Raw genomic sequence first — 72,089 nt, forward strand, 5'->3', positions numbered from 1 at the left:
CTATATGTTTATATTCAGTTATACACCTTGCGCCAATCAATATAAATGTTTACATTTTGACGTACTGCACGGTGCCCTTTTAACGAATCCGACTGAAAATTGGCTAGAAAAGACTCAAGACATTGATCTTACTCTATCCCTATTTTTATGACTTTCCTTCAAAGGGCGTGGCTATTACGGTGCCGCAGAGTCTGATTTTTCTCCGTGGCAACAAAAGTTCCTGCAAAATGATTCAGATGATCCATCTTCTGGAAATCTTTCACATTTGAGGATATTCAGGCCCTGAAGACGGCTGCCAACTTATTTTTGATCGCAGTGGTAGCGCCACCAACTGGTTAAAACAAATACAAATTATTTTCGTTGATGTTTTTCTCCGGGCAGGTTAACAAAATCTACCTTATATTTGCTCGGATGAGTGTTTAGGCCTTGAGCATGTCACAATACGAAAGTCTTTCGCCTTCTTCAGAGTGTCACATGATGGTGTCTTGTGACCCGTCTTTATCAGCTGATGTTCCATGAGGGCGTGACTTACCTGTCACAAGAATGAAGGCAAGTCACGCCCCCCGCTGTCCGTTCACTCCGCCAAGATGCTGGTCCAGGTGGTAGAGAGGATGAAGGCTCCCTTGTCTCTGTTCATGGTTTTTATGCCTCGCTTGCAGATCTCAATGGCCTCTCTGATCCAGCGCTGTTGTTTGTTCTCTTCTGTGCGGATGACCCTGCCCTTCTCCCGGTCCATGATGTGGTTTTCCCTTTTGCAGTGGTCAGTGATTGCTGATTTGTAATGTTCATGTTGTGCTTGTTCTTTTACTGCTCTGATTTTTTCATTTTTTTGACAGGTAAGTCACACCCTCATGGAACATCAGCTCAAGACACCATCATGCGACACTCTGAAGAAGGCGAAAGACTCGCCGAAACATGTCAGGTAAAAAATTAACCTAAAACATAATTGTCTGCTTTTAATGAATCAGTCAAATATCAATAATAAGAAGACAAAATGAACCTAATACAAATAAATGAATGCTTAATAACTCCCCTGCACATGCTCCTAAAAATCCAAACCTTCACCTGTAAATAAAACGTCCCGACCTGAAGACATCTTAATGTTATTATTTTGTTATACACACAGTGCCGCCAAGTGGAATCAAAAATTTGTTTTTATTTTAATTTTCACGTACTGCATGGTGCCCTTTTGACGAATCCGACTGAAAATTAGTCAGAAAAGACTTAAGACAATGATCTTACTCTCTGCCGAATTTTGTGACGTTTTGGCAAAAGGCGTGGCTAATTAAGGTGCTGAAAAGTCCGATTGTACTCTGTGGCAACAAAAGCTCCGGCAACATGACTCAGATGATCCTATCTTCTCGAAGTTGTACACATTTGAGGATACTTCAGCCCTGAAGACATCTACCAACTTATTTTACATCGTAGTAGTAGCGCCACCAACTGGTAAAAGCTAATACAAGTTATTTTCTTGGATGTTTTTCTCCGTGCAACTCAACAAGGTCGCCCTCATATATGCTCGGATGACTGTTTCGGCCATGAGGATGTCACAATACGAAATTCGTGATTTTTCGTGAAAAGTTGTGGGAGTGGCATTGCACTGTTCAGCAATAAAACAAAGCTGATTATGAGGTTCTAAATATGAACGACAACTCGTAAAACTTTACACACACATCAGGCCGAGCAAATTTATCAATATTTTATACGTTAGTTGTGCAGCTTTTTTTAAATGGCTCGCCATGGCCCTCGAGAAATGTTAAAAAAAAGCAGCTCTGGTTGAGTGTTTCACCTCGCTTTTTGTAAATTTTATGGAGTACAGTGAACCCTCGGTTATCGCGGTTAATGGGGACCGAGACCACCCGCGAAAACTGAAAATCCGCGAAGTAGCGGCGCACCTTCAAAAATGCTTAAAAAAAATATACAATATATATAATAAATATATAATATATATATATATATATATATATATATATATATATATATATATATATATATACGGGGAGAGAGAGAGTGAAATTCATGTTATAACAAAAAAAACAAATTATTATTAAAACGTATTATTTTTTTATTCCCCAGCCATTCTTTTTGTATTTATTTAATTACTCCGACTTTTACCTGCTGGTACGCCGTCCGGTGTGCCCTGTGAAATGAAAGGTGGCATTCTTTATTTATTTATTCATTTATTCATTCATAACTGACAGCCTCGCGCTCCGCTCGTGCCCGGGCAGAAGAGGTGCTCCAATTTGGCTTAACTGTGACACACGCCCGTCCTCCTCCCCCGGAGCTTCCATTCGGTTAAACTTAGGGGCCGCTTGGCACCGCCCGTGCCCGGGGAAGGTGCTCCTCTTCGGCTTACTGTGACGCGAGCATGCCCTCCTCCTCCGGAGCTTCCATTCGGTTAAACTTAGGGGCCGCTTGGAACCGCCCGTGCCCGGGGAAGGTGCTCCTCTTCGGCTTACTGTGACGCGAGCATGCCCTCCTCCTCCGGAGCTTCCATTCGGTTAAACTTAGGGGCCGCTTGGCACTGCCCGTGCCCGGGGAAGGTGCTCCTCTACGGCTTAACTGCCACGCACGCTGGCCGGAGCTCTGGTACGGTCCGAACCGCGCGAAACGTCGCCACCGATCGTGTCCGGGGGAACGTGCTCTTCTTCGTCCACTCTCCTCTTCGCCCACGCTCTTCTTCGGCGCACGCCGGCCGTCTAACCGCTCCAGCGCCCCGTCGTGCCGCTCGGCGAAACTACAATGCCCCCGAATATTTTTTAGACCCGCGAAGCACTGAACCCGCGAAAGGTGAACCGCGAAGTAGCGAGGGTTCACTGTATGTATAAGACCAAGACCTACAAAAAAGTCTCTTGGAGCAATGAGCTAGGTTTTACAGGAAGTCGGCCATTTTGAATTTACTGAAAAGGGGGCGGGTCACCACAATGGACTTTGTGTAGAAATTATTATTGGGGCCCGAGCAGCGACCGCGGCGAGGTCCCTATTGTTTTTGTAGAAGATATTATTACTTTTATTATTATTATTATTATTATTATTAGGGTCTGAGCAGCGACCGCTGCGAAGTCCCTATTGTTTTTGTAGAAATTATTATTATTATTATTTTTCCGATTGTTCGATCGCATTTTTGACCCCCGAAACATGCACAAAAACTCACCAAACTTGGCAGTCTCACCGGGCATGGCGAAAAATTTGATATTTTAACGTCTAATATGAACAGGAAGTGAGTTATGAATTTTTGAAAGTCTGACTTTTGCCCTTTTTTGCATGTTTACAGGGGTCATTCTTTTGCACCCTGATCCTAAAGGCTTCATCTGATTGCCTTAAAATTCTGTCTGTAGCATCTGAAGACCTGGCACAAACACTGGGGCTAAAATTTTTTGTTTCCGAAATACTATATGACGGGGGCGGGGCATCAAAGTTTTCACTTAAGATTTCCTTCGCCGCAATGGACAAAATGCTTAATAACTCTCCTGCACATGCTGCTAAAAATCCAAAACTTCACATGTACATAAAGAGTCTGTACCTGAAGACATCTATATGTTTATATTCAGTTATACACCTTGCGCCAATCAATATCATTTTTTACATTTTGACGTACTGCACGGTGCCCTTTTAACGAATCTGATTGAAAATTGGCTAGAAAAGACTCAAGACATTGATCTTACTCTATCCCTATTTTTGTGACTTTCCTTCGAAGGGCGTGGCTATTACGGTGCCGCAGAGTCTGATTATTCTCCGTGGCAACAAAAGTTCCTGCAAAATGATTCAGATGATCCATCTTCTCGAAATTTTTCACATTTGAGGATATTCAGGCCCTGAAGACGGCTGCCAACTTATTTTTGATCGCAGTGGTAGCGCCACCAACTGGTTAAAACAAATACAAATCATTTTTGTTGATTTTTTTCTCCGGGCAGGTTAACAAAATCTACCTTACATTTGCTCGGATGAGTGTTTAGGCCTTGAGGATGTCACAATACGAAAGTCTTTCGCCTTCTTCAGAGTGTCACATGATGGTGTCTTGTGGCCCGTCTTTATCAGCTGATGTTCCATGAGGGCGTGACTTACCTGTCACAAGAATGAAGGCAAGTCACGCCCCCCGCTGTCCGTTCACTCCGCCAAAATGCTGCTCCAGGTGGTAGAGAGGATGAAGGCTCCCTTGTCTCTGTTCATGGTTTTTATGCCTCGCTTGCAGATCTCAATGGCCTCTCTGATCCAGCGCTGTTGTTTGTTCTCTTCGGTGCGGATGACCCTGCCCTTCTCCCGGTCCATGATGTGGTTTTCCCTTTTGCAGTGGTCAGTGATTGCTGATTTGTAATGTTCATGTTGTGCTTGTTCTTTTACTGCTCTGATTTTTCCTTTTTTTTGACAGGTAAGTCACACCCTCATGGAACATCAGCTGATAAAGACGGGTCTCAAGACACCATCATGCGACACTCTGAAGAAGGCGAAAGACTCGCCGAAACATGTCAGGTAAAAAATTAACCTAAAACATAATTGTCTGCTTTTAATGAATCAGTCAAATATCAATAATAAGAAGACAAAATGAACCTAATACAATAAATGAATGCTTAATAACTCCCCTGCACATGCTCCTAAAAATCCAAACCTTCACCTGTAAATAAAACGTCCCGACCTGAAGACATCTTAATGTTATTATTTTGTTATACACACAGTGCCGCCAAGTGGAATCAAAAATTTGTTTTTATTTTAATTTTCACGTACTGCACGGTGCCCTTTTGACGAATCCGACTGAAAATTAGTCAGAAAAGACTCAAGACAATGATCTTACTCTCTGCCGAATTTTGTGACGTTTTGGCAAAAGGCGTGGCTATTAAGGTGCTGAAAAGTCCGATTGTACTCTGTGGCAACAAAAGCTCCGGCAACATGACTCAGATCATCCTATCTTCTCGAAGTTGTACACATTTGAGGATACTTCAGCCCTGAAGACATCTACCAACTTATTTTATATCGTAGTAGTAGCGCCACCAACTGGTAAAAGCTAATACAAGTTATTTTCTTGGATGTTTTTCTCCGTGCAACTCAACAAGGTCGCCCTCATATATGCTCGGATGACTGTTTCGGCCATGAGGATGTCACAATACGAAATTCGTGATTTTTCGTGAAAAGTTGTGGGAGTGGCATTGCACTGTTCGGCAATAAAACAAAGCTGATTATGAGGTTCTAAATATGAACGACAACTCGTAAAACTTTACACACACATCAGGCCGAGCAAATTTATCAATATTTTATACGTTAGTTGTGCAGCTTTTTTGAAATGGCTCGCCATGGCCCTCGAGAAATGTTAAAAAAAAGCAGCTCTGGTTGAGTGTTTCACCTCGCTTTTTGTAAATTTTATGGAGTACAGTGAACCCTCGGTTATCGCGGTTAATGGGGACGAGACCACCCGCGAAAACTGAAAATCCGCGAAGTAGCGGCGCACCTTCAAAAATGCTTAAAAAAAATATACAATATATATAATAAATATATATATATATATATATATATATATACGGGGAGAGAGAGAGTGAAATTCATGTTATAACAAAAAAACCAAATTATTATTAAAACGTATTATTTTTTTATTCCCCAGCCATTCTTTTTGTATTTATTTAATTACTCCGACTTTTACCTGCTGGTACGCCGTCCGGTGTGCCCTGTGAAATGAAAGGTGGCATTCTTTATTTATTTATTCATTTATTCATTCATAACTGACAGCCTCGCGCTCTGCTCGTGCCCGGGCAGAAGAGGTGCTCCAATTTGGCTTAACTGTGACACACGCCCGTCCTCCTCCGTCCGGAGCTTCCATTCGGTTAAACTTAGGGGCCGCTTGGCACCGCCCGTGCCCGGGGAAGGTGCTCCTCTTCGGCTTACTGTGACGCGAGCATGCCCTCCTCCTCCGGAGCTTCCATTCGGTTAAACTTAGGGGCCGCTTGGAACCGCCCGTGCCCGGGGAAGGTGCTCCTCTTCGGCTTACTGTGACGCGAGCATGCCCTCCTCCTCCGGAGCTTCCATTCGGTTAAACTTAGGGGCCGCTTGGCACCGCCCGTGCCCGGGGAAGGTGCTCCTCTACGGCTTAACTGCCACGCACGCTGGCCGGAGCTCTGGTACGGTCCGAACCGCGCGAAACGTCGCCACAGATCATGTCCGGGGGAACGTGCTCTTCTTCGTCCACTCTCCTCTTCGCCCACGCTCTTCTTCGGCGCACGCCGGCCGTCTAACCGCTCCAGCGCCCCGTCGTGCCGCTCGGCGAAACTACAATGCCCCCGAATATTTTTTAGACCCGCGAAGCACTGAACCTGCGAAAGGTGAACCGCGAAGTAGCGAGGGTTCACTGTATGTATAAGACCAAGACCTACAAAAAAGTCTCTTGGAGCAATGAGCTAGGTTTTACAGGAAGTCGGCCATTTTGAATTTACTTAAAAGGGGGCGGGTCACCACAATGGACTTTGTGTAGAAATTATTATTGGGGCCCGAGCAGCGACCGCGGCGAGGTCCCTATTGTTTTTGTAGAAAATATTATTACTTTTATTATTATTATTATTATTATTATTAGGGCCTGAGCAGCGACCGCTGCGAAGTCCCTATTGTTTTTGTAGAAATTATTATTATTATTTTTCCGATTGTTCGATCGCATTTTTGACCCCCGAAACATGCACAAAAACTCACCAAACCTGGCAGTCTCATCGGGCATGGCGAAAAATTTGATATTTTAACGTCTAATATGAACAGGAAGTGAGTTATGAATTTTTGAAAGTCCGACTTTTGCCCTTTTTTGCATGTTTACAGGGGTCATTCTTTTGCACCCTGATCCTAAAGGCTTCATCTGATTGCCTTAAAATTCTGTCTGTAGCATCTGAAGACCTGGGACAAACACTGGGGCTAAAATTTTTTGTTTCCGAAATACTATATGACGGGGGCGGGGCATCAAAGTTTTCACTTAAGATTTCCTTCGCCGCAATGGACAAAATGCTTAATAACTCTCCTGCACATGCTGCTAAAAATCCAAAACTTCACATGTACATAAAGAGTCTGTACCTGAAGACATCTATATGTTTATATTCAGTTATACACCTTGCGCCAATCAATATCATTTTTTACATTTTGACGTACTGCACGGTGCCCTTGTAACGAATCTGATTGAAAATTGGCTAGAAAAGACTCAAGACATTGATCTTACTCTATCCCTATTTTTGTGACTTTCCTTCGAAGGGCGTGGCTATTACGGTGCCGCAGAGTCTGATTATTCTCCGTGGCAACAAAAGTTCCTGCAAAATGATTCAGATGATCCATCTTCTGGAAATCTTTCACATTTGAGGATATTCAGGCCCTGAAGACGGCTGCCAACTTATTTTTGATCGCAGTGGTAGTGCCACCAACTGGTTAAAACAAATACAAATTATTTTCGTTGATGTTTTTCTCCGGGCAGGTGAACATAATCTACCTTATATTTGCTCGGATGAGTGTTTAGGCCTTGAGCATGTCACAATACGAAAGTCTTTCGCCTTCTTCAGAGTGTCACATGATTCTGTCTTGTGACCCGTCTTTATCAGCTGATGTTCCTTGAGGGCGTGACTTACCTGTCACAAGAATGAAGGCAAGTCACGCCCCCCGCTGTCCGTTCACTCCGCCAAGATGCTGCTCCAGGTGGTAGAGAGGATGAAGGCTCCCTTGTCTCTGTTCATGGTTTTTATGCCTCGCTTGCAGATCTCAATGGCCTCTCTGATCCAGCGCTGTTGTTTGTTCTCTTCTGTGCGGATGACCCTGCCCTTCTCCCGGTCCATGATGTGGTTTTCCCTTTTGCAGTGGTCAGTGATTGCTGATTTGTAATGTTCATGTTGTGCTTGTTCTTTTACTGCTCTGATTTTTTCATTTTTTTGACAGGTAAGTCACACCCTCATGGAACATCAGCTCAAGACACCATCATGCGACACTCTGAAGAAGGCAAAAGACTCGCCGAAACATGTCAGGTAAAAAATTAACCTAAAACATAATTGTCTGCTTTTAATGAATCAGTCAAATATCAATAATAAGAAGACAAAATGAACCTAATACAAATAAATGAATGCTTAATAACTCCCCTGCACATGCTCCTAAAAATCCAAACCTTCACCTGTAAATAAAACGTCCCGACCTGAAGACATCTTAATGTTATTATTTTGTTATACACACAGCGCCGCCAAGTGGAATCAAAAATTTGTTTTTATTTTAATTTTCACGTACTGCACGGTGCCCTTTTGACGAATCCGACTGAAAATTAGTCAGAAAAGACTCAAGACAATGATCTTACTCTCTGCCGAATTTTGTGACGTTTTGGCAAAAGGCGTGGCTATTAAGGTGCTGAAAAGTCCGATTGTACTCTGTGGCAACAAAAGCTCCGGCAACATGACTCAGATGATCCTATCTTCTCGAAGTTGTACACATTTGAGGATACTTCAGCCCTGAAGACATCTACCGACTTATTTTTCATCGTAGTAGTAGCGCCACCAACTGGTAAAAGCTAATACAAGTTATTTTCTTGGATGTTTTTCTCCGTGCAACTCAACAAGGTCGCCCTCATATATGCTCGGATGACTGTTTCGGCCATGAGGATGTCACAATACGAAATTAGTCCTTTTTCGTGAAAAGTTGTGGGAGTGGCATTGCACTGTTCGGCAATAAAACAACGCTGATTATGAGGTTCTAAATATGAACGACAACTCGTGAAACTTTACACACACATCAGGCCGAGCAAATTTATCAATATTTTATACGTTAGTTGTGCAGCTTTTTTGAAATGGCTCGCCATGGCCCTCGAGAAATGTTCAAAAAAGCAGCCCTGATTGAGTGTTTCACCTCGCTTTTTGTAAATTTTATGGAGTACAGTGAACCCTCGGTTATCGCGGTTAATGGGGACCGAGACCACCCGCGAAAACTGAAAATCCGCGAAGTAGCGGCGCACCTTCAAAAATGCTTAAAAAAAATATACAATATATATAATAAATATATATATATATATATATATATATATATATATATATATATATACGGGGAGAGAGAGAGTGAAATTCATTTTATAACAAAAAAACCAAATTATTATTAAAACGTATTATTTTTTTATTCCCCAGCCATTCTTTTTGTATTTATTTAATTACTCCGACTTTTACCTGCTGGTACGCCGTCCGGTGTGCCCTGTGAAATGAAAGGTGGCATTCTTTATTTATTTATTCATTTATTCATTCATAACTGACAGCCTCGCGCTCCGCTCGTGCCCGGGCGGAAGAGGTGCTCCAATTCGGCTTAACTGTGACACACGCCCGCCCTCCTCCCCCGGAACTTCCATTCGGTTAAACTTAGGGGCCGCTTGGCACCGCCCGTGCCCGGGGAAGGTGCTCCTCTTCGGCTTACTGTGACGCGAGCATGCCCTCCTCCTCCGGAGCTTCCATTCAGTTAAACTTAGGGGCCGCTTGGAACCGCCCGTGCCCGGGGAAGGTGCTCCTCTTCGGCTTACTGTGACGCGAGCATGCCCTCCTCCTCCGGAGCTTCCATTCGGTTAAACTTAGGGGCCGCTTGGAACCGCCCGTGCCCGGGGAAGGTGCTCCTCTTCGGCTTACTGTGACGCGAGCATGCCCTCCTCCTCCGGAGCTTCCATTCGGTTAAACTTAGGGGCCGCTTGGCACCGCCCGTGCCCGGGGAAGGTGCTCCTCTACGGCTTAACTGCCACGCACGCCGGCCGGAGCTCTGGTACGGTCCGAACCGCGCGAAACGTCGCCACCGATCGTGTCCGGGAGAACGTGCTCTTCTTCGTCCACTCTCCTCTTCGCCCACGCTCTTCTTCGGCGCACGCCGGCCGTCTAACCGCTCCAGCGCCCCGTCGTGCCGCTCGGCGAAACTACAATGCCCCCGAATATTTTTTAGACCCGCGAAGCACTGAACCCGCGAAAGGTGAACCGCGAAGTAGCGAGGGTTCACTGTATGTATAAGACCAAGACCTACAAAAAAGTCTCTTGGAGCAATGAGCTAGGTTTTACAGGAAGTCGGCCATTTTGAATTTACTTAAAAGGGGGCGGGTCACCACAATGGACTTTGTGTAGAAATTATTATTGGGGCCCGAGCAGCGACGGCGGCGAGGTCCCTATTGTTTTTGTAGAAATTATTATTAGGGCCTGAGCAGCGACCGCTACGAGGTCCCCATTGTTTTTGTGGAAATTATTATTATTTTTATTATTATTATTATTAGGGCCCGAGCAGTGACCGCTGCGAGGTCCCTATTGTTTTTCTAGAAATTGTTATTAGGGCCCGAGCTGCGACGGCTGCGAGGTCCCTATTGTTTTTGTCGAAAATATTATTACTTTTATTATTATTAATATTATTATTATTATTATTAGGTCCTGAGCAGCGACCGCTGCGAAGTCCCTATTGTTTTTGTAGAAATTATTATTATTATTATTTTTCCGATTGTTCGATCGCATTTTTGACCCCCGAAACATGCACAAAAACTCACCAAACTTGGCAGTCTCATCGGGCATGGCGAAAAATTTGATATTTTAACGTCTAATATTAACAGGAAGTGAGTTATGAATTTTTGAAAGTCCGACTTTTGCCCTTTTTTGCATGTTTACAGGGGTCATTCTTTTGCACCCTGATCCTAAAGGCTTCATCTGATTGCCTTAAAATTCTGTCTGTAGCATCTGAAGACCTGGGACAAACACTGGGGCTAAAATTTTTTGTTTCCGAAATACTATATGACGGGGGCGGGGCTTCAAAGTTTTCACTTAAGATTTCCTTCGCCGCAATGGACAAAATGCTTAATAACTCTCCTGCACATGCTGCTAAAAATCCAAAACTTCACATGTACATAAAGAGTCTGTACCTGAAGACATCTATATGTTTATATTCAGTTATACACCTTGCGCCAATCAATATCATTTTTTACATTTTGACGTACTGCACGGTGCCCTTTTAACGGATCTGATTGAAAATTGGCTAGAAAAGACTCAAGACATTGATCTTACTCTATCCCTATTTTTGTGACTTTCCTTCGAAGGGCGTGGCTATTACGGTGCCGCAGAGTCTGATTATTCTCCGTGGCAACAAAAGTTCCTGCAAAATGATTCAGATGATCCATCTTCTCGAAATTTTTCACATTTGAGGATATTCAGGCCCTGAAGACGGCTGCCAACTTATTTTTGATCGCAGTGGTAGCGCCACCAACTGGTTAAAACAAATACAAATTATTTTCGTTGATGTTTTTCTCCGGGCAGGTGAACAAAATCTACCTTATATTTGCTCGGATTAGTGTTTAGGCCTTGAGCATGTCACAATACGAAAGTCTTTCGCCTTCTTCAGAGTGTCACATGATGCTGTCTTGTGACCCGTCTTTATCAGCTGATGTTCCATGAGGGCGTGACTTACCTGTCACAAGAATGAAGGCAAGTCACGCCCCCCGCTGTCCGTTCACTCCGCCAAGATGCTGGTCCAGGTGGTAGAGAGGATGAAGGCTCCCTTGTCTCTGTTCATGGTTTTTATGCCTCGCTTGCAGATCTCAATGGCCTCTCTGATCCAGCGCTGTTGTTTGTTCTCTTCTGTGCGGATGACCCTGCCCTTCTCCCGGTCCATGATGTGGTTTTCCCTTTTGCAGTGGTCAGTGATTGCTGATTTGTAATGTTCATGTTGTGCTTGTTCTTTTACTGCTCTGATTTTTTTCATTTTTTTGACAGGTAAGTCACACCCTCATGGAACATCAGCTCAAGACACCATCATGCGACACTCTGAAGAAGGCGAAAGACTCGCCGAAACATGTCAGGTAAAAAATTAACCTAAAACATAATTGTCTGCTTTTAATGAATCAGTCAAATATCAATAATAAGAAGACAAAATGAACCTAATACAAATAAATGAATGCTTAATAACTCCCCTGCACATGCTCCTAAAAATCCAAACCTTCACCTGTAAATAAAACGTCCCGACCTGAAGACATCGTAATGTTATTATTTTGTTATACACACAGTGCCGCCAAGTGGAATCAAAAATTTGTTTTTATTTTAATTTTCACGTACTGCACGGTGCCCTTTTGACGAATCCGACTGAAAATTAGTCAGAAAAGACTCAAGACAATGATCTTACTCTCTGCCGAATTTTGTGACGTTTTGGCAAAAGGCGTGGCTATTAAGGTGCTGAAAAGTCCGATTGTACTCTGTGGCAACAAAAGCTCCGGCAACATGACTCAGATGATCCTATCTTCTCGAAGTTGTACACATTTGAGGATACTTCAGCCCTGAAGACATCTACCAACTTATTTTACATCGTAGTAGTAGCGCCACCAACTGGTAAAAGCTAATACAAGTTATTTTCTTGGATGTTTTTCTCCGTGCAACTCAACAAGGTCGCCCTCATAAATGCTCGGATGACTGTTTCGGCCATGAGGATGTCACAATACGAAATTCGTCCTTTTTCGTGAAAAGTTGTGGGAGTGGCATTGCACTGTTCGGCAATAAAACAAAGCTGATTATGAGGTTCTAAATATGAACGACAACTCGTAAAACTTTACACACACATCAGGCCGAGCAAATTTATCAATATTTTATACGTTAGTTGTGCAGCTTTTTTGAAATGGCTCGCCATGGCCCTCGAGAAATGTTAAAAAAAGCAGCTCTGGTTGAGTGTTTCACCTCGCTTTTTGTAAATTTTATGGAGTACAGTGAACCCTCGGTTATCGCGGTTAATGGGGACCGAGACCACCCGCGAAAACTGAAAATCCGCGAAGTAGCGGCGCACCTTCAAAAATGCTTAAAAAAAATATACAATATATATAATAAATATATATATATATATATATATATATATATATATATACGGGGAGAGAGAGAGTGAAATTCATGTTATATCAAAAAAACCAAATTATTATTAAAACGTATTATTTTTTTATTCCCCAGCCATTCTTTTAGTATTTATTTAATTACTCCGACTTTTACCTGCTGGTACGCCGTCCGGTGTGCCCTGTGAAATGAAAGGTGGCATTCTTTATTTATTTATTCATTTATTCATTCATAACTGACAGCCTCGCGCTCCGCTCGTGCCCGGGTAGAAGAGGTGCTCCAATTTGGCTTAACTGTGACACACGCCCGCCCTCCTCCCCCGGAGCTTCCATTCGGTTAAACTTAGGGGCCGCTTGGAACCGCCCGTGCCCGGGGAAGGTGCTCCTCTTCGGCTTACTGTGACGCGAGCATGCCCTCCTCCTCCGGAGCTTCCATTCGGTTAAACTTAGGGGCCGCTTGGCACCGCCCGTGCCCGGGGAAGGTGCTCCTCTACGGCTTAACTGCCACGCACGCTGGCCGGAGCTCTGGTACGGTCCGAACCGCGCGAAACGTCGCCACCGATCGTGTCCGGGGGAACGTGCTCTTCTTCGTCCACTCTCCTCTTCGCCCACGCTCTTCTTCGGCGCACGCCGGCCGTCTAACCGCTCCAGCGCCCCGTCGTGCCGCTCGGCGAAACTACAATGCCCCCGAATATTTTTTAGACCCGCGAAGCACTGAACCTGCGAAAGGTGAACCGCGAAGTAGCGAGGGTTCACTGTATGTATAAGACCAAGACCTACAAAAAAGTCTCTTGGAGCAATGAGCTAGGTTTTACAGGAAGTCGGCCATTTTGAATTTACTTAAAAGGGGGCGGGTCACCACAATGGACTTTGTGTAGAAATTATTATTGGGGCCCGAGCAGCGGCCGCGGCGAGGTCCCTATTGTTTTTGTAGAAAATATTATTACTTTTATTATTATTATTATTATTATTATTAGGGCCTGAGCAGCGACCGCTGCGAAGTCCCTATTGTTTTTGTAGAAATTATTATTATTATTTTTCCGATTGTTCGATCGCATTTTTGACCCCCGAAACATGCACAAAAACTCACCAAACCTGGCAGTCTCATCGGGCATGGCGAAAAATTTGATATTTTAACGTCTAATATGAACAGGAAGTGAGTTATGAATTTTTGAAAGTCCGACTTTTGCCCTTTTTTGCATGTTTACAGGGGTCATTCTTTTGCACCCTGATCCTAAAGGCTTCATCTGATTGCCTTAAAATTCTGTCTGTAGCATCTGAAGACCTGGGACAAACACTGGGGCTAAAATTTTTTGTTTCCGAAATACTATATGACGGGGGCGGGGCATCAAAGTTTTCACTTAAGATTTCCTTCGCCGCAATGGACAAAATGCTTAATAACTCTCCTGCACATGCTGCTAAAAATCCAAAACTTCACATGTACATAAAGAGTCTGTACCTGAAGACATCTATATGTTTATATTCAGTTATACACCTTGCGCCAATCAATATCATTTTTTACATTTTGACGTACTGCACGGTGCCCTTGTAACGAATCTGATTGAAAATTGGCTAGAAAAGACTCAAGACATTGATCTTACTCTATCCCTATTTTTGTGACTTTCCTTCGAAGGGCGTGGCTATTACGGTGCCGCAGAGTCTGATTATTCTCCGTGGCAACAAAAGTTCCTGCAAAATGATTCAGATGATCCATCTTCTCGAAATTTTTCACATTTGAGGATATTCAGGCCCTGAAGACGGCTGCCAACTTATTTTTGATCGCAGTGGTAGCGCCACCAACTGGTTAAAACAAATATAAATTATTTTCGTTGATGTTTTTCTCCGGGCATGTTAACAAAATCTACCTTATATTTGCTCGGATGAGTGTTTAGGCCTTGAGCATGTCACAATACGAAAGTCTTTCGCCTTCTTCAGAGTGTCACATGATGGTGTCTTGTGACCCGCCTTTATCAGCTGATGTTCCATGAGGGCGTGACTTACCTGTCACAAGAATGAAGGCAAGTCACGCCCCCCGCTGTCCGTTCACTCCGCCAAGATGCTGGTCCAGGTGGTAGAGAGGATGAAGGCTCCCTTGTCTCTGTTCATGGTTTTTATGCCTCGCTTGCAGATCTCAATGGCCTCTCTGATCCAGCGCTGTTGTTTGTTCTCTTCTGTGCGGATGACCCTGCCCTTCTCCCGGTCCATGATGTGGTTTTCCCTTTTGCAGTGGTCAGTGATTGCTGATTTGTAATGTTCATGTTGTGCTTGTTCTTTTACTGCTCTGATTTTTTTCATTTTTTTGACAGGTAAGTCACACCCTCATGGAACATCAGCTCAAGACACCATCATGCGACACTCTGAAGTAGGCGAAAGACTCGCCGAAACATGTCAGGTAAAAAATTAACCTAAAACATAATTGTCTGCTTTTAATGAATCAGTCAAATATCAATAATAAGAAGACAAAATGAACCTAATACAAATAAATGAATGCTTAATAACTCCCCTGCACATGCTCCTAAAAATCCAAACCTTCACCTGTAAATAAAACGTCCCGACCTGAAGACATCTTAATGTTATTATTTTGTTATACACACAGTGCCGCCAAGTGGAATCAAAAATTTGTTTTTATTTTAATTGTCACGTACTGCACGGTGCCCTTTCGACGAATCCGACTGAAAATTAGTCAGAAAAGACTCAAGACAATGATCTTACTCTCTGCCGAATTTTGTGACGTTTTGGCAAAAGGCGTGGCTATTACGGTGCTGAAAAGTCCGATTGTACTCTGTGGCAACAAAAGCTCCAGCAACATGACTCAGATGATCCTATCTTCTCGAAGTTGCACACATTTGAGGATACTTCAGCCCTGAAGACATCTACCAACTTATTTTTCATCGTAGTAGTAGCGCCCCCAACTGGTAAAAGCTAATACAAGTTATTTTCTTGGATGTTTTTCTCCGTGCAACTCAACAAGGTCGCCCTCATATATGCTCGGATGACTGTTTCGGCCATGAGGATGTCACAATACGAAATTCGTCCTTTTTCATGAAAAGTTGTGGGAGTGGCATTGCACTGTTCGGCAATAAAACAAAGCTGATTATGAGGTTCTAAATATGAACGACAACTCGTGAAACTTTACACACACATAAGGCCGAGCAAATTTATCAATATTTTATACGTTAGTTGTGCAGCTTTTTTGAAATGGCTCGCCATGGCCCTCGAGAAATGTTCAAAAAAGCAGCCCTGGTTGAGTGTTTCACCTCGCTTTTTGTAAATTTTATGGAGTACAGTGAACCCTCGGTTATCGCGGTTAATGGGGACCGAGACCACCCGCGAAAACTGAAAATCCGCGAAGTAGCGGCGCACCTTCAAAAATGCTTAAAAAAAATATATAATAAATATATAAATATATATATATATATATATATATATATATATATATATATATATATATATATATACGGGGAGAGAGAGAGTGAAATTCATGTTATAACAAAAAAAACAAATTATTATTAAAACGTATTATTTTTTTATTCCCCAGCCATTCTTTTTGTATTTATTTAATTACTCCGACTTTTACCTGCTGGTACGCCGTCCGGTGTGCCCTGTGAAATGAAAGGTGGCATTCTTTATTTATTTATTCATTTATTCATTCATAACTGACAGCCTCGCGCTCCGCTCGTGCCCGGGCAGAAGAGGTGCTCCAATTTGGCTTAACTGTGACACACGCCCGTCCTCCTCCCCCGGAGCTTCCATTCGGTTAAACTTAGGGGCCGCTTGGCACCGCCCGTGCCCGGGGAAGGTGCTCCTCTTCGGCTTACTGTGACGCGAGCATGCCCTCCTCCTCCGGAGCTTCCATTCGGTTAAACTTAGGGGCCGCTTGGAACCGCCCGTGCCCGGGGAAGGTGCTCCTCTTCGGCTTACTGTGACGCGAGCATGCCCTCCTCCTCCGGAGCTTCCATTCGGTTAAACTTAGGGGCCGCTTGGCACTGCCCGTGCCCGGGGAAGGTGCTCCTCTACGGCTTAACTGCCACGCACGCTGGCCGGAGCTCTGGTACGGTCCGAACCGCGCGAAACGTCGCCACCGATCGTGTCCGGGGGAACGTGCTCTTCTTCGTCCACTCTCCTCTTCGCCCACGCTCTTCTTCGGCGCACGCCGGCCGTCTAACCGCTCCAGCGCCCCGTCGTGCCGCTCGGCGAAACTACAATGCCCCCGAATATTTTTTAGACCCGCGAAGCACTGAACCCGCGAAAGGTGAACCGCGAAGTAGCGAGGGTTCACTGTATGTATAAGACCAAGACCTACAAAAAAGTCTCTTGGAGCAATGAGCTAGGTTTTACAGGAAGTCGGCCATTTTGAATTTACTGAAAAGGGGGCGGGTCACCACAATGGACTTTGTGTAGAAATTATTATTGGGGCCCGAGCAGCGACCGCGGCGAGGTCCCTATTGTTTTTGTAGAAGATATTATTACTTTTATTATTATTATTATTATTATTATTAGGGTCTGAGCAGCGACCGCTGCGAAGTCCCTATTGTTTTTGTAGAAATTATTATTATTATTATTTTTCCGATTGTTCGATCGCATTTTTGACCCCCGAAACATGCACAAAAACTCACCAAACTTGGCAGTCTCATCAGGCATGGCGAAAAATTTGATATTTTAACGTCTAATATGAACAGGAAGTGAGTTATGAATTTTTGAAAGTCCGACTTTTGCCCTTTTTTGCATGTTTACAGGGGTCATTCTTTTGCACCCTGATCCTAAAGGCTTCATCTGATTGCCTTAAAATTCTGTCTGTAGCATCTGAAGACCTGGCACAAACACTGGGGCTAAAATTTTTTGTTTCCGAAATACTATATGACGGGGGCGGGGCATCAAAGTTTTCACTTAAGATTTCCTTCGCCGCAATGGACAAAATGCTTAATAACTCTCCTGCACATGCTGCTAAAAATCCAAAACTTCACATGTACATAAAGAGTCTGTACCTGAAGACATCTATATGTTTATATTCAGTTATACACCTTGCGCCAATCAATATCATTTTTTACATTTTGACGTACTGCACGGTGCCCTTTTAACGAATCTGATTGAAAATTGGCTAGAAAAGACTCAAGACATTGATCTTACTCTATCCCTATTTTTGTGACTTTCCTTCGAAGGGCGTGGCTATTACGGTGCCGCAGAGTCTGATTATTCTCCGTGGCAACAAAAGTTCCTGCAAAATGATTCAGATGATCCATCTTCTCGAAATTTTTCACATTTGAGGATATTCAGGCCCTGAAGACGGCTGCCAACTTATTTTTGATCGCAGTGGTAGCGCCACCAACTGGTTAAAACAAATACAAATCATTTTCGTTGATTTTTTTCTCCGGGCAGGTTAACAAAATCTACCTTACATTTGCTCGGATGAGTGTTTAGGCCTTGAGGATGTCACAATACGAAAGTCTTTCGCCTTCTTCAGAGTGTCACATGATGGTGTCTTGTGGCCCGTCTTTATCAGCTGATGTTCCATGAGGGCGTGACTTACCTGTCACAAGAATGAAGGCAAGTCACGCCCCCCGCTGTCCGTTCACTCCGCCAAAATGCTGCTCCAGGTGGTAGAGAGGATGAAGGCTCCCTTGTCTCTGTTCATGGTTTTTATGCCTCGCTTGCAGATCTCAATGGCCTCTCTGATCCAGCGCTGTTGTTTGTTCTCTTCGGTGCGGATGACCCTGCCCTTCTCCCGGTCCATGATGTGGTTTTCCCTTTTGCAGTGGTCAGTGATTGCTGATTTGTAATGTTCATGTTGTGCTTGTTCTTTTACTGCTCTGATTTTTCCTTTTTTTTGACAGGTAAGTCACACCCTCATGGAACATCAGCTGATAAAGACGGGTCTCAAGACACCATCATGCGACACTCTGAAGAAGGCGAAAGACTCGCCGAAACATGTCAGGTAAAAAATTAACCTAAAACATAATTGTCTGCTTTTAATGAATCAGTCAAATATCAATAATAAGAAGACAAAATGAACCTAATACAAATAAATGAATGCTTAATAACTCCCCTGCACATGCTCCTAAAAATCCAAACCTTCACCTGTAAATAAAACGTCCCGACCTGAAGACATCTTAATGTTATTATTTTGTTATACACACAGTGCCGCCAAGTGGAATCAAAAATTTGTTTTTATTTTAATTTTCACGTACTGCACGGTGCCCTTTTGACGAATCCGACTGAAAATTAGTCAGAAAAGACTCAAGACAATGATCTTACTCTCTGCCGAATTTTGTGACGTTTTGGCAAAAGGCGTGGCTATTAAGGTGCTGAAAAGTCCGATTGTACTCTGTGGCAACAAAAGCTCCGGCAACATGACTCAGATCATCCTATCTTCTCGAAGTTGTACACATTTGAGGATACTTCAGCCCTGAAGACATCTACCAACTTATTTTATATCGTAGTAGTAGCGCCACCAACTGGTAAAAGCTAATACAAGTTATTTTCTTGGATGTTTTTCTCCGTGCAACTCAACAAGGTCGCCCTCATATATGCTCGGATGACTGTTTCGGCCATGAGGATGTCACAATACGAAATTCGTGATTTTTCGTGAAAAGTTGTGGGAGTGGCATTGCACTGTTCGGCAATAAAACAAAGCTTATTATGAGGTTCTAAATATGAACGACAACTCGTAAAACTTTACACACACATCAGGCCGAGCAAATTTATCAATATTTTATACGTTAGTTGTGCAGCTTTTTTGAAATGGCTCGCCATGGCCCTCGAGAAATGTTAAAAAAAAGCAGCTCTGGTTGAGTGTTTCACCTCGCTTTTTGTAAATTTTATGGAGTACAGTGAACCCTCGGTTATCGCGGTTAATGGGGACGAGACCACCCGCGAAAACTGAAAATCCGCGAAGTAGCGGCGCACCTTCAAAAATGCTTAAAAAAAATATACAATATATATAATAAATATATATATATATATATATATATATATACGGGGAGAGAGAGAGTGAAATTCATGTTATAACAAAAAAACCAAATTATTATTAAAACGTATTATTTTTTTATTCCCCAGCCATTCTTTTTGTATTTATTTAATTACTCCGACTTTTACCTGCTGGTACGCCGTCCGGTGTGCCCTGTGAAATGAAAGGTGGCATTCTTTATTTATTTATTCATTTATTCATTCATAACTGACAGCCTCGCGCTCTGCTCGTGCCCGGGCAGAAGAGGTGCTCCAATTTGGCTTAACTGTGACACACGCCCGTCCTCCTCCGTCCGGAGCTTCCATTCGGTTAAACTTAGGGGCCGCTTGGCACCGCCCGTGCCCGGGGAAGGTGCTCCTCTTCGGCTTACTGTGACGCGAGCATGCCCTCCTCCTCCGGAGCTTCCATTCGGTTAAACTTAGGGGCCGCTTGGAACCGCCCGTGCCCGGGGAAGGTGCTCCTCTTCGGCTTACTGTGACGCGAGCATGCCCTCCTCCTCCGGAGCTTCCATTCGGTTAAACTTAGGGGCCGCTTGGCACCGCCCGTGCCCGGGGAAGGTGCTCCTCTACGGCTTAACTGCCACGCACGCTGGCCGGAGCTCTGGTACGGTCCGAACCGCGCGAAACGTCGCCACAGATCATGTCCGGGGGAACGTGCTCTTCTTCGTCCACTCTCCTCTTCGCCCACGCTCTTCTTCGGCGCACGCCGGCCGTCTAACCGCTCCAGCGCCCCGTCGTGCCGCTCGGCGAAACTACAATGCCCCCGAATATTTTTTAGACCCGCGAAGCACTGAACCTGCGAAAGGTGAACCGCGAAGTAGCGAGGGTTCACTGTATGTATAAGACCAAGACCTACAAAAAAGTCTCTTGGAGCAATGAGCTAGGTTTTACAGGAAGTCGGCCATTTTGAATTTACTTAAAAGGGGGCGGGTCACCACAATGGACTTTGTGTAGAAATTATTATTGGGGCCCGAGCAGCGACCGCGGCGAGGTCCCTATTGTTTTTGTAGAAAATATTATTACTTTTATTATTATTATTATTATTATTATTAGGGCCTGAGCAGCGACCGCTGCGAAGTCCCTATTGTTTTTGTAGAAATTATTATTATTATTTTTCCGATTGTTCGATCGCATTTTTGACCCCCGAAACATGCACAAAAACTCACCAAACCTGGCAGTCTCATCGGGCATGGCGAAAAATTTGATATTTTAACGTCTAATATGAACAGGAAGTGAGTTATGAATTTTTGAAAGTCCGACTTTTGCCCTTTTTTGCATGTTTACAGGGGTCATTCTTTTGCACCCTGATCCTAAAGGCTTCATCTGATTGCCTTAAAATTCTGTCTGTAGCATCTGAAGACCTGGGACAAACACTGGGGCTAAAATTTTTTGTTTCCGAAATACTATATGACGGGGGCGGGGCATCAAAGTTTTCACTTAAGATTTCCTTCGCCGCAATGGACAAAATGCTTAATAACTCTCCTGCACATGCTGCTAAAAATCCAAAACTTCACATGTACATAAAGAGTCTGTACCTGAAGACATCTATATGTTTATATTCAGTTATACACCTTGCGCCAATCAATATCATTTTTTACATTTTGACGTACTGCACGGTGCCCTTGTAACGAATCTGATTGAAAATTGGCTAGAAAAGACTCAAGACATTGATCTTACTCTATCCCTATTTTTGTGACTTTCCTTCGAAGGGCGTGGCTATTACGGTGCCGCAGAGTCTGATTATTCTCCGTGGCAACAAAAGTTACTGCAAAATGATTCAGATGATCCATCTTCTCGAAATTTTTCACATTTGAGGATATTCAGGCCCTGAAGACGGCTGCCAACTTATTTTTGATCGCAGTGGTAGCGCCACCAACTTTTTAAAACAAATATAAATTATTTTCGTTGATGTTTTTCTCCGGGCATGTTAACAAAATCTACCTTATATTTGCTCGGATGAGTGTTTAGGCCTTGAGCATGTCACAATACGAAAGTCTTTCGCCTTCTTCAGAGTGTCACATGATGGTGTCTTGTGACCCGCCTTTATCAGCTGATGTTCCATGAGGGCGTGACTTACCTGTCACAAGAATGAAGGCAAGTCACGCCCCCCGCTGTCCGTTCACTCCGCCAAGATGCTGGTCCAGGTGGTAGAGAGGATGAAGGCTCCCTTGTCTCTGTTCATGGTTTTTATGCCTCGCTTGCAGATCTCAATGGCCTCTCTGATCCAGCGCTGTTGTTTGTTCTCTTCTGTGCGGATGACCCTGCCCTTCTCCCGGTCCATGATGTGGTTTTCCCTTTTGCAGTGGTCAGTGATTGCTGATTTGTAATGTTCATGTTGTGCTTGTTCTTTTACTGCTCTGATTTTTCATTTTTTTGACAGGTAAGTCACACCCTCATGGAACATCAGCTGATAAAGACGGGTCTCAAGACACCATCATGCGACACTCTGAAGAAGGCGAAAGACTCGCCGAAACATGTCAGGTAAAAAATTAACCTAAAACATAATTGTCTGCTTTTAATGAATCAGTCAAATATCAATAATAAGAAGACAAAATGAACCTAATACAAATAAATGAATGCTTAATAACTCCCCTGCACATGCTCCTAAAAATCCAAACCTTCACCTGTAAATAAAACGTCCCGACCTGAAGACATCTTAATGTTATTATTTTGTTATACACACAGTGCCGCCAAGTGGAATCAAAAATTTGTTTTTATTTTAATTTTCACGTACTGCACGGTGCCCTTTTGACGAATCCGACTGAAAATTAGTCAGAAAAGACTCAAGACAATGATCTTACTCTCTGCCGAATTTTGTGACGTTTTGGCAAAAGGCGTGGCTATTAAGGTGCTGAAAAGTCCGATTGTACTCTGTGGCAACAAAAGCTCCGGCAACATGACTCAGATCATCCTATCTTCTCGAAGTTGTACACATTTGAGGATACTTCAGCCCTGAAGACATCTACCAACTTATTTTATATCGTAGTAGTAGCGCCACCAACTGGTAAAAGCTAATACAAGTTATTTTCTTGGATGTTTTTCTCCGTGCAACTCAACAAGGTCGCCCTCATATATGCTCGGATGACTGTTTCGGCCATGAGGATGTCACAATACGAAATTCGTGATTTTTTGTGAAAAGTTGTGGGAGTGGCATTGCACTGTTCGGCAATAAAACAAAGCTGATTATGAGGTTCTAAATATGAACGACAACTCGTAAAACTTTACACACACATCAGGCCGAGCAAATTTATCAATATTTTATACGTTAGTTGTGCAGCTTTTTTGAAATGGCTCGCCATGGCCCTCGAGAAATGTTAAAAAAAAGCAGCTCTGGTTGAGTGTTTCACCTCGCTTTTTGTAAATTTTATGGAGTACAGTGAACCCTCGGTTATCGCGGTTAATGGGGACCGAGACCACCCGCGAAAACTGAAAATCCGCGAAGTAGCGGCGCACCTTCAAAAATGCTTAAAAAAAATATACAATATATATAATAAATATATATATATATATATATATATATATATATATATATATATATATATATATATATATACGGGGAGAGAGAGAGTGAAATTCATGTTATAACAAAAAAACCAAATTATTATTAAAACGTATTATTTTTTTATTCCCCAGCCATTCTTTTTGTATTTATTTAATTACTCCGACTTTTACCTGCTGGTACGCCGTCCGGTGTGCCCTGTGAAATGAAAGGTGGCATTCTTTATTTATTTATTCATTTATTCATTCATAACTGACAGCCTCGCGCTCCGCTCGTGCCCGGGCAGAAGAGGTGCTCCAATTTGGCTTAACTGTGACACACGCCCGTCCTCCTCCGTCCGGAGCTTCCATTCGGTTAAACTTAGGGGCCGCTTGGCACCGCCCGTGCCCGGGGAAGGTGCTCCTCTTCGGCTTACTGTGACGCGAGCATGCCCTCCTCCTCCGGAGCTTCCATTCGGTTAAACTTAGGGGCCGCTTGGAACCGCCCGTGCCCGGGGAAGGTGCTCCTCTTCGGCTTACTGTGACGCGAGCATGCCCTCCTCCTCCGGAGCTTCCATTCGGTTAAACTTAGGGGCCGCTTGGCACCGCCCGTGCCCGGGGAAGGTGCTCCTCTACGGCTTAACTGCCACGCACGCTGGCCGGAGCTCTGGTACGGTCCGAACCGCGCGAAACGTCGCCACCGATCGTGTCCGGGGGAACGTGCTCTTCTTCGTCCACTCTCCTCTTCGCCCACGCTCTTCTTCGGCGCACGCCGGCCGTCTAACCGCTCCAGCGCCCCGTCGTGCCGCTCGGCGAAACTACAATGCCCCCGAATATTTTTTAGACCCGCGAAGCACTGAACCTGCGAAAGGTGAACCGCGAAGTAGCGAGGGTTCACTGTATGTATAAGACCAAGACCTACAAAAAAGTCTCTTGGAGCAATGAGCTAGGTTTTACAGGAAGTCGGCCATTTTGAATTTACTTAAAAGGGGGCGGGTCACCACAATGGACTTTGTGTAGAAATTATTATTGGGGCCCGAGCAGCGACCGCGGCGAGGTCCCTATTGTTTTTGTAGAAAATATTATTACTTTTATTATTATTATTATTATTATTATTAGGGCCTGAGCAGCGACCGCTGCGAAGTCCCTATTGTTTTTGTAGAAATTATTATTATTATTTTTCCGATTGTTCGATCGCATTTTTGACCCCCGAAACATGCACAAAAACTCACCAAACCTGGCAGTCTCATCGGGCATGGCGAAAAATTTGATATTTTAACGTCTAATATGAACAGGAAGTGAGTTATGAATTTTTGAAAGTCCGACTTTTGCCCTTTTTTGCATGTTTACAGGGGTCATTCTTTTGCACCCTGATCCTAAAGGCTTCATCTGATTGCCTTAAAATTCTGTCTGTAGCATCTGAAGACCTGGGACAAACACTGGGGCTAAAATTTTTTGTTTCCGAAATACTATATGACGGGGGCGGGGCATCAAAGTTTTCACTTAAGATTTCCTTCGCCGCAATGGACAAAATGCTTAATAACTCTCCTGCACATGCTGCTAAAAATCCAAAACTTCACATGTACATAAAGAGTCTGTACCTGAAGACATCTATATGTTTATATTCAGTTATACACCTTGCGCCAATCAATATCATTTTTTACATTTTGACGTACTGCACGGTGCCCTTTTAACGAATCTGATTGAAAATTGGCTAGAAAAGACTCAAGACATTGATCTTACTCTATCCCTATTTTTGTGACTTTCCTTCGAAGGGCGTGGCTATTACGGTGCCGCAGAGTCTGATTATTCTCCGTGGCAACAAAAGTTCCTGCAAAATGATTCAGATGATCCATCTTCTCGAAATTTTTCACATTTGAGGATATTCAGGCCCTGAAGACGGCTGCCAACTTATTTTTGATCGCAGTGGTAGCGCCACCAACTGGTTAAAACAAATATAAATTATTTTCGTTGATGTTTTTCTCCGGGCATGTTAACAAAATCTACCTTATATTTGCTCGGATGAGTGTTTAGGCCTTGAGTATGTCACAATACGAAAGTCTTTCGCCTTCTTCAGAGTGTCACATGATGGTGTCTTGTGACCCGCCTTTATCAGCTGATGTTCCATGAGGGCGTGACTTACCTGTCACAAGAATGAAGGCAAGTCACGCCCCCCGCTGTCCGTTCACTCCGCCAAGATGCTGGTCCAGGTGGTAGAGAGGATGAAGGCTCCCTTGTCTCTGTTCATGGTTTTTATGCCTCGCTTGCAGATCTCAATGGCCTCTCTGATCCAGCGCTGTTGTTTGTTCTCTTCTGTGTGGATGACCCTGCCCTTCTCCCGGTCCATGATGTGGTTTTCCCTTTTGCAGTGGTCAGTGATTGCTGATTTGTAATGTTCATGTTGTGCTTGTTCTTTTACTGCTCTGATTTTTTTCATTTTTTTGACAGGTAAGTCACACCCTCATGGAACATCAGCTCAAGACACCATCATGCGACACTCTGAAGTAGGCGAAAGACTCGCCGAAACATGTCAGGTAAAAAATTAACCTAAAACATAATTGTCTGCTTTTAATGAATCAGTCAAATATCAATAATAAGAAGACACAATGAACCTAATACAAATAAATGAATGCTTAATAACTCCCCTGCACATGCTCCTAAAAATCCAAACCTTCACCTGTAAATAAAACGTCCCGACCTGAAGACATCTTAATGTTATTATTTTGTTATACACACAGTGCCGCCAAGTGGAATCAAAAATTTGTTTTTATTTTAATTGTCACGTACTGCACGGTGCCCTTTCGACGAATCCGACTGAAAATTAGTCAGAAAAGACTCAAGACAATGATCTTACTCTCTGCCGAATTTTGTGACGTTTTGGCAAAAGGCGTGGCTATTACGGTGCTGAAAAGTCCGATTGTACTCTGTGGCAACAAAAGCTCCAGCAACATGACTCAGATGATCCTATCTTCTCGAAGTTGCACACATTTGAGGATACTTCAGCCCTGAAGACATCTACCAACTTATTTTTCATCGTAGTAGTAGCGCCCCCAACTGGTAAAAGCTAATACAAGTTATTTTCTTGGATGTTTTTCTCCGTGCAACTCAACAAGGTCGCCCTCATATATGCTCGGATGACTGTTTCGGCCATGAGGATGTCACAATACGAAATTCGTCCTTTTTCATGAAAAGTTGTGGGAGTGGCATTGCACTGTTCGGCAATAAAACAAAGCTGATTATGAGGTTCTAAATATGAACGACAACTCGTGAAACTTTACACACACATCAGGCCGAGCAAATTTATCAATATTTTATACGTTAGTTGTGCAGCTTTTTTGAAATGGCTCGCCATGGCCCTCGAGAAATGTTCAAAAAAGCAGCCCTGGTTGAGTGTTTCACCTCGCTTTTTGTAAATTTTATGGAGTACAGTGAACCCTCGGTTATCGCGGTTAATGGGGACCGAGACCACCCGCGAAAACTGAAAATCCGCGAAGTAGCGGCGCACCTTCAAAAATGCTTAAAAAAAATATATAATAAATATATAAATATATTTATATATATATATATATATATATATATATATATATATATATATATATATATACGGGGGGAGAGAGAGAGAGAGAGAGTGAAATTCATGTTATAACAAAAAAAACAAATTATTATTAAAACTTATTATTTTTTTATTTCCCAACCATTCTTTTTGTATTTATTTAATTACTCCGACTTTTACCTGCTGGTACGCCGTCCGGTGTGCCCTGTGAAATGAAAGGTGGCATTCTTTATTTATTTATTCATTTATTCATTCATAACTGACAGCCTCGCGCTCCGCTTGTGCCCGGCAGAAGAGGTGCTCCAATTCGGCTTAACTGTGACACACGCCCGCCCTCCTCCCCCGGAGCTTCCATTCGGTTAAACTTAGGGGCCGCTTGGCACCGCCCGTGCCCGGGGAAGGTGCTCCTCTTCGGCTTACTGTGACGCGAGCATGCCCTCCTCCTCCGGAGCTTCCATTCGGTTAAACTCAGGGGCCGCTTGGAACCGCCCGTGCCCGGGGAAGGTGCTCCTCTACGGCTTAACTGCCACGCACGCCGGCCGGAGCTCTGGTACGGTCCGAACCGCGCGAAACGTCGCCACCGATCGTGTCCGGGGGAACGTGCTCTTCTTCGTCCACTCTCCTCTTCGCCCACGCTCTTCTTCGGCGCACGCCGGCCGTCTAACCGCTCCAGCGCCCCGTCGTGCCGCTCGGCGAAACTACAATGCCCCCGAATATTTTTTAGACCCGCGAAGCACTGAACCCGCGAAAGGTGAACCTCGAAGTAGCGAGGGTTCACTGTATGTATAAGACCAAGACCTACAAAAAAGTCTCTTGGAGCAATGAGCTAGGTTTTACAGGAAGTCGGCCATTTTGAATTTACTTAAAAGGGGGCGGGTCTCCACAATGGACTTTGTGTAGAAATTATTATTGGGGCCCGAGCAGCGACCGCGGCGAGGTCCCTATTGTTTTTGTAGAAAATATTATTACTTTTATTATTATTATTATTATTATTATTATTATTATTATTAGGGCCTGAGCAGCGACCGCTGCGAAGTCCCTATTGTTTTTGTAGAAATTATTATTATTATTATTTTTCCGATTGTTCGATCGCATTTTTGACCCCCGAAACATGCACAAAAACTCACCAAACTTGGCAGTCTCATCGGGCATGGCGAAAAATTTGATATTTTTTAACGTCTAATATGAACAGGAAGTGAGTTATGAATTTTTGAAAGTCCGACTTTTGCCCTTTTTTGCATGTTTACAGGGGTCATTCTTTTGCACCCTGATCCTAAAGGCTTCATCTGATTGCCTTAAAGTTCTGTCTGGAGCATCTTAAGACCTGGGACAAACACTGGGGCTAAAATTTTTTGTTTCCGAAATACTATATGACGGGGGCGGGGCTTCAAAGTTTTCACTTAAGATTTCCTTCGCCGCAATGGACAAAATGCTTAATAACTCTCCTGCCCGTGCTGCTAAAAATCCAAAACTTCACATGTACATAAAGAGTCGGTACCTGAAGACATCTATATGTTTATATTCAGTTATACACCTTGCGCCAATCAATATAAATGTTTACATTTTGACGTACTGCACGGTGCCCTTTTAACGAATCCGACTGAAAATTGGCTAGAAAAGACTCAAGACATTGATCTTACTCTATCCCTATTTTTATGACTTTCCTTCAAAGGGCGTGGCTATTACAGTGCCGCAGATTCTGATTATTCTCCGTGGCAACAAAAGTTCCTGCAAAATGATTCAGATGATCCATCTTCTGGAAATCTTTCACATTTGAGGATATTCAGGCCCTGAAGACGGCTGCCAACTTATTTTTGATCGCAGTGGTAGCGCCACCAACTGGTTAAAACAAATACAAATTATTTTCGTTGATGTTTTTCTCCGGGCAGGTTAACAAAATCTACCTTATATTTGCTCGGATGAGTGTTTAGGCCTTGAGCATGTCACAATACGAAAGTCTTTCGCCTTCTTCAGAGTGTCACATGATGGTGTCTTGTGACCCGTCTTTATCAGCTGATGTTCCATGAGGGCGTGACTTACCTGTCACAAGAATGAAGGCAAGTCACGCCCCCCGCTGTCCGTTCACTCCGCCAAGATGCTGGTCCAGGTGGTAGAGAGGATGAAGGCTCCCTTGTCTCTGTTCATGGTTTTTATGCCTCGCTTGCAGATCTCAATGGCCTCTCTGATCCAGCGCTGTTGTTTGTTCTCTTCTGTGCGGATGACCCTGCCCTTCTCCCGGTCCATGATGTGGTTTTCCCTTTTGCAGTGGTCAGTGATTGCTGATTTGTAATGTTCATGTTGTGCTTGTTCTTTTACTGCTCTGATTTTTTCATTTTTTTGACAGGTAAGTCACACCCTCATGGAACATCAGCTCAAGACACCATCATGCGACACTCTGAAGAAGGCGAAAGACTCGCCGAAACATGTCAGGTAAAAAATTAACCTAAAACATAATTGTCTGCTTTTAATGAATCAGTCAAATATCAATAATAAGAAGACAAAATGAACCTAATACAAATAAATGAATGCTTAATAACTCCCCTGCACATGCTCCTAAAAATCCAAACCTTCACCTGTAAATAAAACGTCCGGACCTGAAGACATCTTAATGTTATTATTTTGTTATACACACAGTGCCGCCAAGTGGAATCAAAAATTTGTTTTTATTTTAATTTTCACGTACTGCACGGTGCCCTTTTGACGAATCCGACTGAAAATTAGTCAGAAAAGACTCAAGACAATGATCTTACTCTCTGCCGAATTTTGTGACGTTTTGGCAAAAGGCGTGGCTATTAAGGTGCTGAAAAGTCCGATTGTACTCTGTGGCAACAAAAGCTCCGGCAACATGACTCAGATGATCCTATCTTCTCGAAGTTGTACACATTTGAGGATACTTCAGCCCTGAAGACATCTACCAACTTATTTTACATCGTAGTAGTAGCGCCACCAACTGGTAAAAGCTAATACAAGTTATTTTCTTGGATGTTTTTCTCCGTGCAACTCAACAAGGTCGCCCTCATATATGCTCGGATGACTGTTTCGGCCATGAGGATGTCACAATACGAAATTCGTGATTTTTCGTGAAAAGTTGTGGAGTGGCATTGCACTGTTCGGCAATAAAACAAAGCTGATTATGAGGTTCTAAATATGAACGACAACTCGTAAAACTTTACACACACATCAGGCCGAGCAAATTTATCAATATTTTATACGTTAGTTGTGCAGCTTTTTTGAAATGGCTCGCCATGGCCCTCGAGAAATGTTAAAAAAAAAAGCAGCTCTGGTTGAGTGTTTCACCTCGCTTTTTGTAAATTTTATGGAGTACAGTGAACCCTCGGTTATCGCGGTTAATGGGGACCGAGACCACCCGCGAAAACTGAAGATCCGCGAAGTAGCGGCGCACCTTCAAAAATGCAAAAAAAAAATATACAATATATATAATAAATATATAAATATATATATATATATATATATATATATATATATATATATATATATATATATATATATATACGGGGGGAGAGAGAGAGAGAGAGTGAAATTCATGTTATAACAAAAAAACCAAATTATTATTAAAACGTATTATTTTTTTATTCCCCAGCCATTCTTTTTGTATTTATTTAATTACTCCGACTTTTACCTGCTGGTACGCCGTCCGGTGTGCCCTGTGAAATGAAAGGTGGCATTCTTTATTTATTTATTCATTTATTCATTCATGACTGACAGCCTCGCGCTCCGCTCGTGCCCGGGCAGAAGAGGTGCTCCATTTTGGCTTAACTGTGACACACGCCCGCCCTCCTCCCCCGGAGCTTCCATTCGGTTAAACTTAGGGGCCGCTTGGCACCGCCCGTGCCCGGGGAAGGTGCTCCTCTTCGGCTTACTGTGACGCGAGCATGACCTCCTCCTGCGGAGCTTCCATTCGGTTAAACTTAGGGGCCGCTTGGAACCGCCCGTGCCCGGGGAAGGTGCTCCTCTTCGGTTTACTGTGACGCGAGCATGCCCTCCTCCTCCGGAGCTTCCATTCGGTTAAACTTAGGGGCCGCTTGGCACCGCCCGTGCCCGGGGAAGGTGCTCCTCTACGGCTTAACTGCCACGCACGCCGGCCGGAGCTCTGGTACGGTCCGAACCGCGCGAAACGTCGCCACCGATCGTGTCCGGGGGAACGTGCTCTTCTTCGTCCACTCTCCTCTTCGCCCACGCTCTTCTTCGGCGCACGCCGGCCGTCTAACCGCTCCAGCGCCCCGTCGTGCCGCTCGGCGAAACTACAATGCCCCCGAATATTTTTTATACCCGCGAAGCACTGAACCCGCGAAAGGTGAACCGCGAAGTAGCGAGGGTTCACTGTATGTATAAGACCAAGACCTACAAAAAAGTCTCTTGGAGCAATGAGCTAGGTTTTACAGGAAGTCGTCCATTTTGAATTTACTTAAAAGGGGGCGGGTCACCACAATGGACTTTGTGTAGAAATTATTATTGGGGCCCGAGCAGCGACCGCGGCGAGGTCCCTATTGTTTTTGTAGAAAATATTATTACTTTTATTATTATTATTATTATTATTATTAGGGCCTGAGCAGCGACCGCTGCGAAGTCCCTATTGTTTTTGTAGAAATTATTATTATTATTATTTTTCCGATTGTTCGATCGCATTTTTGACCCCCGAAACATGCACAAAAACTCACCAAACTTGGCAGTCTCATCGGGCATGGCGAAAAATTTGATATTTTAACGTCTAATATGAACAGGAAGTGAGTTATGAATTTTTGAAAGTCCGACTTTTGCCCTTTTTTGCATGTTTACAGGGGTCATTCTTTTGCACCCTGATCCTAAAGGCTTCATCTGATTGCCTTAAAATTCTGTCTGTAGCATCTGAAGACCTGGCACAAACACTGGGGCTAAAATTTTTTGTTTCCGAAATACTATATGACGGGGGCGGGGCTTCAAAGTTTTCACTTAAGATTTCCTTCGCCGCAATGGACAAAATGCTTAATAACTCTCCTGCACATGCTGCTAAAAATCCAAAACTTCACATGTACATAAAGAGTCTGTACCTGAAGACATCTATATGTTTATATTCAGTTATACACCTTGCGCCAATCAATATCATTTTTTACATTTTGACGTACTGCACGGTGCCCTTTTAACGAATCTGATTGAAAATTGGCTAGAAAAGACTCAAGACATTGATCTTACTCTATCCCTATTTTTGTGACTTTCCTTCGAAGGGCGTGGCTATTACGGTGCCGCAGAGTCTGATTATTCTCCGTGGCAACAAAAGTTCCTGCAAAATGATTCAGATGATCCATCTTCTCGAAATTTTTCACATTTGAGGATATTCAGGCCCTGAAGACGGCTGCCAACTTATTTTTGATCGCAGTGGTAGCGCCACCAACTGGTTAAAACAAATACAAATTATTTTCGTTGATGTTTTTCTCCGGGCAGGTTAACAAAATCTACCTTATATTTGCTCGGATGAGTGTTTAGGCCTTGAGCATGTCACAATACGAAAGTCTTTCGCCTTCTTCAGAGTGTCACATGATGGTGCCTTGTGACCCGTCTTTATCAGATGATGTTCCATGAGGGCGTGACTTACCTGTCACAAGAATGAAGGCAAGTCACGCCCCCCGCTGTCCGTTCACTCCGCCAAGATGCTGGTCCAGGTGGTAGAGAGGATGAAGGCTCCCTTGTCTCTGTTCATGGTTTTTATGCCTCGCTTGCAGATCTCAATGGCCTCTCTGATCCAGCGCTGTTGTTTGTTCTCTTCTGTGCGGATGACCCTGCCCTTCTCCCGGTCCATGATGTGGTTTTCCCTTTTGCAGTGGTCAGTGATTGCTGATTTGTAATGTTCATGTTGTGCTTGTTCTTTTACTGCTCTGATTTTTTTCATTTTTTTGACAGGTAAGTCACACCCTCATGGAACATCAGCTCAAGACACCATCATGCGACACTCTGAAGAAGGCGAAAGACTCGCCGAAACATGTCAGTGAAAAAATTAACCTAAAACATAATTGTCTGCTTTTAATGAATCAGTCAAATATCAATAATAAGAAGACAAAATGAACCTAATACAAATAAATGAATGCTTAATAACTCCCCTGCACATGCTCCTAAAAATCCAAACCTTCACCTGTAAATAAAACGTCCCGACCTGAAGACATCTTAATGTTATTATTTTGTTATACACACAGTGCCGCCAAGTGGAATCAAAAATTTGTTTTTATTTTAATTTTCACGTACTGCACGGTGCCCTTTTGACGAATCCGACTGAAAATTAGTCAGAAAAGACTCAAGACAATGATCTTACTCTCTGCCGAATTTTGTGACGTTTTGGCAAAAGGCGTGGCTATTACGGTGCTGAAAAGTCCGATTGTACTCTGTGGCAACAAAAGCTCCGGCAACATGACTCAGATGATCCTATCTTCTCGAAGTTGTACACATTTGAGGATACTTCAGCCCTGAAGACATCTACCGACTTATTTTTCATCGTAGTAGTAGCGCCACCAACTGGTAAAAGCTAATACAAGTTATTTTCTTGGATGTTTTTCTCCGTGCAACTCAACAAGGTTGCCCTCATATATGCTCGGATGACTGTTTCGGCCATGAGGATGTCACAATACGAAATTTGTCCTTTTTCGTGAAAAGTTTTGGGAGTGGCATTGCACTGTTCGGCAATAAAACAACGCTGATTATGAGGTTCTAAATATGAACGACAACTCGTGAAACTTAACACACACATCAGGCCGAGCAAATTTATCAATATTTTATTCGTTAGTTGTGCAGCTTTTTTGAAATGGCTCGCCATGGCCCTCGAGAAATGTTAAAAAAAGCAGCCCTGATTGAGTGTTTCACCTCGCTTTTTGTAAATTTTATGGAGTACAGTGAACCCTCGGTTATCGCGGTTAATGGGGACCGAGACCACCCGCGAAAACTGAAAATCCGCGAAGTAGCGGCGCACCTTCAAAAATGCTTAAAAAAAATATACAATATATATAATAAATATATATATATATATATACGGGGAGAGAGAGAGTGAAATTCATGTTATAACAAAAAAACCAAATTATTATTAAAACGTATTATTTTTTTATTCCCCAGCCATTCTTTTTGTATTTATTTAATTACTCCGACTTTTACCTGCTGGTACGCCGTCCGGTGTGCCCTGTGAAATGAAAGGTGGCATTCTTTATTTATTTATTCATTTATTCATTCATAACCGACAGCCTCGCGCTCCGCTCGTGCCCGGGCAGAAGAGGTGCTCCAATTCGGCTTAACTGTGACACACGCCCGCCCTCCTCCCCCGGAGCTTCCATTCGGTTAAACTTAGGGGCCGCTTGGCACCGCCGTGCCCGGGGAAGGTGCTACTCTTCGGCTTACTGTGACGCGAGCATGCCCTCCTCCTCCGGAGCTTCCATTCGGTTAAACTTAGGGGCCGCTTGGAACCGCCCGTGCCCGGGGAAGGTGCTCCTCTTCGGCTTACTGTGACGCGAGCATGCCCTCCTCCTCCGGAGCTTCCATTCGGTTAAACTTAGGGGCCGCTTGGAACCGCCCGTGCCCGGGGAAGGTGCTCCTCTACGGCTTAACTGCCACGCACGCCGGCCGGAGCTCTGGTACGGTCCGAACCGCGCGAAACGTCGCCACCGATCGTGTCCGGGGGAACGTGCTCTTCTTCGTCCACTCTCCTCTTCGCCCACGCTCTTCTTCGGCGCACGCCGGCCGTCTAATCTCTCCAGCGACCCGTCGTGCCGCTCGGCGAAACTACAATGCCCCAGAATATTTTTTAGACCCGCGAAGCACTGAACCCGCGAAAGGTGAACCGCGAAGTAGCGAGGGTTCACTGTATGTATAAGACCAAGACCTACAAAAAAGTCTCTTGGAGCAATGAGCTAGGTTTTACAGGAAGTCGGCCATTTTGAATTTACTTAAAAGGGGGCGGGTCACCACAATGGACTTTGTGTAGAAATTATTATTGGGGCCCGAGCAGCGACCGCGGCGAGGTCCCTATTGTTTTTGTAGAAAACATTATTACTTTTATTATTATTATTATTATTATTATTAGGGCCTGAGCAGCGACCGCTGCGAAGTCCCTATTGTTTTTGTAGAAATTATTATTATTATTTTTCCGATTGTTCGATCGCATTTTTGACCCCCGAAACATGCACAAAAACTCACCAAACTTGGCAGTCTCATCGGGCATGGCGAAAAATTTGATATTTTAACGTCTAATATGAACAGGAAGTGAGTTATGAATTTTTGAAAGTCCGACTTTTGCCCTTTTTTGCATGTTTACAGGGGTTATTCTTTTGCACCCTGATCCTAAAGGCTTCATCTGATTGCCTTAAAATTCTGTCTGTAGCATCTGAAGACCTGGCACAAACACTGGGGCTAAAATTTTTTGTTTCCGAAATACTATATGACGGGGGCGGGGCTTCAAAGTTTTCACTTAAGATTTCCTTCGCCGCAATGGACAAAATGCTTAATAACTCTCTTGCACATGCTGCTAAAAATCCAAAACTTCACATGTACATAAAGAGTCGGTACCTGAAGACATCTATATGTTTATATTCAGTTATACACCTTGCGCCAATCAATATCATTTTTTACATTTTGACGTACTGCACGGTGCCCTTTTAACGAATCTGATTGAAAATTGGCTAGAAAAGACTCAAGACATTGATCTTACTCTATCCCTATTTTTACGACTTTCCTTCAAAGGGCGTGGCTATTACGGTGCCGCAGAGTCTGATTATTCTCCGTGGCAACAAAAGTTCCTGCAAAATGATTCAGATGATCCATCTTCTGGAAATCTTTCACATTTGAGGATATTCAGGCCCTGAAGACGGCTGCCAACTTATTTTTGATCGCAGTGGTAGTGCCACCAACTGGTTAAAACAAATACAAATTATTTTCGTTGATGTTTTTCTCCGGGCAGGTGAACATAATCTACCTTATATTTGCTCGGACGAGTGTTTAGGCCTTGAGCATGTCACAATACGAAAGTCTTTCGCCTTCTTCAGAGTGTCACATGATTCTGTCTTGTGACCCGTCTTTATCAGCTGATGTTCCATGAGGGCGTGACTTACCTGTCACAAGAATGAAGGCAAGTCACGCCCCCCGCTGTCCGTTCACTCCGCCAAGATGCTGCTCCAGGTGGTAGAGAGGATGAAGGCTCCCTTGTCTCTGTTCATGGTTTTTATGCCTCGCTTGCAGATCTCAATGGCCTCTCTGATCCAGCGCTGTTGTTTGTTCTCTTCTGTGCGGATGACCCTGCCCTTCTCCCGGTCCATGATGTGGTTTTCCCTTTTGCAGTGGTCAGTGATTGCTGATTTGTAATGTTCATGTTGTGCTTGTTCTTTTACTGCTCTGATTTTTTCATTTTTTTGACAGGTAAGTCACACCCTCATGGAACATCAGCTCAAGACACCATCATGCGACACTCTGAAGAAGGCAAAAGACTCGCCGAAACATGTCAGGTAAAAAATTAACCTAAAACATAATTGTCTGCTTTTAATGAATCAGTCAAATATCAATAATAAGAAGACAAAATGAACCTAATACAAATAAATGAATGCTTAATAACTCCCCTGCACATGCTCCTAAAAATCCAAACCTTCACCTGTAAATAAAACGTCCCGACCTGAAGACATCGTAATGTTATTATTTTGTTATACACACAGTGCCGCCAAGTGGAATCAAAAATTTGTTTTTATTTTAATTTTCACGTACTGCACGGTGCCCTTTTGACGAATCCGACTGAAAATTAGTCAGAAAAGACTCAAGACAATGATCTTACTCTCTGCCGAATTTTGTGACGTTTTGGCAAAAGGCGTGGCTATTAAGGTGCTGAAAAGTCCGATTGTACTCTGTGGCAACAAAAGCTCCGGCAACATGACTCAGATGATCCTATCTTCTCGAAGTTGTACACATTTGAGGATACTTCAGCCCTGAAGACATCTACCAACTTATTTTACATCGTAGTAGTAGCGCCACCAACTGGTAAAAGCTAATACAAGTTATTTTCTTGGATGTTTTTCTCCGTGCAACTCAACAAGGTCGCCCTCATATATGCTCGGATGACTGTTTCGGCCATGAGGATGTCACAATACGAAATTCGTGATTTTTCGTGAAAAGTTGTGGGAGTGGCATTGCACTGTTCGGCAATAAAACAAAGCTGATTATGAGGTTCTAAATATGAACGACAACTCGTAAAACTTTACACACACATCAGGCCGAGCAAATTTATCAATATTTTATAAGTTAGTTGTGCAGCTTTTTTGAAATGGCTCGCCATGGCCCTCGAGAAATGTTAAAAAAAAGCAGCTCTGGTTGAGTGTTTCACCTCGCTTTTTGTAAATTTTATGGAGTACAGTGAACCCTCGGTTATCGCGGTTAATGGGGACCGAGACCACCCGCGAAAACTGAAAATCCGCGAAGTAGCGGCGCACCTTCAAAAATGCTGAAAAAAAATAAACAGGTCACTGCTCGGGCCCTAATAATAATAATAATAATAATTTCCACAAAAACAATGGGGACCTCGTAGCGGTCGCTGCTCGGGCCCTAATAATAATTTCTACAAAAACAATAGGGACCTCGCCGCGGTCGCTGCTCGGGCCCCAATAATAATTTCTACACAAAGTCCATTGTGGTGACCCGCCCCCTTTTAAGTAAATTCAAAATGGCCGACTTCCTGTAAAACCTAGCTCATTGCTCCAAGAGTCTTTTTTGTAGGTCTTGGTCTTATACATACAGTGAACCCTCGCTACTTGGCGGTTCACCTTTCGCGGGTTCAGTGCTTCGCGGGTCTAAAAAATATTCGGGGGCATTGTAGTTTCGCCGAGCGGCACGACGGGGCGCTGGAGCGGTTAGACGGCCGGCGTGCACCAAAGAAGAGCGTGGGCGAAGAGGAGAGTGGACGAAGAAGAGCACGTTCCCCCGGACACGATCGGTGGCGACGTTTCGCGCGGTTCGGACAGTACCAGAGCTCCGGCCGGCGTGCGTGGCAGTTAAGCCGTAGAGGAGCACCTTCCCCGGGCACGGGCGGTGCCAAGCGGCCCCTAAGTTTAACCGATTGGAAGCTCCGGAGGAGGAGGGCATGCTCGCGTGGCAGTTAAGCCGTAGAGGACCACCTTCCCCGGGCACGGGCGGTGCCAAGCGGCCCCTAAGTTTAACCGAATGGAAGCTCCGGAGGAGGAGGGCATGCTCGCGTCACAGTAAGCCGAAGAGGAGCACCTTCCCCGGGCACGGGCGGTTCCAAGCGGCCCCTAAGTTTAACCGAATGGAAGCTCCGGAGGAGGAGGGCATGCTCGCGTCACAGTAAGCCGAAGAGGAGCACCTTCCCCGGCCACGGGCGGTTCCAAGCGGCCCCTAAGTTTAACCGAATGGAAGCTCCGGAGGAGGAGGGCATGCTCGCGTCACAGTAAGCCGAAGAGGAGCACCTTCCCCGGGCACGGGCGGTGCCAAGCGGCCCCTAAGTTTAACCGAATGGAAGCTCCGGGGGAGGAGGGTGGGCGTGTGTCACAGTTAAGCCGAATTGGAGCACCTCTTCCGCCCGGGCACGAGCGGAGCGCGAAGCTGTCAGTTATGAATGAATAAATGAATAAATAAATAAATAAATAAAGAATGGCACCTTTCATTTCACAGGGCACACCAGACGGCGTACCAGCAGGTAAAAGTCTGAGTAATTAAATAAATACAAAAAGAATGGCTGGGGAATAAAAAAATAATACGTTTTAATAATAATTTGTTTTTTTTGTTATAACATGAATTTCACTCTCTCTCTCTCTCCCCGTATATATATATATATATATATTTATTATATATATTGTATTTTTTTTTAAGCATTTTTGAAGGTGCGCCGCTACTTCGCGGATTTTCAGTTTTCGCGGGTGGTCTCGGTCCCCATTAACCGCGATAACCGAGGGTTCACTGTACTCCATAAAATTTACAAAAAGCGAGGTGAAACACTCAACCAGGGCTGCTTTTTTTAACATTTCTCGAGGGCCATGGCGAGCCATTTCAAAATAGCTGCACAACTAACGTATAAAATATTGATAAATTTGCTCTGCCTGATGTGTGTGTAAAGTTTCACGAGTTGTCGTTCATATTTAGAACCTCATAATCAGCGTTGTTTTATTGCCCACAACTTTTCACGAAAAAGGATGAATTTCGTATTGTGACATCCTCATGGCCGAAACAGTCATCCGAGCATATATGAGGGCGACCTTGTTGAGTTGCACGGAGAAAAACATCCAAAAAAATAACTTGTATTAGCTTTTACCAGTTGGTGGCGCTACTACTACGATGAAAAATAAGTTGGTGGATGTCTTCAGGGCTGAAGTATCCTCAAATGTGTACAACTTCGAGAAGATAGTATCATCTGAGTAATGTTGCCGGAGCTTTTGTTGCCACAGAGTACAATCGGACTTTTCAGCACCGTAATAGCCACGCCTTTTGCCAAAACGTCACAAAATTCGGCAGAGAGTAAGTGAGTCTTTTCTGACTAATTTTCAGTCGGATTCGTCAAAAGGGCACCGTGCAGTACGTGAAAATTAAAATTAAAAAAAATTTTGGATTCCACTTGGCGGCGCTGTGTGTATAATTTTTTTCAGCATGGGCACAAGAATTCCACCGAACATCGCCAGTTCAATGGGATTTTGGTTAAGTCCGCAAATAATAGTGAACAATATACTTTGGCTGCGCGCTCGAATAATTTTACTCGTATATACTTCAATGAGGGTGTAGTGTGGGTATCGGGATCTTTAACACGCCCTAACACGAAGCTGACTCTCCAACCGCCACAGCCTTTTAATGACGAAATTATAAAATAAACAAAAACACTGTTCAACAACATAAAATAAAATAAAAAATCACATCATACTTACATTTATAAACTTTAATCCTCAAGAACATTATTCTCAGGTTGACCGAAAGACGAGGACACGGGAGCGCCTCGGGCATGTTCTTCTTCCTTGTGTAGGCGAATGACGTTTTAAGGTGCTTGTCCGCCACCTGCTGTGCTGAACTATGTATTAAATAAGAAAAGCAAATTGTTGAATGTTTTTTCCCCAATGAAGACTGAATTGTAAAATACCCGGAAATGGCTTTTCTGTTTTATTGTGCATTTAAAAAAAATTCAGATTGTCCTTTTTTGTTGAGATAATTGTTGAATATTGAAATTGCACATGTAACTGGTAATTTAGTTTTAGATATTATTTGAACCAGTGGAGGGCCATGCATTTCACACCTGGGCCTTCAATGAAGTCCTACTTCGTCCTACTTGAATAAATCCCCCTCATAATACCATAATTTATGACACCACGGGTGGACAAACAATATACAGAAAAGCACTTAGACAGCACTGACCGAGTGTTGGACGATATAGCTTCTCTTGAAAGGTCCGTGTTGAAAATGGCCTCGCAAGTGAATCTTCAATTTCTAAAGATAAAGATGTCTTTTAATTGTCCCATAACGGGGACATTTGCAGTGTTACAGCAGCAAAGATATACATCACACAGTGGCACCGACGTAATGTAGCCGTTAATGTATAACATTGGCAGCAGGCATTCATAAAAAGCATGCAAATATACACAGTATATACGTATATACACAGATCCCCATGTATATACACACTTACAGCCCACAACATATACAAGTGTAAGGAAACACTCCTAATGCCTGTCTATGGTTCAGAGGGGAAATAAATAAAAACGCTGCAATGATAAAAAAAAATACTGAATGATTGAAAATACTGCAATGATAAAAATACTGCAAGAATAAAAGTACTGTACCCAGCCAACATGTCCAACTGGGCCCCAAATGGGGTAAATGCGGGATTCCTGGGTACCAAGTGGGAATGGGCTAGAAGTGGGCAATGGTACAGGGTTCCATGTGGGCGCCATCTGGGATTGGTGGGCATGGGCTTAAACTGGGCAAATGTTGTGGGTGCAATACGGGTTGTGTATGGGCTAAGTGGGCATGGGTTAGAACTGGTAAAGATAAAGATAAAGATGTCCTTTATTAGTCCCACAATGGGGAAATTTGAGGTGTTACAGCAGCAAAGATATAGCTCACACAGAGTCGGCGGCGTAATGTAGCCGTTAATGTATAACATTAGCAGCAGACATTCATAAAAAGCATGCAAATATACACAGTATAAACGTATCTAAGTGTAAGGAAAGACTCCTAATATCTGTCCATTATACAGAGGGGAAAATGCTGTAATGATAAAAACTACTGAATCTACTACTGAAACCATTTATAGGTCCTATTTGGGTTATGTGTGGGCTAAGTGGGCATGGGTTAGAACTGGTCAACCATGTGAGGGTCTCATATGGGCTGTATATGGGCCAAGTGGGCATGGGTTAGAGCTGGTCAACCATGTCTGGGTCCTATTTGGGTTATGTGTGGGCTAAGTGGGCATGGGTTAGAAGTGGTCACCATTTATCGGTCCTGTTTGGGTTATGTGTGGGATAAGTGGGCATAGGTTAGAGCTGGTCAACCATGTCTGGGTCCTGTTATGGGTTATAGATGAGCTAAGCGGGCATGGGTTTGAAAATTTGTTCTGGAGCCTTTTTGATATTTAATGCATGCTAGGCTAATAGTAACCACCCGAAGACTATTCTCAGTAGAACTATTCAATGGATGCCAAAACGATAGAGACATGGCCATGGAGCCTATGCTGCGAGATTGTGAAAGGACTAAAATAAGTGTAGGATTTTTGAGGACCAGAAGTCAGCTTTTATTAGGTTTGACATTGATTTAACTTATGGAACAATGCAAATTATGGTCGGGTTGTTGTTGGACTTTTTCCGCTTTTGACTAAGGGACGGGTGTTTTTATTTTCTGGGACTCTTTAGAACAGACATGTCCAAAGTCCGGCCCGGGGGCCAAATGCGGCCCGGGGTCAAACTTAATCCGGCCCGCAGCCTCTGTAATAAAATTAATACATTCTGGCCCGCACATATACAGTACTGAGTGCGCGCTCTTCCTAACTGCTGTTCTTAATTTACCCACTAGAGGCAGTATCACTACAAGGCATCAGCCCGGGTGACCTTTACCCCCAATTTATAAAATGGCGACAATAAACAAAAAAAGGAAAGTGGACTGCGAGGGTCAACGCTTCAAAGATGTGTGGAAATTGGACTATTTCTTCACAGAAATACGTAACAACTGTGTCTGTCTCATTTGCAAAGAGACCGTGGCTGTTTTTAAAGAGTTCAATGTCAAACGATATTACCAAACGAAACACGCTGATATGTATGACAATTTGACCGGGGAGGAACGCAGCAAGAAATTGGCGCAACTTGAAGCGGGTTTATTCTCACAGCAGCAGTATTTTGCAAGAGCCCGAGAGTCAAATGAGAATGCCACGAAAGCTAGCTACGAGGTAGCAACACTGATCGCGAAGCATTGCAAACCTTTCACCGAGGGTGAATTTATCAAAGACTGCATGATGACTATGGCGAAGAAAATATGTCCCGAGAAGCAGCAAGAGTTTGCCAAAGTTTGCCTGGCACGTAACACCGTAGCACGCAGGATTGAGGAAGTGTCGTCAGACATCAAAAGACAATTGGGGGTCCAAGGAAAGGAGTTTGATTTTTTTTCGCTGGCTTGCGACGAAAGCACAGACGCCTCGGACACTGCCCAGTTGCTTATTTTTTTGAGAGGAGTGGACAATGAAATGAACGTTACTGAAGAACTACTTGACCTGCAGAGCCTGAAAGCCCAAACGAGAGGAACAGACCTATTCTCTTCTGTTTGCGCTGCCGTGGATGACTTAAAACTCCCGTGGAATAAAATTTCTGGGATTATTACGGACGGCGCACCATCCATGGCTGGCGAACGAAGTGGATTAGCGACACTAATATGTAACAAAGTAAGTAAAGAAGGGGGTAGCGCTGTAAAACTCCATTGCATCATTCATCAGCAAGTTCTGTGTGCCAAACATCTCCAATACGAACATGTTATGAAACCGGTGATAAAGGCTATTAACTATATTCGCTCCAGAGCGCTATGCCACCGCCAGTTTCAACAGTTTCTCAGCGATGTTCATGCAGAATATGGAGATGTTGTCTATTTCACTGACGTGCGATGGCTTAGTCGGGGTTCTGCACTGTCGCGCTTCTACTCTCTTAAGCAGCAAATCTGTGAGTTTTTGGCTGAAAAGGGACAACCTATGCAAGAACTAAGTGACCCCATGTGGCTAGCTGATTTGGGTTTTCTAGTTGACATTACAAAGCACCTTAATGTCCTGAACACCAGTCTCCAGGGACCAGACGGAGTCATAAACCAACTATTTTCACACATCAAAGCCTTTGGAATCAAGCTCAAACTGTTTGAAAGACACCTGTCGCAGACCCAGCCCAATACTGCACATTTCTCAGCGCTGCAAGAAATCATAATCAGATTCCCAGAGAGCAATATCAGTGCACAAACGAAGAGGTACGCATCAGATATGAAATCTTTGGCTGAAGAGTTCACACAACGCTTTCGGGATTTTGCAGCTATTGAGAAGGACATCGCTCTTTTTTCATCACCTTTCTCCGTGGACACAGACAATGTTCCAGCCCATTTACAGCTGGAGCTCATTGAGTTGCAGTGTGACGCCGAGAGCCGTAGTCGGCACCAGCAACTTTCTCTTGCCAACTTTTACAGAGAGCTGGATAAAGGCAGGTTTCGAGAGATTCGAGAGTTTGCTAAGAAAATGTTGAGCTTGTTTGGGTCGACGTATTTGTGTGAAAAGACATTCTCTGTAATGAACTTAAATAAGAGTCGTCTGAGGACACGGCTCACAGACTCTCATCTGCGAGACATCTTGCGCATTAATACTTCTGCCTTTGAGCCAGACCTGGCCTTTGTGCTGCAGTCCAGATCTCAGTATCACCCGCCACATTAATGCAGGCAAGTCATTTGTCATTAAAATAACTGACTTAATTTTGTTTTGTTCAGTCACAAATTCAGACAAGTTGTCGGTTTTCATTCCAGAATAAAATTTTCAATCAACATTTATATTTGATATGTCATATATATCAAATTAGTCCTGCACTTGTGGTAATCATTTCTGTTTTTCAAAAATTCTGTGGACATTGAACTCCCATGATGATAATATAATTCATGTTCATAATATAATTCATGTTCAAATATTATTTGCACTCAAGAGTATAATTACTTCTGTTTAAGAATAAAATGTTAAGCAAATATTCAATTGCATGTGATGTTCATATTTCAAATGAACCAAAATACATGTTTGATGGTTTAAATGCAAATAAAAAAGCAAAATGTGAAACACAGAATCGCTTGTTAAAATGTGTTTGAATATATTGCTGTTTATGCAGTGAATGTCAGCCGAGGTCGGCCCCCCCCACATTTTGCAACTTCAAATCCGGCCCGCTTTGCAAAAAGTTTGGACATCCCTGCTTTAGAACAAGCGGCACGGTGGCGGACTGGTTAGCAAGTCCGCATCACAGTACAGAAGTGCAAGGTTCTCCCTATGCCTGCTAGGGTTTTCGCCGGTTTCCTCCCACTTTCCAAAAACATTCATGATAGGTTGATTGGTCACTGGTCCAAGGTCTGAGTGTGAGAGCGGATGGTTGCTTGTCTCTGTGTGCCCTGCGATTGACTGGCAACCAGTTCAGGGTGTACCCTGTCGACTGCCCGAAGACAGCTGGGATAGGCTCCAGCACTCCCGGGGACCCTTGTGAGGACAAGAAGCAGTACAGAGGATTGATTGATTTATTAAAATTAAATTCATGTATTTATCTATGCTAAATTTAACAAGGCTGGACGTTATATTTTGTGAATTTACATGTACCCCCAACTGTGACTTAATAACCCTTAAGGGACAAGATAACATTTTATAATATACCAGACAGCTAAGATTGTCATCTATGAACTATTTGACAAGGCAGGTCCAGCATTGTCAGCCACATCCAACAGTCAACACAGTTACTTTTTTTTAAATAAACAAAATCAACATTATTAATTAATGTTATTTTATTAATTCTGTATGCTGTGAAAGATCTTTATTCAAAGTATATTTGAAGTTATTTCTACCTTATTGCTTGATTTTTGTAGATTCAATTCGGAGTTGTCAAAATTACAGATTCTTTTGAAGGCAGCATATTCAAACTGTGAGAAAAGGAGCGAATGCAAGCTACGCGGTCTTTGAGGTGCGGCAGAAGAGCTGAAAGCACGGTGAGTCCCGAACGATAATTGAATTAATTAATTAATCTTGGGTAAATGTCTGGCTCTCATTTTTTAGACTTACTTTACAATGTGTTTTGTAATTTTTCAAGGTTGCCTGTGTTGGAAAACTGCTTGGTGCGTTAGCTAAAACACAGTATGCTAAAATGATAAGTGACGAGAACACAGAGGGTATATCAACAACGTACGTACTCGAATTATTTTGGGGAAAACTTAAGTACATTATAATCACCCTTTTAATAATACTGATAAGCGTTGTGTGTTTTATTTATTTTTATGAGGACCTTTACAACGAGCTACATATTGTTAGCATTGGGCCTACGACGCTAAACACAGTGTCCCTCGATCTCTCTCCAAAATTCTCCAAAAGACTTAAGCTTTCACTCAAATTAATACAATCTACTCCACTAGCTCATTTAAGGCTTTTTTGTGATGTGTTTGATTTGGGTAAGTAAAGCAAAACATATTAACTGTTGAATGTTGCCTGTTATTTAAATAATAGAAATTCAAGATGAAAGTTGAACAGATATTGAAATGCTAGATTGGCTCATTCAGAATCATGCCACAATGTGCTTTGTATGTTTTGTGTGTGGGTTTATCAAGCTCTAATTCAATGCAGTGTCCAAAACGAGCGCGCATAATTGTTGGATGAATGTTGGTTAATAGAGTCAGATAATAGTTCCAACAGTTGAACAGATGTTGAAATGCTAGATTGGCTCATTCAGAATCATGCCACAATGTGCTTTGTATGTTTTGTGTTTAGGCTTATCAAGCTCTAATTCAATGCAGTGTTGAGCTGCATTTGAGAGGAACTACGTAAGTAACTAATGTGGAAAAATTGTGACTTCTTTGTGTACTTTTATTTTGAATATTCAAATTTTGTGGGTAAAGGTTAGAGAAAATAAGTTAAAAATGAGAGCTGTACAGGTATTTAAGTTTTTGGTTTGTAAAATACCCGAATGTGGGTTTCAGCCGGTGAGGCAATGATTGGACAGAGCAAAAGCTATGCTCCAAAATAGAAGTGATTACACCTTCACTAGACTAACCTGCAGCTAATTACATAATTATAAAATTAACACTTTAACCTGGCTTCCCCATCACAGATGTATTCTTTTAAATGCAAAGCTTTTTGTTCTAGCTTTTGTTGTTAAATGACATTCATGCCCAAGTGTCTATGCATCCATTGCAGGGATGTTTTCTCAAGTGACGAGTCTGAAGCCTGTGATGACGAAGTACCATCTACACCTCCCCATGGATTGTCACAGAGAAAAAGCTTCCTAACCAAGAGAGGCGCTGCAGAAGGTCCTTGAGTACGTCCAACGTGTTGAGTCTGTGAGTCTACTGCAGGATCTAATGCAGGTATGAAAATGATGAAATTTTAATGTATTATCTTCAAAATTATAAATAATTATTTAATTTCTTGAAATATAAAATTAGGTACCCTAAACCCAAGTAGGAACCCCAGTCCCAGTACATTCCTGATTCTGGAGCTACAGAGATCAAACCATCCTACTGTATCACTAAATAGCCCCACCTCTAAAACCCTGATTCGGAAGGCCGAGTTGAAAGACTTCAGAGTTCAAGATGGTCAACTGCAACTATGATAAGCCGAATGTGTTCACCCCAAGTCGGAAACTGAGAAAAAGACTCAATTTTCACATGATTTCAGTCCCTTCTATATTTAAAAGAATGTATTGGGGCTCTAAAAATGTGAAATATTTTTACAAGTATTTCTTTTACTACTCATAGGCAGTTTCATAATAATAGTACAATTTGGCATCGTGTATTGTTTTTTGGTTCCATTCAAAATGCACAAGACGTATAGACATATTTTGTTTGTGGATCGCTGCAGCATCACACGAGCGCACAGAGACAAACGTGGCAGCAACTTAAAACAATTAAAATATCGAATCGAAATCGGGAACTGAAAATCAAAAATCGAATCGGGGCTAGAGTGAATCGTTACCTCCCTAATCATAATCATTTTGGTAGAATGTTGGGCTCTTGCCCTTTGAGTGTATATGGCGTTACCGAAGCTGTTCACTTAATCGACAATTCCTTTCCTGTGACGTTTATCATACCCAGTTTAACTGCCAAAATATTTTTAAGTGTGTGATGATTATCTGGATCGAGTGACACCCATGTTATAATGGTTGCAGGTATTGGTGGATTGGACGATAGTGTCAGAACAATGATGGCGTTCATCATGACAAATCCTCTGTCTCTGAAGTACAATCTCTTTGGACATCGTAGCAAGAACAAGCGCCGAGACCTGCCTTTTTCTGATGTTCTATACGGTAATATATATATATATTTTTTTTTTTTTTTTAAGGGATTGTGGTGTGAAGACATTTCAGCATGTCCCATAAGGTTTCACAATCATTAAATAGCTTTACTAAGTTGACTTCTTGTCTTTTTTGTTTTAGGAGCACTGAAAAGGAATGGAGCCACAAAGGACATCAACGAGAAGGACACAGGCAACCCTGTCCAAGTGGTTCATGGGAGCTTGTGATCAAGGTGGGAATAGGGCAGTTCGAGCTCGGAGATCTCAAGGCAACTGTCAGGTTTAAAACGTCCTGACGCCATTTTTAGACTGAAGGTGGCATAAATCCAGACCAAACCAGTTAGAGTTTTGTTTTTGACCATTCGCGAATGGGAGAGGAAGTCAGGAGGTGAAGCAGGCGTCTTGCCAGTTCAATCTCGCGCACTCTCTCTCACTCTCTACCACCCGTTCGGTCTTTTATCAGCAACCTAAGCAGACAATGGAGGTCTGTCTGAAATTCTAGCAGGCAGGCAGGAAGCAATCAACCACAGTAGTCAGTCAGGAATTCGAAACTAAAGTGTGTGCGTGTGTTCCAGTTGTGCGCGTGTGTGCTAAAGCAATAATGTGAGTGTCTGTGTGTGTGTGCGCAATTATAACTGATACAAATAGTGTATAAAAACATGATTAGAAATACACAAACTATTTACATATCCTCATCCCATCTCACATTCCCCCGTTTGTGGGTTTAAATCATGTCCTTACGGCTTTAAGACAGATCATCATAATGAAATCATACAACAGTGTGGTCATCCGTGGAGGGGCGAAAACCCTCAGTAGGGACAAAATTCCCCTCCTCCCTTCCGGCGTGGAACGAGATTCTCATGGTATGTTGGTCACTTGGGAATAAAACATAAAAAAACTTCAATATACCTAGTGAAAAATAACAAAACTGTCTCCACGCAGAGCTTGTCTCCACGCAGAGCTTGTCTCTGCGGCGACTTGATGGAGGCCCTTGCCTCGTTGTAGGAGGGGACAGCCGTCTTTACCTCCCGGATCTTCGTGTGTGGTGTATGTGTGTGCATGTGTGGGGGCAGGGGCAAAAGGGTCCATGTGTTATTTAGGTTTCAGTGTCCAGTTCGAGTTTGTCATTGTCCAGTTCGAATTCGTCATTCTCAACATCAATCAGGTTGTAATGGTACATTTGGGCAACAAACATGCAGTTAATAATCATCTTTGTCATAAGAATAATGCAACATGAACAGACTACACATAACAAAAATGAAAACCATAATTATCCCGATATATTGTCTTTCAAATTCTTCGTAGTGGTCATAACATCAATAATTGTTTCATTTTATTAAAAATGTAAATGCAGTAATGTTCTCCAATCAAGGCTAAAATTCTTTATGTACGTCATTAATTTCCAAACAATATCTAATCTTTTTGTTCTGTGGCTTCAACATTCGTATCTGTGGCTGGTTGTGCGGTTCCGATGTGCGTGTGGTCCGATATTGTGACTCAGGTGGGCTCCTGTTCGAGGGATTCGCGTTGCTCGGCCTTTAGCTGGAAACCGGAGAAGCTTGTACTGCAACTGGTGGATCCAGCTGCCACGCCCCGCGACCTTTGCTGCCGTCGGGGTCACTGCAATCATCTGGCGAGGGCCATCTCAGCATTCACTTGTCCCAACGAAGTCGTTTCAGCACCTTGAAGAAGAGTTGGTCTCCCACACGGACGCGATTTCTCTGTGGATCAGAACACACTGACCAGTAATTGCGTCTTTTTTTTTTTTTTTTTTTTTTTGGTCAAAACATGTTTCCCATGTGGACTGGGACTGATGTGCCAGTCGCTGGTGGTTCTGATGAACCTGAGAGTCGATAGGGGATAGTGTCCTAACTTCGGCTGGCACTATCCTCATTGCTGTGATTGAAACACAGTCTGGTCATTGTCTCCTTTTTTTCCCTCATTGTCTTGATAAGTCTGCCCTTAACAGTCCCATTAGTGCGTTCCACAAGTCCTGCAGACTGTATGCACAATGACGCTTTGAGTCAATTTTGCAACAACTGTCCCACTTGTTACAACATCATTCACAAATGCATAATTTTCACTTCAAATCACTTCTTGAAATTCCAAATGTCAGGATAATTTGTGTTAGGTTGAAGATGTATTTTATCCCATATTTTACTCTATTAGTATTGCAAAAGAATTGTTCCACAGCGTGACCCATGTTTGACCATATGGATGAGAAGACTTCACAGAGAAGCGGATGCCTGAAGACTGGATCAACGTCTGCAACATCAAAGGAGGTGTGCTGAGACACACCTCTGAAACAAAAGGACTGAGACTTTAGTACCAGAGCACTAAAAGGGCATATCTGCCTTTTCAATCAGTGGATGACTGCCATTGATGTCTGTCTTTCCTCTTGTGTCTGAGATGTTTACATGTTCCTGCTGGTGCTCCCCCCTTCATCCCTTAGTGCAAATACATTGTATTGTTAGGGACTTCCCTAATAAAATAGAGGGCTCGGCGGAGTGTGCTCCAGAACGAATTTGGAGATGTAACTGAGCACACCTCTGTTCGTTCTCCTCGCGAGTAAAAGATCAACTCTTGTCTTCCTTCCATTCATTTAGCCTATGTTCAGTGAATGCTTAGGTGATTGAACCTGACAATTTGATTACACAACACTTTTTCCAACTGTTTTAGCATCAACATATGTTGTCGGAAACAACTTAATCCATTTTGAAAACATATGAATTACAACCAAACAATATTGCATCTCAAACAAATAACACTGTCTAAAAAAAAGTTTTTTGTTGAAAAGTCTGTATGTGGGAACAATTTCATATCATACTACCCCTCTCTTGACACATGGTTATGCTCGTGTGTCACTCTTATTACTTTTCCAATCAATGAATTAGGCAGCCAGGATTTGCCATCTGCCAATTTGCTGATCCTGTCCTCAGCAATGTTTGCACCTTTGTTCTCCCAATGTGTGCGTTCAATTACTGGTACCTTTTTCCCTGGCGTGGGATCAAATTGTCAAGTTGATTTTCTGCGTGTGGGGGTGTGTTCATTTTCCCTTTTAGCTGCGCTGTGTCGATATAAAGGCGAGGCAGTTTCCAATTGTAATTGTGTCATTTTCTGTTAAGTGAATTTTGCGTTCACAAATAACTATTTTAGACGTGCTTTATGCACAACTTTTCTTTTCCTGTTGTGGTTTTTAAAGCCCAATGTCGACAGAACGCATGAACATTTATCTTGATTGTCAGTCCACATTGTAACCATACAACTCATACAAGATGGGAAACCCCAAATTTTAATTAGCTCACACCCGCCTACGCTCTTCCTGCTTATCCTAACAATCTCTTATCCGTTGGTATCACAATGTTAGTACTCCCATCGCATAAAAGTCAGTTTGATTTCAGGCTGCGACCTTGGTTCTCAAACACTTTTACTTCTTATCAGTCTGGAATGCCCACCTGGTCTGTGTTACAAGTCTGAGTTCCTCCAGTCGGGAGGAAGGTCAAGTCGCGGTTTGGTGATAATTTGGACGGCTCCACAGTCGTGTGGCGCCTCCTAGATGATGCGGGGAAAAAATGACGCTGGGCTGAAATGCACCGCAACTTATCAGTATAATGTGTCCCTGTGACAATTAGGCCGGCGTGCAATGTGAATGTGGTGGGAAAAGAATGTAATTTTTTGATTCCTTAAAGCAGCAGTGAAAGCTCTTAATCACACTCTAAGTGGTTCTCTGCCACAAAATCCAAATTGTTGTGACTAAATATGCAAATGAATTCATTTTGCCCTGGTTCCTGCAGTAACCCAGGCTAATGAAGTCATTTTTTGCAGTCACTGTTTTGCTCAAATGGCTTATAATAATTTGGTAGTGCGTTAAGATGCTTTGTCGATACAATCTTGTAGTGTATCTTCACAAGTTCCAACATACACAACCCATTCCATGGCCATGACGATACTGTTTTAAAGATTACCAAGGCTTGTTGGACCTTTCTCTGCCACATAAATTACAGCCCTGAGAGGCACTGGGCCTCAACTTTATCTATGAAGGGTCAGGGATTTAATGGGGGTCACCGAGGCGTCCCAAGGAAAGTTTTTACAGAAAAGTGGTCTGGCAATATCTTTTCTCTTTCTTATCACTGACAATGCGCCCCTTTAAAGTTTTGACGTTTGTTTGAATTCGCCCGTGCTTATTAATTCTATTGAAGTCCAATTTTGTCAGTGTATCACGGCCTAATGAGTAAAACGCATGTTGATGTAGAACTCCTTCTACACACACTTTTATGTTTGACTTTTTACGTCACGTGATCCTCCATTGCTACCACAACTCGTCCTGAAAAGTTAATGTTTTGTAACAAGACTTACTGCTTCCTCCTTTCTTTCTTTTCTTTTTCCTTCCTTCTGCCCAACACGTTCATGCTTTCTGTGCATAATTTAGAATTTTCTTTTCCATTTTACAAGTTGGCCAATTTAAATTAGGTTGTTTTATTTGAAAAGCCTGTAATTCTCTTTTTTTTCCCCTTTTCACCTAATCACAAATTTCTTATCACAAAAATGAACATGTTAATTCTATTTTATTTCCTATTTTTCCAATCTTGTGACTCATTTCACTTCAACCAGTTCTACCTTAAAGTGGACAAGTACACATCAATGTTTTTTGTAGTTTCTATTTTCTTCTCTGCTTTAATGAAAATTATAGCCCTTCTAGCCAAATTTTTCCTGTGTCATTTCTATCTCTGCATTTCATTCCATTTCTGGCCTACCTTAATACTAAAACAAAAATGCTCTTTCAAAAATTAAAACTATCTAAAACTAGTGATGGCAAAATGAAGCCCCATAAAGCAGCCAAGCCCTGCAGGGAAATACTTCACACACGAATGGGCTTCGAGATGCTTCATTTTTCTTGACTACGCCATCCCATGGACAGAAAAATGTATAACATGCTTGGTGCATGCAATAAAATGGTGAGCTGTAAATCATGCTCTGCCCACCAAACAATATGTATTTCAAGAGTGATTTTAATTGTTCTGTTTTACTTTGTCTTCTAACTTCTCCAATATTCAGACAGCTCCGCCGAGACCAACGTTTCACCCCCACACTGATATAAAATGGACCCAACCGTTTGGGTCTCTTTCCAAATTTGGTACCAAAGCCTCCCCCACAGTGCGGCAGCTATCTTGAATTGGCCCGTTCCCAGAAAGTTTTACTTCATTCAGTGTCATTCAGTATTATTCAAAATCTTTCAGTGTCATTCCAAATCATTCAATGTCATTCACAATCTTTCCACATCCTTCCACCTTCCATCGTTCAGTGTCATTCCACATTCTCTTTCATATATAACATAACATAACAATAACATAATCCTGGGTCAGCAGACACCTAATTAATGTGTTAATACATGATACATTTTTCTATAAGCAACCCTTATGATTGTAACGTATTTTTAATTCTTTCTAGGCGGGAACTGTCCGAACAAAAAATTCATGCAATTTGTAATTAGACACTTTGTCATACAAAAAGTCACTCAGGGCAAGAGAAAAAAAATTGTCACTTGCCCAAGTTGGGCAAGTAATTTGGCCACTCGGGCAAGGCAAATTTTAGTGGCACTTGCCCTATGGGCAAGCAGTTTTTAAAGTTAACTTCGAACCCTGTGATGGTGTCTTGTGACCTGTCTTTATCAGCTGATGTTCCATGAAGGCGTGCCTTACCTGTCACAAGAATGAAGGCAAGTCACGCCCCCCGCTGTCCATTCACTCCGCCAAGACGCTGCTCCAGGTGGTAGAGAGGATGAAGGCTCCCTTGTCTCTGTTCATGGTTTTTATGCCTCGCTTGCAGATCTCAATGGCCTCTCTGATCCAGCGCTGTAGTTTGTTCTCTTCTGTGCGGATGACCCTGCCCTTCTCCCGGTCCATGATGTGGTTTTCCCTTTTGCAGTGGTCAGTGATTGCTGATTTGTAATGTTCATGTTGTGCTTGTTCTTTTACTGCTCTGATTTTTTAATTTTTTTGACAGGTAAGTCACACCCTCATGGAACATCAGCTGATAAAGACTGGTCTCAAGACACCATCATGCGACACTCTGAAGAAGGCGAAAGACTCGCCGAAACATGTCAGGTAAAAAATTAACCTAAAACATAAATGTCTGCTTTTAATGAATCAGTCAAATATCAATAATAAGAAGACAAAATGAACCTAATACAAATAAATGAATGCTTAATAACTCCCCTGCACATGCTCCTAAAAATCCAAACCTTCACCTGTAAATAAAACGTCCCGACCTGAAGACATCTTAATGTTATTATTTTGTTTTACACACAGCGCCGCCAAGTGGAATCAAAAATTTGTTTTTATTTTAATTTTCACGTACTGCACGGTGCCCTTTTGACGAATCCGACTGAAAATTAGTCAGAAAAGACTCAAGACAATGATCTTACTCTCTGCCGAATTTTGTGACGTTTTGGCAAAAGGCGTGGCTATTACGGTGCTGAAAAGTCCGATTGTACTTTGTGACAACAAAAGCTCCGGCAACATGACTCAGATGATCCTATCTTCTCGAAGTTGTACACATTTGAGGATACTTCAGCCCTGAAGACTTCTACCAACTTATTTTTCATCGTAGTAGTAGCGCCACCAACTGGTAAAAGCTAATACAAGTTATTTTCTTGGATGTTTTTCTCCGTGCAACTCAACAAGGTCGCCCTCATATATGCTCGGATTACTGTTTCGGCCATGAGGATGTCACAATACGAAATTCGTCCTTTTTCGTGAAAGGTTGTGGGAGTGGCATTGCACTGTTCGGCAATAAAACAACGCTGATTATGAGGTTGTAAATATGAACGACAACTCGTGAAACTTTACACACACATCAGGCCGAGCAAATTTATAAATATATATATATATATATATATATATATATATATATATATATATATATACGGGGAGAGAGAGAGTGAAATTCATGTTACAACAAAAAAAAACAAATTATTATTAAAACATATTATTTTTTAATTCCCCAGCCATTCTTTTTGTATTTATTTAATTACTCCGACTTTTACCTGCTGGTACGCTGTCCGGTGTGCCCTGTGAAATGAAAGGTGGCATTCTTTATTTATTTATTCATTTATTCATTCATAACTGACAGCCTCGCGCTCCGCTCGTGCCCGGGCGGAAGAGGTGCTCCAATTCGGCTTAACTGTGACACACGCCCGCCCTCCTCCCCCGGAACTTCCATTCGGTTAAACTTAGGGGCCGCTTGGAACCGCCCGTGCCCGTGGAAGGTGCTCCTCTTCGGCTTACTGTGACGCGAGCATCCCCTCCTCCTCCGGAGCTTCCATTCGGTTAAACTTAGGGGCCGCTTGGAACCGCCCGTGCCCGTGGAAGGTGCTCCTCTTCGGCTTACTGTGACGCGAGCATGCCCTCCTCCTCCGGAGCTTCCATTCGGTTAACCTTAGGGGCCGCTTGGAACCGCCCGTGCCCGGGGAAGGTGCTCCTCTTCGGCTTACTGTGACGCGAGCATGCCCTCCTCCTCCGGAGCTTCCATTCGGTTAAACTTAGGGGCCGCTTGGCACCGCCCGTGCCCGGGGAAGGTGTTCCTCTACGGCTTAACTGCCACGCACGCCGGCCGGAGCTCTGGTACGGTTCAAACCGCGCGAAACGTCGCCACCGATCGTGTCCGGGGGAACGTGCTCTTCTTCGTCCACTCTCCTCTTCGCCCACGCTCTTCTTCGGCGCACGCCGGCCGTCTAACTGCTCCAGCGCCCCGTCGTGCCGCTCGGCGAAACTACAATGCCCCCGAATATTTTTTAGACCCGCGAAGCACTGAACCCGCGAAAGGTGAACCGCGAAGTAGCGAGGGTTCACTGTATGTATAAGACCAAGACCTACAAAAAAGTCTCTTGGAGCAATGAGCTAGGTTTTACAGGAAGTCGGCCATTTTTAATTTACTTAAAAGGGGGCGGGTCACCACAATGGACTTTGTGTAGAAATTATTATTGGGGCCCGAGCAGCGACGGCGGCGAGGTCCCTATTGTTTTTGAAGAAATTATTATTAGGGCCCGAGCAGCGACCGCTACGAGGTCCCCATTGTTTTTGTGGAAATTATTATTATTTTTATTATTATTATTAGGGCCCGAGCAGTGACCGCTGCGAGGTCCCTATTGTTTTTCTAGAAATTGTTATTAGGGCCCGAGCTGCGACGGCTGCGAGGTCCCTATTGTTTTTGTAGAAAATATTATTACTTTTATTATTAATAATATTATTATTATTATTATTATTAGGGCCTGAGCAGCGACCGCTGCGAAGTCCCTATTGTTTTTGTAGAAATTATTATTATTATTATTTTTCCGATTGTTCGATCGCATTTTTGACCCCCGAAACATGCACAAAAACTCACCAAACTTGGCAGTCTCATCGGGCATGGCGAAAAATTTGATATTTTAACGTCTAATATGAACAGGAAGTGAGTTATGAATTTTTGAAAGTCCGACTTTTGCCCTTTTTTGCATGTTTACAGGGGTCATTCTTTTGCACCCTGATCCTAAAGGCTTCATCTGATTGCCTTAAAATTCTGTCTGTAGCATCTGAAGACCTGGGACAAACACTGGGGCTAAAATTTTTTGTTTCCGAAATACTATATGACAGGGGCGGGGCTTCAAAGTTTTCACTTAAGATTTCTTTCGCCGCAATGGACAAAATGCTTAATAACTCTCCTGCACATGCTGCTAAAAATCCAAAACTTCACATGTACATAAAGAGTCTGTACCTGAAGACATCTATATGTTTATATTCAGTTATACACCTTGCGCCAATCAATATCATTTTTTACATTTTGACGTACTGCACGGTGCCCTTTTAACGAATCTGATTGAAAATTGGCTAGAAAAGACTCAAGACATTGATCTTACTCTATCCCTATTTTTGTGACTTTCCTTCGAAGGGCGTGGCTATTACGGTGCCGCAGAGTCTGATTATTCTCCGTGGCAACAAAAGTTCCTGCAAAATGATTCAGATGATCCATCTTCTCGAAATTTTTCACATTTGAGGATATTCAGGCCCTGAAGACGGCTGCCAACTTATTTTTGATCGCAGTGGTAGCGCCACCAACTGGTTAAAACAAATACAAATTATTTTTGTTGATGTTTTTCTCCGGGCAGGTTAACAAAATCTACCTTATATTTGCTCGGATGAGTGTTTAGGCCTTGAGCATGTCACAATACAAAAGTCTTTCGCCTTCTTCAGAGTGTCACATGATGGTGTCTTGTGACCCGTCTTTATCAGCTGATGTTCCATGAGGGCGTGACTTACCTGTCACAAGAATGAAGGCAAGTCACGCCCCCGCTGTCCGTTCACTCCGCCAAGATGCTGGTCCAGGTGGTAGAGAGGATGAAGGCTCCCTTGTCTCTGTTCATGGTTTTTATGCCTCGCTTGCAGATCTCAATGGCCTCTCTGATCCAGCGCTGTTGTTTGTTCTCTTCTGTGCGGATGACCCTGCCCTTCTCCCGGTCCATGATGTGGTTTTCCCTTTTGCAGTGGTCAGTGATTGCTGATTTGTAATGTTCATGTTGTGCTTGTTCTTTTACTGCTCTGATTTTTTTCATTTTTTTGACAGGTAAGCCACACCCTCATGGAACATCAGCTCAAGACACCATCATGCGACACTCTGAAGAAGGCGAAAGACTCGCCGAAACATGACAGGTAAAAAATTATCCTAAAACATAATTGTCTGCTTTTAATGAATCAGTCAAATATCAATAATAAGAAGACAAAATGAACCTAATACAAATAAATGAATGCTTAATAACTCCCCTGCACATGCTCCTAAAAATCCAAACCTTCACCTGTAAATAAAACGTCCCGACCTGAAGACATCTTAATGTTATTATTTTGTTATACACACAGTGCCGCCAAGTGGAATCAAAACATTTTTTTTATTTTAATTTTCACGTACTGCACGGTGCCCTTTTGACGAATCCGACTGAAAATTAGTCAGAAAAGAGTCTAGACAATGATCTTACTCTCTGCCGAATTTTGTGACGTTTTGGCAAAAGGCGTGGCTATTACGGTGCTGAAAAGTCCGATTGTACTCTGTGGCAACAAAAGCTCCAGCAACATGACTCAGATGATCCTATCTTCTCGAAGTTGCACACATTTGAGGATACTTAAGCCCTGAAGACATCTACCAACTTATTTTTCATCGTAGTAGTAGCGCCACCAACTGCTAATAGCTAATACAAGTTATTTTCTTGGATGTTTTTCTCCGTGCAACTCAACAAGGTCGCCCTCATATATGCTCGGATGACTGTTTCGGGCCATGAGGATGTCATAATACGAAATTTGTCCTTTTTCATGAAAAGTTGTGGGAGTGGCATTGCACTGTTCGGCAATAAAACAACGCTGATTATGAGGTTCTAAATATGAACAACAACTCGTGAAACTTTACACACACATCAGGCCGAGCAAATTTATCAATATTTTATACGTTAGTTGTGCAGCTTTTTTGAAATGGCTCACCATGGCCCTCGAGAAATGTTCAAAAAAGCAGCCCTGGTTGAGTGTTTCACCTCGCTTTTTGTAAATTTTATGGAGTACAGTGAACCCTCGGTTATCGCGGTTAATGGGGACCGAGACCACCCGCGAAAACTGAAAATCCGCGAAGTAGCGGCGCACCTTCAAAAATGCTTAAAAAAAATATACAATATATATAATAAATATATATATATATATATATATATATATATATATATATATATATATATATATACGGGGGGAGAGAGAGAGAGAGAGAGTGAAATTCATGTTATAACAAAAAAAACAAATTATTATTAAAACGTATTATTTTTTTATTCCCCAACCATTCTTTTTGTATTTATTTAATTACTCCGACTTTTACCTGCTGGTACGCCGTCCGGTGTGCCCTGTGAAATGAAAGGTGGCATTCTTTATTTATTTATTCATTTATTCATTCATAACTGACAGCCTCGCGCTCCGCTCGTGCCCGGGCAGAAGAGGTGCTCCAATTCGGCTTAACTGTGACACACGCCCGCCCTCCTCCCCCGGAGCTTCCATTCGGTTAAACTTAGGGGCCGCTTGGCACCGCCCGTGCCCGGGGAAGGTGCTCCTCTTCGGCTTACTGTGACGCGAGCATGCCCTCCTCCTCCGGAGCTTCCATTCGGTTAAACTTAGGGGCCGCTTGGAACCGCCCGTGCCCGGGGAAGGTGCTCCTCTTCGGCTTACTGTGACGCGAGCATGCCCTCCTCCTCCGGAGCTTCCATTCGGTTAAACTCAGGGGCCGCTTGGAACCGCCCGTGCCCGGGGAAGGTGCTCCTCTACGGCTTAACTGCCACGCACGCCGGCCGGTGCTCTGGTACGGTCCGAACCGCGCGAAACGTCGCCACCGATCGTGTCCGGGTGAACGTGCTCTTCTTCGTCCACTCTCCTCTTTGCCCACGCTCTTCTTCGGCGCCCGCCGGCCGTCTAACCGCTCCAGCGCCCCGTCGTGCCGCTCGGCGAAACTACAATGCCCCCGAATATTTTTTAGACCCGCGAAGCACTGAACCCGCGAAAGGTGAACCTCGAAGTAGCTAGGGTTCACTGTATGTATAAGACCAAGACCTACAAAAAAGTCTCTTGGAGCAATGAGCTAGGTTTTACAGGAAGTCGGCCATTTTGAATTTACTTAAAAGGGGGCGGGTCTCCACAATGGACTTTGTGTAGAAATTATTATTGGGGCCCGAGCAGCGACCGCGTCGAGGTCCCTATTGTTTTTGTAGAAATTATTATTACTTTTATTATTATTATTATTATTATTATTAGGGCCTGAGCAGCGACCGCTGCGAAGTCCCTATTGTTTTTGTAGAAATTATTATTATTATTATTTTTCCGATTGTTCGATCGCATTTTTGACCCCCGAAACATGCACAAAAACTCACCAAACTTGGCAGTCTCATCGGGCATGGCGAAAAATTTTATATTTTTTAACGTCTAATATGAACAGGAAGTGAGTTATGAATTTTTGAAAGTCCGACTTTTGCCCTTTTTTGCATGTTTACAGGGGTCATTCTTTTGCACCCTGATCCTAAAGGCTTCATCTGATTGCCTTAAAGTTCTGTCTGGAGCATCTTAAGACCTGGGACAAACACTGGGGCTAAAATTTTTTGTTTCCGAAATACTATATGACGGGGGCGGGGCTTCAAAGTTTTCACTTAAGATTTCCTTCGCCGCAATGGACAAAATGCTTAATAACTCTCCTGCACGTGCTGCTAAAAATCCAAAACTTCACATGTACATAAAGAGTCGGTACCTGAAGACATCTATATGTTTATATTCAGTTATACACCTTGCGCCAATCAATATAAATTTTTACATTTTGACGTACTGCACGGTGCCCTTTTAACGAATCCGATTGAAAATTGGCTAGAAAAGACTCAAGACATTGATCTTACTCTATCCCTATTTTTATGACTTTCCTTCAAAGGGCGTGGCTATTACGGTGCCGCAGAGTCTGATTATTCTCCGTGGCAACAAAAGTTCCTGCAAAATGATTCAGATGATCCATCTTCTGGAAATCTTTCACATTTGAGGATATTCAGGCCCTGAAGACGGCTGCCAACTTATTTTTGATCGCAGTGGTAGCGCCACCAACTGGTTAAAACAAATACAAATTATTTTCGTTGATGTTTTTCTCCGGGCAGGTTAACAAAATCTACCTTATATTTGCTCGGATGAGTGTTTAGGCCTTGAGCATGTCACAATACGAAAGTCTTTCGCCTTCTTCAGAGTGTCACATGATGGTGTCTTGTGACCCGTCTTTATCAGCTGATGTTCCATGAGGGCGTGACTTACCTGTCACAAGAATGAAGGCAAGTCACGCCCCCCGCTGTCCGTTCACTCCGCCAAGATGCTGGTCCAGGTGGTAGAGAGGATGAAGGCTCCCTTGTCTCTGTTCATGGTTTTTATGCCTCGCTTGCAGATCTCAATGGCCTCTCTGATCCAGCGCTGTTGTTTGTTCTCTTCTGTGCGGATGACCCTGCCCTTCTCCCGGTCCATGATGTGGTTTTCCCTTTTGCAGTGGTCAGTGATTGCTGATTTGTAATGTTCATGTTGTGCTTGTTCTTTTACTGCTCTGATTTTTTCATTTTTTTGACAGGTAAGTCACACCCTCATGGAACATCAGCTCAAGACACCATCATGCGACACTCTGAAGAAGGCGAAAGACTCGCCGAAACATGTCAGGTAAAAAATTAACCTAAAACATAATTGTCTGCTTTTAATGAATCAGTCAAATATCAATAATAAGAAGACAAAATGAACCTAATACAAATAAATGAATGCTTAATAACTCCCCTGCACATGCTCCTAAAAATCCAAACCTTCACCTGTAAATAAAACGTCCCGACCTGAAGACATCTTAATGTTATTATTTTGTTATACACACAGTGCCGCCAAGTGGAATCAAAAATTTGTTTTTATTTTAATTTTCACGTACTGCACGGTGCCCTTTTGACGAATCCGACTGAAAATTAGTCAGAAAAGACTCAAGACAATGATCTTACTCTCTGCCGAATTTTGTGACGTTTTGGCAAAAGGCGTGGCTATTAAGGTGCTGAAAAGTCCAATTGTACTCTGTGGCAACAAAAGCTCCGGCAACATGACTCAGATGATCCTATCTTCTCGAAGTTGTACACATTTGAGGATACTTCAGCCCTGAAGACATCTACCAACTTATTTTACATCGTAGTAGTAGCGCCACCAACTGGTAAAAGCTAATACAAGTTATTTTCTTGGATGTTTTTCTCCGTGCAACTCAACAAGGTCGCCCTCATATATGCTCGGATTACTGTTTCGGCCATGAGGATGTCACAATACGAAATTCGTGATTTTTCGTGAAAAGTTGTGGGAGTGGCATTGCACTGTTCGGCAATAAAACAAAGCTGATTATGAGGTTCTAAATATGAACGACAACTCGTAAAACTTTACACACACATCAGGCCGAGCAAATTTATCAATATTTTATAAGTTAGTTGTGCAGCTTTTTTGAAATGGCTCGCCATGGCCCTCGAGAAATGTTAAAAAAAAGCAGCTCTGGTTGAGTGTTTCACCTCGCTTTTTGTAAATTTTATGGAGTACAGTGAACCCTCGGTTATCGCGGTTAATGGGGACGAGACCACCCGCGAAAACTGAAAATCCGCGAAGTAGCGGCGCACCTTCAAAAATGCTTAAAAAAAATATACAATATATATAATAAATATATAAATATATATATATATATATATATATATATATATATATATATATATACGGGGAGAGAGAGAGTGAAATTCATGTTATAACAAAAAAACCAAATTATTATTAAAACGTATTATTTTTTTATTCCCCAGCCATTCTTTTTGTATTTATTTAATTACTCCGACTTTTACCTGCTGGTACGCCGTCCGGTGTGCCCTGTGAAATGAAAGGTAGCATTCTTTATTTATTTATTCATTTATTCATTCATAACTGACAGCCTCGCGCTCCGCTCGTGCCCGGGCAGAAGAGGTGCTCCAATTTGGCTTAACTGTGACACACGCCCGTCCTCCTCCCCCGGAGCTTCCATTCGGTTAAACTTAGGGGCCGCTTGGCACCGCCCGTGCCCGGGGAAGGTGCTCCTCTTCGGCTTACTGTGACGCGAGCATGCCCTCCTCCTCCGGAGCTTCCATTCGGTTAAACTTAGGGGCCGCTTGGAACCGCCCGTGCCCGGGAAAGGTGCTCCTCTTCGGCTTACTGTGACGCGAGCATGCCCTCCTCCTCCGGAGCTTCCATTCGGTTAAACTTAGGGGCCGCTTGGAACCGCCCGTGCCCGGGGAAGGTGCTCCTCTTCGGCTTACTGTGACGCGAGCATGCCCTCCTCCTCCGGAGCTTCCATTCGGTTAAACTTAGGGGCCGCTTGGCACCGCCCGTGCCCGGGGAAGGTGCTCCTCTACGGCTTAACTGCCACGCACGCTGGCCGGAGCTCTGGTACGGTCCGAACCGCGCGAAACGTCGCCACCGATCGTGTCCGGGGGAACGTGCTCTTCTTCGTCCACTCTCCTCTTCGCCCACGCTCTTCTTCGGCGCACGCCGGCCGTCTAACCGCTCCAGCGCCCCGTCGTGCCGCTCGGCGAAACTACAATGCCCCCGAATATTTTTTAGACCCGCGAAGCACTGAACCCGCGAAAGGTGAACCGCGAAGTAGCGAGGGTTCACTGTATGTATAAGACCAAGACCTACAAAAAAGTCTCTTGGAGCAATGAGCTAGGTTTTACAGGAAGTCGGCCATTTTGAATTTACTTAAAAGGGGGCGGGTCACCACAATGGACTTTGTGTAGAAATTATTATTGGGGCCCGAGCAGCGACCGCGGCGAGGTCCCTATTGTTTTTGAAGAAAATATTATTACTTTTATTATTATTATTATTATTATTATTATTAGGGCCTGAGCAGCGACCGCTGCGAAGTCCCTATTGTTTTTGTAGAAATTATTATTATTATTATTTTTCCGATTGTTCGATCGCATTTTTGACCCCCGAAACATGCACAAAAACTCACCAAACTTGGCAGTCTCATCGGGCATGGCGAAAAATTTGATATTTTAACGTCTAATATGAACAAGAAGTGAGTTATGAATTTTTGAAAGTCCGACTTTTGCCCTTTTTTGCATGTTTACAGGGGTCATTCTTTTGCACCCTGATCCTAAAGGCTTCATCTGATTGCCTTAAAATTCTGTCTGTAGCATCTGAAGACCTGGGACAAACACTGGGGCTAAAATTTTTTGTTTCCGAAATACTATATGACGGGGGCGGGGCATCAAAGTTTTCACTTAAGATTTCCTTCGCCGCAATGGACAAAATGCTTAATAACTCTCCTGCACATGCTGCTAAAAATCCAAAACTTCACATGTACATAAAGAGTCTGTACCTGAAGACATCTATATGTTTATATTCAGTTATACACCTTGCGCCAATCAATATCATTTTTTACATTTTGACGTACTGCACGGTGCCCTTTTAACGAATCTGATTGAAAATTGGCTAGAAAAGACTCAAGACATTGATCTTACTCTATCCCTATTTTTGTGACTTTCCTTCGAAGGGCGTGGCTATTACGGTGCCGCAGAGTCTGATTATTCTCCGTGGCAACAAAAGTTCCTGCAAAATGATTCAGATGATCCATCTTCTCGAAATTTTTCACATTTGAGGATATTCAGGCCCTGAAGACGGCTCCCAACTTATTTTTGATCGCAGTGGTAGCGCCACCAACTGGTTAAAACAAATACAAATTATTTTCGTTGATTTTTTTCTCCGGGCAGGTTAACAAAATCTACCTTACATTTGCTCGGATGAGTGTTTAGGCCTTGAGGATGTCACAATACGAAAGTCTTTCGCCTTCTTCAGAGTGTCACATGATGGTGTCTTGTGGCCCGTCTTTATCAGCTGATGTTCCATGAGGGCGTGACTTACCTGTCACAAGAATGAAGGCAAGTCACGGCCCCCGCTGTCCGTTCACTCCGCCAAAATGCTGCTCCAGGTGGTAGAGAGGATGAAGGCTCCCTTGTCTCTGTTCATGGTTTTTATGCCTCGCTTGCAGATCTCAATGGCCTCTCTGATCCAGCGCTGTTGTTTGTTCTCTTCGGTGCGGATGACCCTGCCCTTCTCCCGGTCCATGATGTGGTTTTCCCTTTTGCAGTGGTCAGTGATTGCTGATTTGTAATGTTCATGTTGTGCTTGTTCTTTTACTGCTCTGATTTTTTCATTTTTTTGACAGGTAAGTCACACCCTCATGGAACATCAGCTGATAAAGACGGGTCTCAAGACACCATCATGCGACACTCTGAAGAAGGCAAAAGACTCGCCGAAACATGTCAGGTAAAAAATTTACCTAAAACATAATTGTCTGCTTTTAATGAATCAGTCAAATATCAATAATAAGAAGACAAAATGAACCTAATACAAATAAATGAATGCTTAATAACTCCCCTGCACATGCTCCTAAAAATCCAAACCTTCACCTGTAAATAAAACGTCCCGACCTGAAGACATCTTAATGTTATTATTTTGTTATACACACAGCGCCGCCAAGTGGAATCAAAAATTTGTTTTTATTTTAATTTTCACGTACTGCACGGTGCCCTTTTGACGAATCCGACTGAAAATTAGTCAGACAAGACTCAAGACAATGATCTTACTCTCTGCCGAATTTTGTGAAGTTTTGGCAAAAGGCGTGGCTATTACGGTGCTGAAAAGTCCGATTGTACTCTGTGGCAACAAAAGCTCCGGCAACATGACTCAGATGATCCTATCTTCTCGAAGTTGTACACATTTGAGGATACTTCAGCCCTGAAGACATCTACCGACTTATTTTTCATCGTAGTAGTAGCGCCACCAACTGGTAAAAGCTAATACAAGTTATTTTCTTGGATGTTTTTCTCCGTGCAACTCAACAAGGTCGCCCTCATATATGCTCGGATGACTGTTTCGGCCATGAGGATGTCACAATACGAAATTCGTGATTTTTCGTGAAAAGTTGTGGGAGTGGCATTGCACTGTTCGGCAATAAAACAAAGCTGATTATGAGGTTCTAAATATGAACGACATCTCGTAAAACTTTACACACACATCAGGCCGAGCAAATTTATCAATATTTTATTTGTTAGTTGTGCAGCTTTTTTGAAATGGCTCGCCATGGCCCTCGAGAAATGTTCAAAAAAGCAGCCCTGATTGAGTGTTTCACCTCGCTTTTTGTAAATTTTATGGAGTACAGTGAACCCTCGGTTATCGCGGTTAATGGGGACCGAGACCACCCGCGAAAACTGAAAATCCGCGAAGTAGCGGCGCACCTTCAAAAATGCTTAAAAAAAATATACAATATATATAATAAATATATATATATATATATATATATATATATATATATATATACGGGGAGAGAGAGAGTGAAATTCATTTTATAACAAAAAAACCAAATTATTATTAAAACGTATTATTTTTTTATTCCCCAGCCATTCTTTTTGTATTTATTTAATTACTCCGACTTTTACCTGCTGGTACGCCGTCCGGTGTGCCCTGTGAAATGAAAGGTGGCATTCTTTATTTATTTATTCATTTATTCATTCATAACTGACAGCCTCGCGCTCCGCTCGTGCCCGGGCGGAAGAGGTGCTCCAATTCGGCTTAACTGTGACACACGCCCGCCCTCCTCCCCCGGAACTTCCATTCGGTTAAACTTAGGGGCCGCTTGGCACCGCCCGTGCCCGGGTAAGGTGCTCCTCTTCGGCTTACTGTGACGCGAGCATGCCCTCCTCCTCCGGAGCTTCCATTCAGTTAAACTTAGGGGCCGCTTGGAACCGCCCGTGCCCGGGGAAGGTGCTCCTCTTTCGGCTTACTGTGACGCGAGCATGCCCTCCTCCTCCGGAGCTTCCATTCGGTTAAACTTAGGGGCCGCTTGGAACCGCCCGTGCCCGGGGAAGGTGCTCCTCTTCGGCTTACTGTGACGCGAGCATGCCCTCCTCCTCCGGAGCTTCCATTCGGTTAAACTTAGGGGCTGCTTGGCACCGCCCGTGCCCGGGGAAGGTGCTCCTCTACGGCTTAACTGCCACGCACGCCGGCCGGAGCTCTGGTACGGTCCGAACCGCGCGAAACGTCGCCACCGATCGTGTCCGGGAGAACGTGCTCTTCTTCGTCCACTCTCCTCTTCGCCCACGCTCTTCTTCGGCGCACGCCGGCCGTCTAACCGCTCCAGCGCCCCGTCGTGCCGCTCGGCGAAACTACAATGCCCCCGAATATTTTTTAGACCCGCGAAGCACTGAACCCGCGAAAGGTGAACCGCGAAGTAGCGAGGGTTCACTGTATGTATAAGACCAAGACCTACAAAAAAGTCTCTTGGAGCAATGAGCTAGGTTTTACAGGAAGTCGGCCATTTTGAATTTACTTAAAAGGGGGCGGGTCACCACAATGGACTTTGTGTAGAAATTATTATTGGGGCCCGAGCAGTGACGGCGGCGAGGTCCCTATTGTTTTTGTAGAAATTATTATTAGGGCCTGAGCAGCGACCGCTACGAGGTCCCCATTGTTTTTGTGGAAATTATTATTATTTTTATTATTATTATTATTAGGGCCCGAGCAGTGACCGCTGCGAGGTCCCTATTGTTTTTCTAGAAATTGTTATTAGGGCCCGAGCTGCGACGGCTGCGAGGTCCCTATTGTTTTTGTAGAAAATATTATTACTTTTATTATTATTAATATTATTATTATTATTATTAGGGCCTGAGCAGCGACCGCTGCGAAGTCCCTATTGTTTTTGTAGAAATTATTATTATTATTATTTTTCCGATTGTTCGATCGCATTTTTGACCCCCGAAACATGCACAAAAACTCACAAAACTTGGCAGTCTCATCGGGAATGGCGAAAAATTTGATATTTTAACGTCTAATATGAACAGGAAGTGAGTTATGAATTTTTGAAAGTCCGACTTTTGCCCTTTTTTGCATGTTTACAGGGGTCATTCTTTTGCACCCTGATCCTAAAGGCTTCATCTGATTGCCTTAAAATTCTGTCTGTAGCATCTGAAGACCTGGGACAAACACTGGGGCTAAAATTTTTTGTTTCCGAAATACTATATGACGGGGGCGGGGCTTCAAAGTTTTCACTTAAGATTTCCTTCGCCGCAATGGACAAAATGCTTAATAACTCTCCTGCACATGCTGCTAAAAATCCAAAACTTCACATGTACATAAAAAGTCTGTACCTGAAGACATCTATATGTTTATATTCAGTTATACACCTTGCGCCAATCAATATCATTTTTTACATTTTGACGTACTGCACGGTGCCCTTTTAACGAATCTGATTGAAAATTGGCTAGAAAAGACTCAAGACATTGATCTTACTCTATCCCTATTTTTGTGACTTTCCTTCGAAGGGCGTGGCTATTACGGTGCCGCAGAGTCTGATTATTCTCCGTGGCAACAAAAGTTCCTGCAAAATGATTCAGATGATCCATCTTCTCGAAATTTTTCACATTTGAGGATATTCAGGCCCTGAAGACGGCTGCCAACTTATTTTTGATCGCAGTGGTAGCGCCACCAACTGGTTAAAACAAATACAAATTATTTTCGTTGATGTTTTTCTCCGGGCAGGTGAACAAAATCTACCTTATATTTGCTCGGATGAGTGTTTAGGCCTTGAGCATGTCACAATACGAAAGTCTTTCGCCTTCTTCAGAGTGTCACATGATGCTGTCTTGTGACCCGTCTTTATCAGCTGATGTTCCATGAGGGCGTGACTTACCTGTCACAAGAATGAAGGCAAGTCACGCCCCCCGCTGTCCGTTCACTCCGCCAAGATGCTGGTCCAGGTGGTAGAGAGGATGAAGGCTCCCTTGTCTCTGTTCATGGTTTTTATGCCTCGCTTGCAGATCTCAATGGCCTCTCTGATCCAGCGCTGTTGTTTGTTCTCTTCTGTGCGGATGACCCTGCCCTTCTCCCGGTCCATGATGTGGTTTTCCCTTTTGCAGTGGTCAGTGATTGCTGATTTGTAATGTTCATGTTGTGCTTGTTCTTTTACTGCTCTGATTTTTCATTTTTTTGACAGGTAAGTCACACCCTCATGGAACATCAGCTGATAAAGACGGGTCTCAAGACACCATCATGCGACACTCTGAAGAAGGCGAAAGACTCGCCGAAACATGTCAGGTAAAAAATTAACCTAAAACATAATTGTCTGCTTTTAATGAATCAGTCAAATATCAATAATAAGAAGACAAAATGAACCTAATACAAATAAATGAATGCTTAATAACTCCCCTGCACATGCTCCTAAAAATCCAAACCTTCACCTGTAAATAAAACGTCCCGACCTGAAGACATCTTAATGTTATTATTTTGTTATACACACAGTGCCGCCAAGTGGAATCAAAAATTTGTTTTTATTTTAATTTTCACGTACTGCACGGTGCCCTTTTGACGAATCCGACTGAAAATTTGTCAGAAAAGACTCAAGACAATGATCTTACTCTCTGCCGAATTTTGTGACGTTTTGGCAAAAGGCGTGGCTATTAAGGTGCTGAAAAGTCCGATTGTACTTTGTGGCAACAAAAGCTCCGGCAACATGACTCAGATGATCCTATCTTCTCGAAGTTGTACACATTTGAGGATACTTCAGCCCTGAAGACATCTACCAACTTATTTTACATCGTAGTAGTAGCGCCACCAACTGGTAAAAGCTAATACAAGTTATTTTCTTGGATGTTTTTCTCCGTGCAACTCAACAAGGTCGCCCTCATATATGCTCGGATGACTGTTTCGGCCATGAGGATGTCACAATACGAAATTCGTGATTTTTCGTGAAAAGTTGTGGGAGTGGCATTGCACTGTTCGGCAATAAAACAAAGCTGATTATGAGGTTCTAAATATGAACGACAACTCGTAAAACTTTACACACACATCAGGCCGAGCAAATTTATCAATATTTTATAAGTTAGTTGTGCAGCTTTTTTGAAATGGCTCGCCATGGCCCTCGAGAAATGTTAAAAAAAAGCAGCTCTGGTTGAGTGTTTCACCTCGCTTTTTGTAAATTTTATGGAGTACAGTGAACCCTCGGTTATCGCGGTTAATGGGGACCGAGACCACCCGCGAAAACTGAAAATCCGCGAAGTAGCGGCGCACCTTCAAAAATGCTTAAAAAAAATATACAATATATATAATAAATATATATATATATATATATATATATATATATATATATATATATATATATATATATATATATATATATATACGGGGAGAGAGAGAGTGAAATTCATTTTACAACAAAAAAACCAAATTATTATTAAAACGTATTATTTTTTTATTCCCCAGCCATTCTTTTCGTATTTATTTAATTACTCCGACTTTTACCTGCTGGTACGCCGTCCGGTGTGCCCTGTGAAATGAAAGGTGGCATTCTTTATTTATTTATTCATTTATTCATTCATAACTGACAGCCTCGCGCTCCGCTCGTGCCCGGGCGGAAGAGGTGCTCCAATTCGGCTTAACTGTGACACACGCCCGCCCTCCTCCCCCGGAACTTCCATTCGGTTAAACTTAGGGGCCGCTTGGCACCGCCCGTGCCCGGGGAAGGTGCTCCTCTTCGGCTTACTGTGACGCGAGCATGCCCTCCTCCTCCGGAGCTTCCATTCAGTTAAACTTAGGGGCCGCTTGGAACCGCCCGTGCCCGGGGAAGGTGCTCCTCTTCGGCTTACTGTGACGCGAGCATGCCCTCCTCCTCCGGAGCTTCCATTCGGTTAACCTTAGGGGCCGCTTGGAACCGCCCGTGCCCGGGGAAGGTGCTCCTCTTCGGCTTACTGTGACGCGAGCATGCCCTCCTCCTCCGGAGCTTCCATTCGGTTAAACTTAGGGGCCGCTTGGCACCGCCCGTGCCCGGGGAAGGTGCTCCTCTACGGCTTAACTGCCACGCACGCCGGCCGGAGCTCTGGTACGGTCCGAACCGCGCGAAACGTCGCCACCGATCGTGTCCGGGAGAACGTGCTCTTCTTCGTCCACTCTCCTCTTCGCCCACGCTCTTCTTCGGCGCACGCCGGCCGTCTAACCGCTCCAGCGCCCCGTCGTGCCGCTCGGCGAAACTACAATGCCCCCGAATATTTTTTAGACCCGCGAAGCACTGAACCCGCGAAAGGTGAACCGCGAAGTAGCGAGGGTTCACTGTATGTATAAGACCAAGACCTACAAAAAAGTCTCTTGGAGCAATGAGCTAGGTTTTACAGGAAGTCGGCCATTTTGAATTTACTTAAAAGGGGGCGGGTCACCACAATGGACTTTGTGTAGAAATTATTATTGGGGCCCGAGCAGCGACGGCGGCGAGGTCCCTATTGTTTTTGTAGAAATTATTATTAGGGCCTGAGCAGCGACCGCTACGAGGTCCCCATTGTTTTTGTGGAAATTATTATTATTTTTATTATTATTATTATTAGGGCCCGAGCAGTGACCGCTGCGAGGTCCCTATTGTTTTTCTAGAAATTGTTATTAGGGCCCGAGCTGCGACGGCTGCGAGGTCCCTATTGTTTTTGTAGAAAATATTATTACTTTTATTATTATTAATATTATTATTATTATTATTAGGGCCTGAGCAGCGACCGCTGCGAAGTCCCTATTGTTTTTGTAGAAATTATTATTATTATTATTTTTCCGATTGTTCGATCGCATTTTTGACCCCCGAAACATGCACAAAAACTCACCAAACTTGGCAGTCTCATCGGGCATGGCGAAAAATTTGATATTTTAACGTCTAATATTAACAGGAAGTGAGTTATGAATTTTTGAAAGTCCGACTTTTGCCCTTTTTTGCATGTTTACAGGGGTCATTCTTTTGCACCCTGATCCTAAAGGCTTCATCTGATTGCCTTAAAATTCTGTCTGTAGCATCTGAAGACCTGGGACAAACACTGGGGCTAAAATTTTTTGTTTCCGAAATACTATATGACGGGGGCGGGGCTTCAAAGTTTTCACTTAAGATTTCCTTCGCCGCAATGGACAAAATGCTTAATAACTCTCCTGCACATGCTGCTAAAAATCCAAAACTTCACATGTACATAAAGAGTCGGTACCTGAAGACATCTATATGTTTATATTCAGTTATACATCTTGCGCCAATCAATAACATTTTTTACATTTTGACGTACTGCACGGTGCCCTTTTAACGAATCCGATTGAAAATTGGCTAGAAAAGACTCAAGACATTGATCTTACTCTATCCCTATTTTTGTGACTTTCCTTCGAAGGGCGTGGCTATTGCGGTGCCGCAGAGTCTGATTATTCTCCGTGGCAACAAAAGTTCCTGCAAAATGATTCAGATGATCCATCTTCTCGAAATTTTTCACATTTGAGGATATTCAGGCCCTGAAGACGGCTGCCAACTTATTTTTGATCGCAGTGGTAGCGCCACCAACTGGTTAAAACAAATACAAATTATTTTCGTTGATGTTTTTCTCCGGGCAGGTTCACAAAATCTACCTTATATTTGCTCGGATGAGTGTTTAGGCCTTGAGCATGTCACAATACGAAAGTCTTTCGCCTTCTTCAGAGTGTCACATGATGGTGTCTTGTGACCCGCCTTTATCAGCTGATGTTCCATGAGGGCGTGACTTACCTGTCACAAGAATGAAGGCAAGTCACGCCCCCCGCTGTCCGTTCACTCCGCCAAGATGCTGGTCCAGGTGGTAGAGAGGATGAAGGCTCCCTTGTCTCTGTTCATGGTTTTTATGCCTCGCTTGCAGATCTCAATGGCCTCTCTGATCCAGCGCTGTTGTTTGTTCTCTTCTGTGTGGATGACCCTGCCCTTCTCCCGGTCCATGATGTGGTTTTCCCTTTTGCAGTGGTCAGTGATTGCTGATTTGTAATGTTCATGTTGTGCTTGTTCTTTTACTGCTCTGATTTTTTTCATTTTTTTGACAGGTAAGTCACACCCTCATGGAACATCAGCTCAAGACACCATCATGCGACACTCTGAAGTAGGCGAAAGACTCGCCGAAACATGTCAGGTAAAAAATTAACCTAAAACATAATTGTCTGCTTTTAATGAATCAGTCAAATATCAATAATAAGAAGACAAAATGAACCTAATACAAATAAATGAATGCTTAATAACTCCCCTGCACATGCTCCTAAAAATCCAAACCTTCACCTGTAAATAAAACGTCCCGACCTGAAGACATCTTAATGTTATTATTTTGTTATACACACAGTGCCGCCAAGTGGAATCAAAAATTTGTTTTTATTTTAATTGTCACGTACTGCACGGTGCCCTTTCGACGAATCCGACTGAAAATTAGT

Source organism: Idiotropiscis lumnitzeri, unplaced genomic scaffold (assembly GCF_059441095.1).
Source record: "Idiotropiscis lumnitzeri isolate Australia: NSW breed Sydney's pygmy pipehorse unplaced genomic scaffold, RoL_Ilum_1.0 HiC_scaffold_46, whole genome shotgun sequence".
NCBI classification, from domain to species: Eukaryota; Metazoa; Chordata; class Actinopteri; order Syngnathiformes; family Syngnathidae; genus Idiotropiscis; species Idiotropiscis lumnitzeri.